This window comes from Brassica rapa, chromosome A10 (assembly GCF_000309985.2).
Source record: "Brassica rapa cultivar Chiifu-401-42 chromosome A10, CAAS_Brap_v3.01, whole genome shotgun sequence".
Lineage (NCBI taxonomy): Eukaryota > Viridiplantae > Streptophyta > Magnoliopsida > Brassicales > Brassicaceae > Brassica > Brassica rapa.
The window spans coordinates 8,475,563-8,536,510 of NC_024804.2; the positions used below are offsets into that span (position 1 = coordinate 8,475,563).

The 60,948-nt window shown below is 34.3% G+C and overlaps 5 protein-coding genes across 8 annotated transcripts; all 5 read left to right on the top strand.

The window, feature by feature from the left end:
* The first annotated feature begins 1,694 nt into the window (after nucleotides 1-1,694).
* Nucleotides 1,695-3,536, top strand: LOC103832871. The gene is made up of 3 exons (XM_009108969.3): nucleotides 1,695-2,591; nucleotides 2,655-2,803; nucleotides 3,060-3,536. Exons 1-3 carry the CDS (start codon nucleotides 1,695-1,697, stop codon nucleotides 3,307-3,309), a joined length of 1,296 nt encoding a protein of 431 aa, XP_009107217.1. The 3' UTR covers nucleotides 3,310-3,536.
* Nucleotides 3,537-13,706: 10,170 nt separating this feature from the next.
* Nucleotides 13,707-16,431, top strand: LOC103832882 (subtilisin-like protease SBT1.3). The gene has a single exon (XM_009108980.2). It carries the CDS (start codon nucleotides 13,927-13,929, stop codon nucleotides 16,252-16,254), a length of 2,328 nt encoding a protein of 775 aa, XP_009107228.1. The 5' UTR covers nucleotides 13,707-13,926; the 3' UTR covers nucleotides 16,255-16,431.
* Nucleotides 16,432-26,989: 10,558 nt separating this feature from the next.
* Nucleotides 26,990-42,692, top strand: LOC103832862 (transcription factor bHLH36-like). Its single transcript, XM_033282385.1, has 3 exons — nucleotides 26,990-28,375; nucleotides 33,284-33,619; nucleotides 36,072-42,692. Exons 1-3 carry the CDS (start codon nucleotides 28,208-28,210, stop codon nucleotides 36,132-36,134), a joined length of 567 nt encoding a protein of 188 aa, XP_033138276.1. The 5' UTR covers nucleotides 26,990-28,207; the 3' UTR covers nucleotides 36,135-42,692.
* On the top strand, nucleotides 33,651-35,816 carry LOC103832843. Of its 4 annotated transcripts, none has more exons than XM_033282384.1 (3): nucleotides 33,651-34,877; nucleotides 35,158-35,431; nucleotides 35,510-35,816. In XM_033282384.1, the coding sequence occupies exons 1-3, from the start codon at nucleotides 34,228-34,230 to the stop codon at nucleotides 35,768-35,770; spliced, it is 1,185 nt and encodes a 394-aa protein (XP_033138275.1). In that variant the 5' UTR covers nucleotides 33,651-34,227; the 3' UTR covers nucleotides 35,771-35,816. The 4 variants fall into 4 exon arrangements, with proteins under 4 accessions (XP_033138275.1, XP_018512028.1, XP_009107185.1 ...); XM_018656512.2 differs by having other exon boundaries at nucleotides 35,577-35,816; XM_009108937.3 differs by having other exon boundaries at nucleotides 33,651-34,881; nucleotides 35,162-35,816.
* Nucleotides 42,693-43,524: 832 nt separating the features above from the next.
* LOC103832832 lies at nucleotides 43,525-58,148 on the top strand. Its single transcript, XM_033282259.1, has 5 exons — nucleotides 43,525-52,376; nucleotides 52,748-53,185; nucleotides 53,550-53,609; nucleotides 53,685-54,032; nucleotides 54,684-58,148. Exons 1-5 carry the CDS (start codon nucleotides 51,416-51,418, stop codon nucleotides 55,751-55,753), a joined length of 2,877 nt encoding a protein of 958 aa, XP_033138150.1. The 5' UTR covers nucleotides 43,525-51,415; the 3' UTR covers nucleotides 55,754-58,148.
* Nucleotides 58,149-60,948: the final 2,800 nt, after the last annotated feature.

Consider the following 60,948-nt stretch of genomic DNA (forward strand, 5'->3'; position numbering starts at 1 on the left):
TGCGATCGTTGTTTCTGGAATTGTGCAGCTTGGGACTTCTGCTACCAAATACACTTGACTGCTCGCACATGGCCAATTGAAGATTAGTAGAAGTTTTATCTAGTTTTACTAAGTTGTTAAGTTGATGAGCTGTTATGCTCTGTTATTTCTCTAGTTCTATCTATAAACATTATGTAATTACTCTAGTTATATCTATAAACTAATCTTTTTATTTGAACTTCAATAAATATATCAATAACAACACATGTGGCCGAACAATAACGTAATAATAAATTGCAATCTAAATGTGGAGTACTCAATGTGCGATTTAGTTCAATTTAGCATAACTTTGTAACTGGGACAGTATTTATTTGTTCAGGTTTTATTACGCTACACAGTTATACCAAAGTTTACAATTACACTAAGTCATACAAAGGTTTCGGAAGTTAAGGCGAAATAGATCCGAATTTATGGATCGGGTCTGGATGGTCTGCGAAATGGCCCTGGTTGGGTTGTAATTATGTAAGTTTCTGTGGTCTTTTAATAAATTTTCTGATTTAATTAAAGATATATTAAATTCCAAATCCGGTCAGTTTCGGGCAGGAGTATCTCAGATCATTTTTTTCGGACAGGAGCACCTGAGCGTTTAATTCGTTCAGAACAAGTCAAATATATGTAACAAATACAACTACTTCAACAAACCAAGTCAGGTAACAAGTATCTTAAAAATGCCGGGCTGGGTACTTGATCCGTGCCCAAACCTAGTTATAGCTTTTTAAATGTTTCCCTATTAATATATAAGAGATAAGAAAAAAAGGATACAAAGAACTAAATGAAGAAAAGAAAGCCTTCACTAACAAAATGGGAAAAAAAAACTAAGATTCAAAATAACTTCAAACAAAAGTTTTTGGATGGAACGAAATGAGTAACAAAAAAGAACATATGAAAATAAAGAAATATAAGGCTGTGGCCAAAAAAATATTAGAAAAGTTAAAGAAAAATAAGAAAAAGAAAAAAATACAAAAGGGGGAATGGGATTCGAACGCTGATCCAGTGGGGGCAGTATGAGGGTTTTAACCAACTAAACTGCAGAGTTCTTGACATAACTAGGGTATTTCAATTTATTATAGATTGTACTGGGGGCAACTGCCCCCTGTGGAGTAACGTAGATCCGCCCCTGTAACAAGAGCTCTCATTCTTTCAACCCAAGTCTAGTTATCATGAGAGATTAATCAAAGTCAACCCTCATTATTGGATTTTTAATAACGAAATCCCAAAAGTCATGGTTAAAATTATTACTATTGCCGTATAATCGCCTTGCCGCATGTCATAATCGGTACGGTAGACTGCCGAACATTTTTTAGGACAAAAACTAAGTCCTACCAAAGTTTTGGGTGAGGAACAAGCGCATGTTAACCAACCCGAAATTCATAATCCCCAAATTGAACCGAAACTTGAAAATTGAACCGGAAAAACCCAACGCCCCCACTTACGATTTTAGTAAAATCTCGAACAAAGAACCGGGATTTTACTTTGCAAATCTGACCGCTTCCACATCTCGGCGGCGGCGTCCTCCCCTGGCTGACACGACTTCTTCATGTTTCTTCTTCTCCACTTTTCCCGAACCTTCTTCAAATCTCCCCAATAAAATCATCTTTAGCTTTCATCAAAAGTTTCTCCACCCCTCTTAACATCTTGAACCTCCGTTCTCAGCAATGTCATGGTACCGAAGAACCAAACTGGTGTTGGACTCCGTGCGACGGAACCTAAATCCGAAGATTCTTCCCTCGAGAATCAACCCAACTGGGTCTTCGAATCCCTCACCTAAGTTTTCTGGGTTCTCCTCAATCGAAGTAGGGTTACGATCATGGACAAACACCAACAGGGTCGCTCACAATCCGTTTCCGAGTCAAGCCAAGAGAAGCTACTACGTTGATCGTTACCAAGTTCGTCACTTTAAGCCACGTGGACCCAGAAAGTGGCTCCAAAACCCTAAAGCCGTCTGGACGGTTGTTCTCCTCGGTTCCGGAGCCCTCATCACTCTCTACTTCGGCAACTTGGAGACTGTTCCTTACACTAAGCGAACACACTTCGTTCTCTTGTCCAAATCCATGGAGAAGCGTATTGGTGAATCCCAGTTTGAGCAGATTAAGAAAACTTACAAAGGCAAAGTCCTCCCTGCCATCCACCCTGAGAGCATTAGGGTTAGGTTGATTGCTAAAGATGTCATTGATGCCTTGCAGAGAGGTTTGAGCCACGAGCGTGTGTGGAGTGATTTAGGGTATGGTTCCATGGATAGCACTGCCAGGGGTAGTGATAGGGGAGTGAAGGAGGTGGGTATGGCTTTGAGTGAAGATGGTCAAGAGACGTTGAGTGGGATGAGATGGTCCAAAGATGATCAGATTCTTGATGATAAATGGATTCAAGAAAGCAGGAAGAAAGATTCCAAGGGAGAGAGTGCTCATCTTGAAGGTATTAACTGGGAGGTGATTGTGGTTAACGAGCCTATGGTTAACGCCTTCTGCTTGCCCGCTGGGAAGATTGTTGTCTTCACTGGTTTGCTTGATCATTTCAAGTCTGATGCTGAAGTTGCTACTGTCATCGGACACGAGGTACATAACAGTCTCAAGGAACAAAAGCGTGGTTTTTTACTGATTGTTTTATTGTCTGATTAGGTTGGTCATGCTGTGGCTAGACATGTAGCGGAGGGGATAACAAAGAACTTATGGTTTGCAATCCTTCAACTGGTTCTGTATCAGTTTGTCATGCCCGATCTTGTGAACACAATGTCTGCCCTTTTCTTGAGGCTTCCTTTCTCCAGAAAGTACATTCTCTTCCTTTCTCTCTTGTTGTCTCTCTTTCCATCCTTTGCTCTTAGTACAATAACTCACAAGATAAACTTAGGAAAGTTTAGCCTTTGAGGGGATTTTGGGTTCAGTTTTGCAAATGATTGTCAAATAATTCGATAAATTTTGTTAGAAACTAATCATCCTGTGAACCATTAGGAGATATGAAGAAGAGAAGGAACGATATGTATGTGTTTGATCAAGTAAAACAAGTTCTGATGTGTGTAATGGCAGGATGGAGATTGAGGCCGATTACATTGGTTTGCTATTGCTTGCATCTGCGGGCTACGACCCACGAATAGCTCCCAAAGTGTATGAGAAGCTGGGGAAGCTCGGGGGAGATGTGGCACTTGGGGAATATTTATCGACACATCCTTCGGGAAAGAAGAGATCACAGCTTCTGGCTCAGGCCAATGTGATGGAAGAGGCACTTATGATCTATAGAGAAGTCCAATCGGGTCGTGGCATTGAAGGCTTTCTGTAGCCTTCTAGGCCATTCATCTCGCCTGAGTCTCTTTGTACTTTTCACCTTCCCTTTTATTATGTTTTTAAAAGGAAGAATATGTAAGTTGGCTTGCATCTATTGCACTTTTTTCTTTTGATCGTTACTTGTATTATAACATCTATCTAGGCCCAATATATTATTGCCAAGTGCCTGACATTTGTAATGGTAAAATGTCGAATGCAAAATAATCAGTATTCTTCATATAATATAGTTAACAGAAGGTTGAACAAATGTTTTACTACACTTGTCTATCAAATTTTGCCATAGGGTACCAAATTCAAGCAAAATATGGGAGTGGCGTGAAGAGCTTGCGACTCTCCAGTTATTATGGTTATACAGGTAGCAGTTTTTAAAAGATAAAAAGATATCACCAAGCAGATTTATGTTCAAAAATAGTTTAACGAACGTTCGACATGAAGTTCAGTAGTCTAGTCGGAGATCAATCGAATTTTTTTTTAAGACTTTTAATCGACATGTAAGACGCAGTATTTCACTTGGAAATGTCGGTAGTTTAGTTTTGTGCTCAATCTGCAATATTTTGAGTCCTATGCTAAACTTAGAGCCGGTGGGTTTTTCCATTAACAATATTTTTTTTTTGTCATCTCTCAAATAATTAAAAACATTAAACAAAAATTATGAGGTAAGAACATAACTTAAAATATTTATCAACTAAATGTTTTAGCAGAACATGCAAGCATAATATTATTATGAATATTTTTTTTTGTCAAGCAACAAAAACAGATTTAAACTGACTATGTAGACTAAACTGCTAGTTCCGCATCTATATAAATAAGAAACGATGGTTGCTTCCTTACACTGCGTGCTAGGTTGTCCACCTTAGATATTTGTGCCCGTGGTATATTGATGATTTCTGAGCTCTGAAAGCTCTTCTTCAAGATCTTTATGTCTTCCAATAACTTGTAAATATTGGTCATTCTTCTGTTTCCGAAACCATCTTCACTAACTGAGAACAATTCGTTGCAAATGTAACCGTAAACTGCCTAAGATTCTACATACATTTCATCGCCAAATCAAAGCCTTGATCTCTGAGTGGCAACTGGGCCGCTCCTGTATTCCTCACTCCCATTAAACCATCAAAATCTTTCAGAGTGATATCCCATCCTTGTCGGGAAAATGGTTCTTTGGTTTTCCATGACCCATCTGTTAAACACTATTTACCTGCGATAGCTGGTACCATTGGTTCCACCGGCAAGCGAGAATGGTCGAGTGTCTGTATAAGTAAGTTTTGTGCCTCATCCCAAAGTGATGACTCCGTTTCAACTAACTTAAGAGTATCTCTAGGATCAATATCCAAATTGCTATAAACTTTATTATTTCGTCATTTCTAAATATACCATAAGATCCATGCAAATTGATGATATTCCAACTTCAAAGAGACCCTCCAAAATAAATGATCCATGTTTGTAAAGAGAGATTGAGTGGGAAATATTTCTGGGTTTGATGGAATGCTAGAGAGCGCCTGAACCTGAACCGCTGGTGCACATTCAAAGAACACATGATTAATGGATTCCTCAGAATCTCCACATCTGCCAAATCGTATCCCCTTGTATTTCTCGTGCTCGTAATTTTTTTTTTGACCGCAATACATCATGTGACCAATTACCATAAAAAATGTTTCATTTTAGGTAACAACGAACTTTCCAGCAGTGAGCCTTCAATGGATTGTCTGAAGGACCATACTCATGTGACATTCTCTCTCCATCCGAATACACTCGTTCTAATTGGTATTTTGATTTAACCGTGTATCTTCCAGTATTAGTAAAATACCATCTATCTCGATCTGATGACAAAAATCGGCTGAGTGGAATACTTTCAATTAATTCCTCATCTTGAGGATCCACCAACGTCTGAATTACCTGTAAATTCCATGTTCTTGATTCTACATTGATGAGAGAATCCACTGTAAGGTCCCGGTGAAGGTTATGTTGAATTTTATTTGTTTGTCTCGGGCGAGTGGATGAGAGAGCCAAGGGTCATTGATCATGATCCCACCCTTTTGATTAGTCTTTTGCTAACTAGAAATCTAGCTGAAACAATACTACGTCAGCCGTATGACGACAACTACAATCTAATTGGTTCCAGGGGTGATTATTATGAATACTTATTAGTTTATGTTTTATTAATAAAAAATAAGCATGATACGTTATTATTTATGTTTTCAAAAATTTTAAATCAAACATCAAATTATTTATATAAAAAAAATTTCATTAAAATATATATATGTTTATTATTGTGTTAAAAATTTAAAAACACTTACATTTTAGATATATGTTAGAAAATATATTTATACAAATGTTTTTATTTGATTAATATTTAATTATAAATTGTTTTATATCTTAATTTTTTAACTTCTATAATATAAAATATTATCTCAAGATAACAACATAATATATCATAATTATTAATATTTAATTATAAATTGTTGTATATCTTAATTTTTAAATTTTATAATAGAAAATATTATTTCAAGATTACAACATAATATATAAGAATTATTTACTTTTAAAAAACTTATATTATTAATATAAATTTGTTTTTAGTTATCTATCTATACTATTATTTGAGAAGTGGATTTGCTTACTTGTCATCTTATCCATAATTTTAGTTAATTTGTTTACTTGTCATCTTTTCCATGATTTTAGCATAAGTCATTGTCATTAGTTTTATTAATATTATTATTTAAAATTTTATCTAGATATATATATATATATTTGAATATTACTATATCTATATATTATTAGTTTTAAATATATTTTTTAATATATCATTATCATGATATTTAGGACATTTAATTAATAAATAGATGTTAAAAATTTATATTAATAATATCTACCAATAATATCATCATTATTTTATCTCATATTTAGTTTATGATTTTATTGACTAATATTATAATCCGTTTCTCTGATTTTAGTTTTGGAAATATTGATCAAATACAGAGTATTATAAAATTTATATATTAATTATACTAATCATTTGAATTAATCAGTTTTTTTTGTTTATTCGGTATGATCTATTAATGTAGTGAAATATATCCATATACTGTGGTTTCTTAAAAATATTATCCATTTTGTTTATTCGGTACTACCAAATTCATACTATTTATGTATTTCGGTTTGGTTCAGTTTTAAATGGTTTGGTTTTTCCGGATTGAACACTCTTACACTATTGTTATTTTGTTGATATTTTATAATTGTGATTTTTATAATCCTTTCAGTGCCATATGATTTTTTTTCTGTCCAAATACAATATATATTTAATTTTAAATACAAATTTCTTAATTTAATTATTACTACAGAAAATATTTCAATCCAAAATATACATCACATAAATAAAACTATGAAACAAAAGAATATAATTTAATACACTGATTACCAATATGAATATTGAAATTTTATAATTTATAATATTAATTTAAAAACTGTATCTAATTTAATTAATATTTTTATTAAAATAAAAATTATAAATAAAAATTGTTAGGTTATTAGATATATTAATCCACACAAGGTGTGAGACATCAACTAGTATATAAAAATTCATTAAGGGTATCATTAAATTTAACCGATATAATTTTTAATGTGAGAGCTCCTTTGCGAAAAATCACTACACAAATAACACGCAAATAACAATATAGATATTTATATATTATTATATAATTTATTGTTAATGAGAAACACACTTAGAATCCAACATTGAAGTTTTTATAAGAGTTACACTATTGATATCTTGATACAGGTTTAGAACTTAAGTTAGATTTGAAGGAACTGATAACCAGCAAATTTATATAACAAACATGTACTTTTATATTAAAATTTTATCAAAAAATTACAATTCTTTTGATTAGCTTTACCCAATTTTTTTATATTTTATCAAGACAAAAACTATGACTATCTAATTTTAATTTCTCTTTTACTTTCTGACCTTGAGTAGTTAGTATTCCCTCTAATGAAAAGTCCTCTTATTGCTTTCCCGACGTAAATTGCTAACTTTAATAAACTTTTTTATATTATTTGACTCAAAAAAATATATATATAAAATAATAAAGTTGAAGATAAACTCTCCACAATGCGCCACATCATCCTTCATATCTCCATTTTGCGACATGTGTCAAGCAAAAAGAGAGCTTCTTCTTTTTTCTTCCAATTCGTGGATTTTCTTCTTCTTTTTTCTTTGATGTTTCTGGCTCGTGGATTAGCTGGATTTTATGATTTTTTATTGGGTCTTTCTATTTATTTATTGACCCATACTTTGATATATGCGGCCCGTTTGTGTTTAGAGTTAGGTGTGCCATCTTCAACTGATCGACGTCGTCACCTTCCATTGTCCCCGACTGCGTTTTCATGTAACGTCTTCCTTTTCACTTGAAAAATCAAGCTTTAATTCAATCATTAAGCTTCACCCACCTTTCTTCCCACTCCATCTCATTTATTCTCATTAACAAGCATCATTTGTAACAGATCCAAGGTCGAGCTATAAATAAGTGTTTTGGAGCGATGAAGATATGCACCATTGAAATATCTCATAGCTTAAGCAATCCGACAGACGCCTTCAGATATGTCGTCTTCTATGTTCTTCTCGCCAACTTGAGAGCAGACCGTTGCTCAAACACGGAGGAGGTGCGTCTTTTGAGGTTTTTGGAACATAATTTCCATTTTCCTTGCATTAATCAACGGCTTCGTACAAACATTAGTTTAACCGGTATGTAGAGAAAGTAATCTTTGATTCCTCATTACACAAAATTAATATGGGTTTATTATGTTTAAATTTAAGTTTAATTTATGTATTGCTTTCTAAAATTGTTTAAATTTTAATACAAAATAATTTTTTTTAAAAAATAATTTATCCCCAAAAATATATATTTTTCATTCCCACCATTACTTTTTCATAACAATAACATAAAAACAAATACGTTTTAAACTAAAACAAAGCTAAATGTCTAAACTTAAACTTCAAATGCCTGAGGCTATAACATACAACTCACCAATTCCTTCCAATATATCTTCACTATTAAACTTAATAGACATTATCTTCACTACTAAACCTAATACACATTATTCACCATTTCGAGCATTAATCTCATACAAAAAAATAATATATATAAAACATAATTGTAAAATAAAAGTCGCATAATTAAAACAATATATATAGAACGAACTTAACATCATCGTGTATAGAAAAATGTTGGCTGCTGATTTCATGAAAAACTAAGCACCAATACTAACTTCCATAGTAAAAAAAATATGCAACATAAACAAAATCTTTATAAACACAATAAACAACCGCTCTATGCGTAGCGCAGGCAAGCCACTAGTAAATAAATAAAAATAAATTCTTTTATATTCATTCGACAAAGAAATTTATTCTGTTTAGGATTTATTTGTGGAATAACCATAAAAAATAGATTTTTAGTAAGACGGTACAAAGAGATAGGAAGAGAAAAGAAGAAAAGATGGGGTGAGGTTGTGGTTATTTAGTAAATTATAATTTTTGATGGTCATTTTGCCTAATTTCCCTTATGTTTACTTGACTTGACTCCAAATATTCTCATGTGCATCTTCTTTCATATATTTTAAATATTACTAGGTGGACGGACTCACACAATGTGCTGACATAAATAAAAAATTTTAAAATTATGGTTATATTTCTATAATCTATATTCTTTTATATATACATAGCTAGCATATATTATGTTTATGTAATTATGACAAATTCTTCATTAACTGATTATACATGTAAAGCAAAAAGAGGGATATTACATATGCATATGTATTTGTATATCTATCATTTTATATTCTCAATATAAACACAGTCATAGTTAATGTTCAACAAAAGATAAGAATTGTTAATCTAAATTGACTTACTAAAAGAAGTTACTAAATCATTTTAATATATGTGTATTTATAAATTATGGAAAAATCAACCTAATACATTTGAAAGGTTTGATATTTGATATCTCTATAAAGTCTTATATACTAAATCACAAGTTACTTAACAAATCAAAATTTGACATGTCGCATATGTTTTACAAAAATACATAAACAATCTAATGAAAAATATATCATCTCTAATTTCTAGTAACTCTATCTTAAATTATATCATAATATCTCATCTTACTTTTTCCTATATGATTTTTTATCTATTAATTTATCCTAAAATCCAGACTAAGTACTTGAAAGTGTTTGTTTCTAAATTAGGAAAAAAAGTACTTGTAGGCAATAGTATCTTTAGAATACACCAATGTAATCAAACTCAAGTTGACAAAAATAGATTTGTATACTGATGTTAACGGGTCTACAAGTGTTTGTGAATGAGAATAAGACTAATCTAATGAAGAACAAGATCTAAAACAAGGTCAAAATGTAAAAGGAACTAGAGCTCAAGGTAGATATGTGTGTATGCGGGTATGAATGTGTCTCTCGTTATCCTCCTCTTTTATACTTGCTCACGTTATTAGAATCCTTCGACATCTTCTCTTCTTCTTGTTCCCCAATTCCAGCAATCTCAGAGGTTTGATTGTTTCCGCGGATCCCAGGAGCATGATTCGTTTGACCAAGTCTTATCCTTTTTTTTGCGACTTCGATGGCTATCGACCTCTCGGTTTGAACTTCTATCATCTTCGATATCTTTATATGTCACCTGCCACCCAAAATGGGTTTGGGATCAGGATCCAACAATTGCCCCCACAGTCCTTAGATGGATTTGCGGCACATTTAAGGACGAAATCTTCCTCCTACTCTAGCGCAAGGATAATTACGTTGTGATACACCTATATATCTCTCATATACTATCCCTTCACACATTGGAGTATAATTCTTGTAAGCATATTTTCGAGATCTTTAAAATCCTGGCTAAATTTGAATGCATAGCTCCTTGTCTGTTATATCCTTCTTTATTTTTTGTAATACCTCATGAGCTATGTCTATTATGAGAAGACCGAGCTTCAGTGATTCTGATAGGAACCATGAAAGAGGCGGTACAGAAGGATCAGAAGATCCGTTCCGGCGATGTTAGTGACGCTACAACTGAGGTTATGAGAGAGGAAACTCCTCTTCCTTCTGATTCACGTGCCACATGCGGGCGTGTGAATGCTATCAGCCCTAAAGAGGCTTCCGCGAACAAGGCCGTTGGCAAGAAGCATGCGAGTCCGTTAAGTTTCGATGAGCGAAATCGTCTTCCAAAAAAGGCTAGGACTGAAGGCTCCAGCCAACGTTAGAGTTCGTCGAGTGAGGTTGCTGGGACTAAACCCTTTCATTGATGGTTTACTTATGGCAAAGATTCCCAATTACTTATTATCTAGACAGTGTTGCTCATGTGTACACCTCAAATCAGTGCAATGTCTTCTTCCGTCTATTCGTAACATGGCCGAATGTGATTCCTATATGAAGATGGCGGTCACACATTTCCATTGAGACACATGATTGGATATTTTGGTATAAACTGACATTTTTACATAGAGATAACAATCCTATATTTTTGTTTAATGTGTTGTTTAGAGCAAAAAATCTTTGCACATATGGATTTTAGCTCATTAAACAGAAAGGCGAATCATAATTTTTTGTTGGACTGATTTTAATTTGTTCTCTATGGTTAATTAAAATGTGATGTCTATATGAAGATGGCGGTCACACATGTTAACGTACGAGAAATCTGATGGAAATTCAAATTGGCTCATATGTTAGAAAATATTTTGCATATATTTTAGAAAATATAGAATTTGGCTCATTAAACAGAAAGGTGAATCATAATTTTTTGTTGGACTGATTTTAATTTGTTCTCTATGGTTAATTAAAATGTGATGCTTATATGAAGATGGCGGTCACACATCTTAACATACGAGAAATCTGATGGAAATTCAAATTGGATGCACATATTCCGGTTATAAAGCTGATTGAAATGATAATGATATGACATGTTAGAAAATATAGAATTTGGCTCATTAAACAGAAAGGTGAATCATATTTTTTTGCTGGAGTGATTTTAATTTGTTCTCTATGGTTAATTAAAATGAAGTCGATTTAATATAATTCTTCGTATATTATGATAATGTAATTAAGTTTATTTCAAAACAGTATTTTAAATTTTATAAACCATTTAAATTGTAAATTTAGAGGTAAAACATATTTTTAATTTTTAATTTTAGTTCTCCAATGTATATAAAAGAAGTTTAGTAAGACAACAAATAATTTAATCCTTCTCTTATTTCTAAATTTCGCAATAAAAAAAAACTGGAGTAACATACACAAATTAGAATTTACAAATAACATAACTTATAGTTTGGAAGTGTATTCAAATTAATCATTTGTATGTTTAGTTAGTCTGTTTCTATCATTAATTCCATTTGAGTGTCATGTATTATCTATGATTTCCATTGAGACACATGATTGGATATTTTGGTATAAACTGACATTTTTACATAGAGATAACAATCCTATATTTTTGTTTAATGTGTTGTTATAGCAAAAAATCTTTGCACATATGGAATTTAGCTCATTAAACAGAAAGGTGAATCATAATTTTTTGTTGGACTGATTTTAATTTGTTCTCTATGGTTAATTAAAATGTGATGCCTATATGAAGATGGCGGTCAGACATGTTAACGTACAAGAAATCTGATGGAAATTCAAATTGGTTCATATGTTAGAAAATATTTTGCACATATGTTAGAAAATATAGAATTTGGTTCATTAAACAGAAAGGTGAATCATATTTCTTTGTTGGACTGATTTTAATTTGTTCTCTATGGTTAATTAAAATGTGATGCTTATATGAAGATGACGGTCACACATGTTAACGTACGAGAAATCTGATGGAAATTCAAATTGGATGCACATATTCCGGTTATAAAGCTGATTTAAATGATAATGATATGACATGTTAGAAAATATAGAATTTGGCTCATTAAACAGAAAGGTGAATCATAATTTTTTGCTGGACTGATTTTAATTTATTCTCTATGGTTAATTAAAATGAAGTCGATTTAACATAATTTTTCGTATATTATGATAATGTAATTAAGTTTATTTCAAAACAGTATTTTAAATTTTATAAACCATTTAAATTGTAAATTTAGAGGTAAAACATATTTTAATTTTAAATCGTAGTTCTCCAATGTATATAAAAAAAGTTTAGTAAGACAGCAAATAATTTAATCCTTCTCTTATTTCTAAATTTCGAAATAAAAAAACTGGAGTAACATACATAAATTAGAATTTACAAATAACATAACTTATAGTTTGGAAGTGTATTCAAATTAATCATTTGTATGTTTAGTTAGTCCGTTTCTATCATTAATTCCATTTGAGTATCATGTATTATCTATGATTTCCACTGAGACAAATGATGGGATATTTTGGTATAAACTGACATTTTTACATAGAGATAATAATCCTATATTTTTGTTTAATGTGTTGTTTAGAGCAAATTTTTTTTGCACATATGTAGATGAATGTTGAATTCGTGATATCTAACAATTATCGAATGAATGGGGAGTAACAAATAATGGCGTGTGTGTAAGAGAGAGAGAGAGAGAGAGAGAGTGGGCCATTCTGCGTTTGAGCTTTAAATGTGTTTTATAAATGTTGTAATAGACCGTTGAGCAGACCACTGATATTCCCACCAAATTCAATTCCCCACAGATAGAGATAAAGAGGCCAAGAAATCGAATTATTGAGGGTTTTCAGTTTTCACCTTCAAAGACTAAGGTTTTTTTTTATTTTGTCAAATGGTATTAATATTTTGGTATGGGGACATGTAGTGAGTCTTTATCATGATTAAGAGTTTTTTTTTGTATAAACCATGATTAAGAGTTATTATTTTGTGGAATTTAAACATCATCTATTTTGCTGTGGTAATAATTCGAAAATAGTTCGAGCTTTAACTTTTACGACTTACCACGGATCCACCGTCGTTTGTATCAAAGGAGGTACGAATGATTCAGTCCACGAAAGAGAACTTACATAACTTTGTCTTAAATACTTTTAAATTGCATTCTTGTATATGTTCTTGAATACTACTTGTTTTGATTCCCTCTTTTCACCACTATCAAAGCAAAATAAAAAGCATGATGTGACATATTTTTGTTTTCTATGTAAACGAAAAGGTGAAAGAGATAAATCAAAAATATGCTCGTAAAGTTCAAGACTGGGCTTATTACAAAAAGTGAGTATTACATTAAATATTAAACCTCAGTTTACCGCGCTAAAACAAGTAACAACTGATCACAAAAGCAATAATAAAAAAAAAACACTAACGAACTAGCATTAAAAGTTGGAAATTTTTAGAAGAAGAGCCATAAATAAAGTAACCTAACGGTACTATATGCATATACAAGTAGAGAAGCATAAGGACTCATGAGCTCCATTGATAACTCTCTCTCTCTCTCTCTCTCTCTCTCTCTCTCTGCCATTACCAACCACTTCTCTTCTCAGTAATTATGCTCACAGAGCATATATGATACCACCTCTTACTTGCTTCACCTTTATTACTTCCTCCAAGTAACAACGACTCTTCTATCTCTCTCCTTCTCCCCCCCAAAAAAAAAGAGAGAGAGAGATAATCCTTAAGCTTCTTCTAACAATGGCTGGCAAAAACCCACTTCAGAAATGTTTTCTTTTCATCATCTTATCCCTCAATCTCATGTCTCTACATGCAGAAACTGGTCAGAAGAAGACTTATGTTGTCCACATGGACAAATCCGCCATGCCTTCACCTTACACTAATCACCTACAATGGTACTCTTCCAAGATAGACTCTGTAACAGATCCCAAATCACATGAAGAAGAAGGTAACAGAATACTCTACACTTACCAGACTGCGTTTCACGGATTAGCAGCTCGGCTTAGCAAAGAGGAAGCAGCGAGGCTCGAGGAAGAGCCTGGCGTGGTAGCTGTGATTCCGGAGACAAGGTACGAGCTCCACACCACAAGAAGTCCCAGGTTTCTCGGGTTAGAGAGGCAAGAGAGTGAGAGAGTTTGGGCTGAGAGAGTCACCGACCATGATGTGGTCGTCGGTGTTTTGGACACTGGGATATGGCCCGAGAGTGAGAGCTTCAACGACACAGGCATGTCTCCTGGCCCATCTACTTGGAGAGGTGCCTGCGAAACCGGAAGAGGGTTCTTGAAACATAACTGCAACAGAAAGATTGTCGGTGCTAGAGTTTTCTACAGAGGATACGAAGCTGCGACGGGGAAGATCGACCAGGAGCTTGAGTACAGATCACCAAGAGACAAAGACGGTCACGGGACGCACACTGCAGCAACAGTAGCTGGCTCGCCTGTCAGAGGAGCAAATCTTCTCGGATTTGCTTATGGAACGGCTCGAGGGATGGCTCCAAAGGCACGAGTGGCTGCTTACAAAGTCTGTTGGGTTGGTGGATGTTTCAGCTCGGACATCTTATCAGCGGTTGATCAAGCCGTAGCTGATGGAGTCCATGTTCTATCTATATCCTTAGGCGGTGGGATCTCGACTTACTCCCGTGACAGTTTGGCTATAGCAACGTTTGGAGCAATGGAGATGGGAGTGTTCGTCTCGTGTTCGGCAGGTAACGGAGGACCTGATCCGATCAGCCTCACGAATGTTTCTCCGTGGATCACAACGGTTGGGGCAAGTACCATGGACAGAGACTTTCCAGCCACGGTGAGGCTAGGAACTAGGAGAGTCTTCAAAGGAGTTTCTCTTTACAAAGGCAGAACGGTTTTGTCTCGGGGAAAACAGTATCCTCTTGTTTACTTAGGAAGGAACGCAAGTAGTCCTGATCCGACGTCGTTCTGTCTAGACGGTGCTTTGGACCAGCACAACGTAGCAGGGAAAATCGTGATATGCGACCGTGGTGTTACTCCACGTGTCCAGAAGGGCCAGGTTGTGAAAAGAGCAGGAGGTGTTGGGATGATACTGACCAACACCGCGACGAACGGTGAAGAGCTTGTGGCAGATTGTCATTTGCTACCAGCTGTTGCGGTAGGAGAGAAGGAAGGTAAAGTGATCAAGGAGTATGCGATGACGAGTAAAAGAGCTACAGCGAGTTTGGAGATTCTTGGGACAAGAGTTGGGATCAAACCGTCTCCTGTTGTAGCAGCATTCTCTTCGAGAGGACCGAACTTTCTCTCCCTGGAGATCTTGAAACCAGACTTGCTAGCTCCGGGAGTCAACATTCTCGCAGCTTGGTCTGGAGACATGGCGCCGTCTAGTTTGTCGTCTGACAAAAGGAGGGTTAAGTTCAATATACTGTCGGGAACTTCCATGTCATGTCCTCACGTGAGCGGCGTGGCTGCTTTAATCAGATCAAGGCATCCAGATTGGAGCCCTGCAGCGGTCAAATCAGCTCTCATGACAACCGCTTACGTTCACGACAACATGCTTGAGCCTCTTACGGATGCAGCAGGAGCAGAACCTTCGTCGCCTTATGATCACGGTGCTGGACATATAGATCCTCTGAAAGCTATAGATCCTGGTCTAGTCTACGACATTGGACCTCAGGAGTATTTTGATTTCCTATGCACTCAGGAGTTGAGTCCTTCACAGCTCAAGGTCTTCACAAAGCATTCAAACAGATCTTGCAGACACAGTCTTGCCGGTAATAACCCTGGAAACTTGAACTACCCGGCGATCTCAGCTTTGTTCCCAGAGAACACACATGTTAAAGCTATGACACTTAGAAGAACCGTGACCAACGTTGGTCCTCACGTTTCTAGCTACAAGGTCTCTGTCTCTCCTTTCAAAGGCGCAACCGTCACAGTCCAGCCCAAGACACTCAACTTCACTACCAAGCACCAGAAGCTTTCCTACACTGTTACTTTCAGGACGAAGCTGCGGATGAAGAGGCCTGAGTTTGGTGGTCTTTTGTGGAAGAGTGCGACGCATAAGGTTCGTAGCCCGGTTATAATCACATGGTTGCCACCTCTGTAGAAGAGAGGACAAACCGTTATTCAAGAAACTCTAATGTTTTAGTTTCACAAATAATATTTTCTTTATGTAAGGGAGAGCTCTTCTCTAGAAGCAATGCTTTAAAAAAACTTTGTCAGTAGTTTTAGTTCATGTTCTTGCATAAGCTATCTTTTTAAATAAAATATCGTGTTTTCATCAGACTCCTGCACAAAAAGAATGCGAATGCTTTTATATAACTCGTTCACATTCTACAATTCCATTTTCCAAGACCTTGTATAAATAGAATGAAGAGGAATTGCTTTGTATACCCCCACCTCAGTCCTCTCGCCTACACAAATCTATCTAACGATTGATCATTGATCAAAACTGAGCAAGTGTCTGACATGATACATAACAGCACCAATTCAATACATCTTTGATGAAACCCACTGCTACCAACAATTTTCTCAGATATGACAATCCAAACCTGTCATATGTTATTGACATATCTGATCACCATGAATTATTTGGAGATTGATTAGTTTATTCGCATGTTATGTATCTTTTCATGTGCAGTGAGAATGTTGTCTGAAATAAATCTTTCGTCCACAAAAACTGACTGTTTGGGAGACATTATGACCGACAAAGCTGACTTCAATCGACACCAAAATATCTTTTTGGGACATGTTGAAACGTAGAAAAATTTTGAAAACATGGTGTGAAGCTTGGGTTTACGAGAAAGCTTCATGGGCAGCACAGTAGCAAATCGTCTTGAGCCAAGTCCACCCAGGCCCACTCCAGAAGGGTTGATCTCATTACATACACATATATAAAGTGATGGTTGGTATGTAATTAGGTCGATTTGTAAAAGGCTGGTTTTCTTGGCGATTTTGAGTGCGACAAGTGACAGGGTTTCGATCGATGGATCTGGCTATTCCGCCGGATTTGTCGGATCCTCCGAAGGGTGTTAAGGTGATTACGGAGATTCTGGAGGGTGATGTGGTTACAGATCGGGCTGGAGTAACGAAGAAAACGGAGAGCTGGGTTGATGTTGCGCAAGATAAGAAATCGTTGAAGAAACAAGTTGGAAATTCAAGATGAGATTATTGCGAATTCAACTCCGTTATGAGAATATTTCGTAGTAGGAAAGTTTTTGGATCAAGCGCCTCACATCGCAAAAGTCGGTGAGGTGAAACTCCAACCGGAAACCATTGCGTGTACCAACTTGGAGGAAGCTAAAGTTTTTGTTAAGGTGGATACATCAAAGGTGTTGCCAAAAGAGATTACTTTCACTAAGGAATTGCAAGCATTTCACAGTGAAGTACTACTACCCTTGGCTCCCTGCACGATGTAAATTGTGTGATAAATGGGGGCATGGTGGTGTGCACACTAAAAGAAAAGGGAAAAAAATATAAAGATAGTCCTGGAGTTAAGAATAAGAATCCGAAGAGTGAAATTAAGAGTAAGGAAGTGGAGACAAGTGAAAAGACAAGAGGAAGTGCAGAGAGTAGTCAAATAAAGGAAGTGGAGGTCATGGTTCAGAAAGTTGATATTGGGGAGGAAGAAAATATAGAGGAAGAAATTAAGGTGAAGGAAAATGGTTGGTCTGAGGTATCTCCAGCGAAAGCAGAGGAAGTGCAGACAGTTACATTGCAGAGTAATACTTCGGTTATTGAAATATCAGCTTCTAAGTTCTCTGTTCTTATGGATGAGGAGGAGGAAGGTGAACTTTTAGAAGAGATTCAGGAAAAAGAGGAAATGGAAACTCTAGAGAGTGGTTCTCAGGAAGATGATATTATTGATCAAAGAGTTAAGGAATGGGAGAAGTTAGGGGTGCAGAAAGGGAGGAAAAGAGATCAGAAGGCTAAGGCTCAGGATTCCAATCCGGGTAAGAGCATAAGGTCTTCTCGCCAGAAAAACTAATCCGTGATGAGTTTCTTCTGGAATGTTCATGGTTTCAACAAATATTTTAAACATTCCGTTGTTAAAGAGTGGGTTAGAAGCAATAATTTGGAGTTTGATTGCATTTTGGAAATAAGGGTAAAAAAAAAAGCAAAGCTGGGAGAGTTTTAAATACGGTTTTCAGAGATTGGTCATATACGACAAATTATGAACACAGTCAAGGTGGTAGAATTTGGGTAGTATGGAAGGACACGGTTCGGATGAATCCTGTCTACAAAACTGATCAGCTGATAACATGCTCAGTGGGTTTGCAAGGTCAGGAGGAGTTATTTTGTTCGTTATTTATGCTAGTAACACAATGGAAGGCAGAAAGGAGTTATGTGAGGATCTCTGTCACCATCAGAACACTGCAATGTTTCGAAATAAGTTTTGCATGATTATGGGATACTTCAATGAGATATTAGAAGTGGAGGAAATTTCGGGGTGTGCTAGTGGGGAAAGAATTTCAAGTTGTATGAGAGAGTTTCAGAGAATGGTTCTTCATTGCAAGTTCTCTAATATGGGTTTTGAAGATCTTTTATTCACATGGTGCAATAAAAGGGAGGAAGGGGTGATATAAGAAACTAGATGGAGTGCTAATGAATTACTCAGCTCTACTGAGATTTCTTAGTGCTATAATAGATAACTAGATTTTGACCCGCGCTTGAAAAGCGCGGGGTTGTTGGATTATATTATAATACAAAGTTTTATTATATCGAGAAAACATAATTTTTAACAGCTATAATTTACAAATTAGTTTATTTGAGATTTTATATGTACACTTTTACGTAAGTTTCTTTTCGACATGAGAATTATATCCGGATCAAAAAAACAAAGCGAACCGACCCAAAATTATAGGTTTAGTTCAGGTCCAGAGAAGATAACCTATTGGGTTTTTTTCGACCCGCAGGTCTTTGTTTGAGTTCGAGTCCTATCCTAGACCAGATCATAAATATGTGTTTATTAGGTATATTTGGATATTTCGAATATGTTTCTGGTATTATAGATATTGTTTTTAAGTTTTTGCTTTACGATTATAGTTTTGATTTCAGGTAGATTTTTCAAATTAAAAAAAAAATTGGGTATTTGGATAAAATTTTGGATATTTTTCAGTTCATCGTGTCAGATTTTGAATAAGATTTTAAATTTTTAGGTATTTAAAATTTTTTGGTATTTGTTTGGAGTTTCAAATACTTTTCGTGTTTCGCATATTTTTCAGATTTTTTATATATTTCGAATTCTTTTAGGATCTTAAATACCCGAACAGATGTGGACCCATTACGTCCATATCAGATCCAACAACTTTTTGATATAGATTTTTAAAGTTATTGTACAAAAACATGGTTGATGAAATATTTTTCTGAATAAAGGTATCATAAGAAATAATATTAAGATATGTTAAAAATATTTAAAATATTGTATGTTTACAATGATTAATGTATTATCAGAAAAATAATAAATAGTTATACATAACTCCAACAACTTTTTTATATTAGATTTTTTAAAACTCTTTTCTTTTTAATAGTATTGATTCGTTTTAAGTGAAAAGTATATAAAAGTATAATATCTAAACAAATAATTTTCAAAATCTTAAATAATCAATACTGATATCGTGAAGTTGGGTTAGCTTTAATAGAACTAATGAATTTTTTCATTTTTTGAAGGTAACATGAATATTCAGAAAAAACATTTTTAAATATGAAAATATTATCAAACTATAGACGGTTGAAAATTTAGTATATGATATGAGATTTTAGTAGGAAAGTTTATATATGATATGATTACTTTATTATAAACGAAAGAGGAAGTTAGAATGTACACATATATGTCTTGTAATTTATCTTGCTTTAAATCATATATTATATAATAAAATGATAATATAAAACATTAGTTTCAATGCTTTTACGATTAAAAATCAAAATGATAAATATAGTAATGATTAGGATTTAAGAGTGAGATTTAAATAAATAAAAGAATTGACTAAATTATTGTTAGAGAAATATATGGTAACATATTGCTAGTATAAATTTAAGGTAAGACAAAAAAATAATGAGTTAAATGAAAGGGTACAAACAACTTTTATAAGTAGATTTTTTTAGACTCCTTCCCTTTTAATATTATTGATCGGATGATTAACATCTAACGATCTCATTGTTCTGGGCAAAATAATAAAAAATAATAATAACTAGTGTTTAACATGAGGTGACTAAAGATCTACTGATAAATTCTTCACAGTAAAACAAACATGTGAATCTTAGCTACAGTCTATTTATATTATCAAATGAGCACCAAACCAGTTGATGTAACAAATTGAACTAAACCAAAATCTCCATTATTAATTTTAACTAACGATTCTAACCCATGTGTGAATTATCAATCTCACGTAAACATAAACATGAGAAGATAATTATAATAAGAGTACTTATCTTGATCATATTGACCACCGATAGATAGGAAAAACGAGAAGCTGAAGCCGGCCGATATGACGTCGAAAAGAGTACTGATGTTTTTGGTTTTTATTTTTATTTCCTCAACGCTGTTTATGGAGTCTACACAATAACGAGTAAGAGTAGCTAATAACTAGAGCATTATGAATCTCTTTATTATGCTGTTCAGAGTAACGAATCAATAAGAAAATCATAAAAGCTTCATCTGTTATCACCTATCATTCTAGTAATCAAATTTTAATTTGCCAAATATTGAGACTAGCATACGGTGTAAACTGATCTAAGTAGCAAAACATGACGATGACACTTTGCTATCAATGGTGAACCAAACAAACCAACGACTCTCCATTAACCAATATTAAAGCTATAAAACAGTAATAGATAAATAAACTGAAAAAAGGATCGAATCAATATATAATAAACACTAGAATATTTGACATCATGACAACACATCAAAAAAACTACAGATCACAAAATATATTTTGATTACGAGATTCATGACGATGCTTTGTTTGCATCAATACTATTAAAACAGCAGTGTGACCAATTGATAAAAGTAGAATCTAACTATTATTTCAATCTGAATGTAACCATCATATATACACACCATGTATAAAAAACATGACAGTTACGTAACTTTTTTACAGGAAACAGACAAGGTTATCAATTTCCCTGTAACCGGCGGGACCCACTACCTTCTACTACTTTTCCTTTATTGATGTAACTAAATTATTTAACCCACAAATTATTTTCTCATGACCAGAAATACAAATATATTAATTTTTTCAAATGTTTTTTTTATCTTTTACCTAGAATACGGGTCATGGTCCATACCTAATTGACATTGTTACTATTTATTTAAAATAGAAAACATGTCTACGTATGTATAACAATATTTCAAATCTATAAATTTGCTGGTAGCTTCAAATCCGCCTAAAGCACACTACACTATTTAAATTACCAACTTTATAATATTGTCATATAGGTGACCACTAACCACTAAATTTATCTAGCGTTTTTCGGGTCAACCATTATTGGATAACGGGTCAATGAATTTTTTTGGTTTAAACCGGATTTTATGGAGTTTTTTAAAATAAATTTTATAATTTAATTCAAAATCTGAACTAAATTATATGCAAATCATTCAATTTACCATTTTTATCCTAGATTATGATCAAATATGAAAATATCACAAAAAGATATTAAAATTATATTAAAAATTAAATTTAGAAAAATTTATATCAGTACAATAAATAAATATTTTTGAGTATATAGATCGTATTTAATTGGATCCGGGACCTAAACTTACGGGTAGATGCCACATAGGTTTTCGAGTACGGATATTATTAATTACGTTAATAATTCAAAATGCTAAAAATACAAAAATATCCTGATTTTATTAAAACTTAATTAAATATTTCATCATCAAAATTATTTCTATTAAAATGTTAAACATATTATAATCGGCACAATTATAATGCATTCTTTGTAACATTTAAATGTAAATAATAATCAAAAATACAAATGTATATCAAATAAATTTGATTTGTTTAGGAAATAGATCTACACTTTAAAAGTGCATATCAAAATCTAGAATACATAAATATGATTACAAAGAAACGGGCATACGAGCATATATGATTACAAAGATCCGAACGTATGTTGGATCAACTTTTAAATTGCAATTATTTTATAAAATAGATTTTGATTAAGATTTATACATAAATATGATCTAAACACACACAAAATATGATTACAAAGAAAAACAAAAATATGAAAATTAAATTTCTAAAAAAATATATACCCGCCCTTTTTAAGGGCGGATCAAAATCTAGTAATTATGATAAAATCCTAGTAATACACATCAAAGTCATGTCAGAGATGTCTATTCCATCTACCGTTCGGAAGACAAGTAATTGATTGCATAACAAACGATTTATAAACTAATATATCATCAGTCATTCAATTATGAAGCATTAAGCATAAAGTTACTTATCTCTCCAGATGGTTTGGTGAATGAGAATATGTTACGAAGGAAAGTCATCGGTTCGACGGAGATCAACGTACGACTCTCGGCTTCTTTTTTTTTTTTTTTTTTTTTTTTTCATCGACATGATTAGGGATTGGGCTTATTTATGTAGTAGCCATATTTCTCTACAATAATTTTTACAAAAACAACGATGACATGACTAATAAGATTGATGACATGGCTTATAGTTAATATGACATGAACAATCACATTTATTACTGATATATATTTTTGGTAAACTTTATAAAATATGACAATAACTAATACATTACATTTAAGGTTGATTTATATTTTTGGTAAACTTCTTAAAATATGGTATTAATTCATAAATCATTACTAAAATAAATATATTGAAATATGCATTATAAATTTCGAAATCCATTATTTAATTGTATTTTTATAATTATACAATTTTTATTACTAATATTTTCAAAATTTTCTAAATCTTTTTAAAAATATTAATAAATTGTTAATTGTAATTTCATTAGTTTCTTTTAGATATCTACAAATTTTATAAATATTATTTAGTTATAATTTTTAATAACTATACAATTTTTATATGATTTTAAGTAATTTTATACAAGTTGATTTACAACATTTAACCAAAATAAATAGATAAACAAATTATCTAAGATTCGAATTTTAAATATATTACATATATATTATTAAATGTAAATGTAATTTAAAATAAACAAATTTTGTTTTTTAATTTTATGCTTAAATAATCAACTTTATATTAAATATTAGTCAAAAATAATAAATTATATAATATTAATAAATTTCATTTTAAATATAATTTAACTTTTAAAAAAATTATCACTGCACATGGTGCAGGAAAACACCTAGTTTTAGAGATAAATTAGGTGAGTAACATTGATTTTGATATAATTCAATGTCACACATTTGTATCCTATTTTATCCGGTTCTACCCCGTTGATTAAAAGGTTTCCGGTTGCAAGAGAAAGTAGGTGACGTCTTTCTTTTGGTGGAGTCGTCCAACTATACATTTATTAACCACATACATATGCACCGAGTATCCTATTTTATATCCTATTTCAAGCCAAACCCCTACGTGGTGGCTTCTGTAACAGAGCTCTTCAAGCAAAGCCAAAGAATGGTAAATCTCCCTCTGTCTGGAATCTCCCAACCTCTGTTTCCTTGGATACTATTGACCTTATGGACTAGTAGGAACCGTATGGTATTTGAGGAAAAGATCTTCAATGAAAGGGAGGTTATCCTAAAGGCAATCAAGGATGGTCGTGAATGGCAAGTGGCTCAGCCTCTCAAGCCCCCGACAACTTCTCCAACCCCCCCCCCAGCTCAGAAATGTCGTGTAATGCCCAACCTATCTACAACGGTACAATGTTTCTCTGACGGCGCTTGGGATAATGTGACTGGTAGGGGAGGAATGGGATGGATCATTAAGAAGCAAGATGGGGCTACACTGCTCCAAGGCTCTTCTCAACGACGCTATGTCGCCTCAGTATGGTAGCCGAAGCACTGGCCTTGAAAGAAGCTATCTCCTCTGCTACTAATGCAGGTTTCACATACTTACTCTGTTTTTCAGATTGTAAAAGTCTCACGGATCTCATCACAGGAAACTCTTCTGTGACTGCTATTCAAGGCATCCTCCACGACATTGGCGAGATGAGTCGATCCTTGAATTCTATCTCTTTTTCTTTTATCCCTCGTATTAAGAACGAAGTTGCTGATAGATTAGCTAAAGCAGCCCTTGTTGTTGTTTCTCCTATCTCAGTTATGTTGTAAACTCTTTTCTTTTAATGCAAGTAATGAAAGGTTCGACCAAAAAAAAATAAAAATATCACCGGAATAGTATAAGAATATAACCCTACCAACAACCTTTAAATATTAAACATATTCCAACTCTAGTTATCCCTAATCCCACCACAACCCGTAATATTACACCCTAAACTTTAATCAGTAAACCCTAAACCCAAGTCTAAACCCTAAACCCAAATATGAACTCTAAACCCAAATAAAATAGAACAAAATAAATAACATAGTACATATTGGAGAAATTATGAAATGTTCGTGATTGCATGTAAGAAGTTAATGATAATCCCAATCATACTTTTTCATCTTCTAAATACTAAATCCTAATCTCTAATCACTAAACCATAACCCAAATATCAAAATCTAAAATGTACATAGTATTATATAATATAAAATTATATTATGTAATATTAAACTATACGATATATATCACAATACAATTTTTACAGATACATGTAAAGATAATTACTCCCTCCGTTTCAATATAGATGATGTTTTAGAATGACTATTTTGTTTCAATTTACATGAAGTTTTGAGATTTTAAGGTTAACTTTAACTTTATTGGAAACTGTTCAACCAATTAGATTTTACTGTCTCTTTTATAATTGGTTAACTGATTTTAAAATTATATCTTTAAAATACTTTTTTGGAGAAAAGTAATTTTCTTAATCTTTGTGCACTACTACAAAACATTAAGTATTATAAAACAGAAAGAGTATAATTTAAGAAAATTACAAACTATATTTCTAAACAAAATAGAACATTTTTTATTAACCAACAAATGGAAGGAAACATGATAAATAGTATAGTAACAAAATAGAACGCATAACAAAATATACATTTCTATTTTATATGCATAGAATAGAATACAATAATAAAAATTGTTCATCTTCTCCCACATACAACAGAGATTTCCTGTAAATTCAGTTATGTACATGTTCTGGTGTCTTTGTTACTGTCGCTTTTGGAATCTGAGAAGCATCTTCTTTTCGTCACCGACAAAGCCTCCGGTTTCTTCGTCCTCAAAACTTTTCGGGAACGTAGTCCGTAATGTCTTCGTCGCTCAAATCTGTTTTGGAAAAACTTTTTCAAATATCAGCAATGAAAAACTTATTTTGCGAGTGTGTGTGAACAACAAAGAGCCACATTTTATCTTTCACAATCAATAATCATTAATTAAAAAAAATTGAAGATTGAGCCGGTGAAAAGGACGGCTAATATAGTATTATTATAGAAATGTAATAGTGTATATAGGAATATTAGGGAAATTAGTTACTTTGCGAATTAAGTTTTTTTTTATGCTATACGGTCCAATTTCCCTTAGGGATTTTAGATATTAGTCGGCGGCTAAGTTTTTTTTTTATTAGATAGCTAGGGTTAGAACGTGCTGATAACGTGTTGTGAAAGAGAGAATCGATTATTCTTATTCTTATTCCATAGACAACAATACATATATATAGGAATACAATATTAGAGTTTAGAACCTTTAGAACATGGACTTATGGCCTATATGGACATCCACATAATAGTTCATAACATACTCTAGATTCTATATTATCATGGTGTGAAAAATGTTACTTAATATAGTTTAATTTCATTTTATTCATTTTAACTTTTCTATTATCTAAGAAAATTATGTAATACTAATTAAACTTCATTAAAATACTTATTGTGCTTAAATTTGAAATTTAAATATTATACTATCACATATATATATATATATATATATATATATATGTATATATGTAGGGGTGTCAAAATGGGTCATGACCCATGGGTTGACCCAACCCAATTTGACCCATTAACCCAAATGAACTGTTTATTTTTGATCCAATGGGTTAATGGGTTAAAAGATTAATGGATTAACAGGTTAATGGATTAACAGGTTAATGGGTTAACAAGTTAATGGGTTAACAAGTTAATGGGTTTATTGGGTTGGGTCAACTCTAACCCATTTTGTTTTCAATTAAAAAAAACCATAAGTAAACTCAATTCTAAGGTTTGATAAAATTGGAAAATCATGAATTTCTCTAAAGTCCAATCATTTATTCCCGCAAAAACCAATTTTCCCGCCAAAACGTATTTTCCCGCCAAAACCGCAAAAACGCATTTTTCGCCAAAACTTCAAAACCCCATTTTCCAGCCAAAACCGCAAAAAACGCAATTTCCCTCCAAAAATGCATTTTCCCGCCAAAATCGCAAAAATCCATTTTCCCGCAAAAACGCATTTTCCCGCTAAAACCGCAAAAAACGCATTTTCCCGCCAAAACCGCAAAAACGTATTTTCCCGCCAAAACCTCAAAACCCCATTTTCCCGCCAAAACTGCAAAAACGCATTTTTCCGCCAAAACCTCAAAACCCCATTTTCCAGCCAAAACCGCAAAAACGCATTTTCCCGCCAAAACCGCATTTTCCCGCCAAAACCGCAAAAATCCATTTTCCCGCCAAAACTGCAAAAACGCATTTTCCCGCCAAAACCGCAAAAACGCATTTTCCCGCCAAAACCGCAAAAACGCATTTTCCCGCCAAAACTGCAAAAATGCATTTTTCCGCCAAAACCGCAAAAACGCATTTTCCCGCCAAAATCGTAAAAACATGTTTTCCCGCCAAAACCGCAAAAACGCATTTTCCCGCCAAAACTGGGAAAATTCACTTTCCCGCAAAAATGTTATTTTCCGCCTAAACCACAAAAAACATTTTATCATTTTGATCAACTTGGTCATAACTTAAAAATAATTTATTATAAAGATATTGGGTTCATGGGTCAACCATTAACCCATCTAACCTTTTTAATTTAATGGGTCATGGGTCAACCCAACCTATTTAATAAATGGGTTGGGTTGACCCATGACTCATTAACAGTAAACCCATTTGGATTTTGGGTTGGGTTGACCCATTTGACCCATTTTGACACCCCTATATATATGTATAACTATCGCACGTCATTGTAAAACATTTATGAGTACAAATCAAAGTTAAACATTATGCATATTTACAATAGTTTATTAATAGTTTACATGCATCAAAATATATATATATAATGTCTTAAAATTAAAAATTATGTTTTATAAAGTACATAAATATATATATATATATATATATTAAACAATATTTATAGATATATAAATATACACAAATTTATTGGTTGTCTAAGATCACTCATATTACATGAGTGCAAAATCAAATTTGTGACTCTTTATCTAGAATTACGAGGTCTTTGTATAGAAAGCTTTGCTTTATTGATTGTTTTATTCTGGTCTGATTACCTAAATCACTTCAAGTTTGAGTAATAGAATAGCCGTTTGTTGTAAAAAAAAAAATATACACAAATAAATTGCTAAGAAATAATTATTTTAAAGTCTACAATTTTAACATAAATATTTAAAAAAATATTATAAATACTTTTTATATAAGTCAATTATATTTTAGTTTAAAAAGTATAATAAAAACTAAAATAAATTATTAATACAGATTCATACCGTATCGTACCCTAACAAACATATTTTAAATTTATTTCCCTTCTTTTTCCTGATACGTCTAACTAACGTATCTTCTTCTCCAATTAAATAGTATTATCAAACAACATTTTCTTTAATTATTTTGCTCAATCCTCAAGACCACAATAATTTTCAACTTTACAACAAAGCTCTGACCTTGTTCTTCCAAAGTGTAATCGAATGCCATATCACAAAATCCCAGGAGATCAGATCTTGCTGTTTCAGAATCATCAAAAGACAATCTCTTAAAGCAATATTCTATCAATTAGGACCACCAAAGCTATTAGATGGACGATTGTCGGGAGAAGAGAAGACGGTGTACGAAACTGAGAGTAAGTACTGATAATAACGACATGGAGAAGATGATGCATAGAGAAATCGAGAGACAAAGAAGACAAGAAATGGCTTCTCTTTATGCTTCTCTTCGTTCCCTTCTCCCTCTTCACTTCATTCAGGTCACTACCCAGTTCTTATAACCCTAATCCAGATTTTGATGCTTTATTATTACCTTAGATCTGTACGTAGTCTTTGTCATTTGACTTGGTCTTCCATGTAAGAAAATGAAAAGAGATCATCGCAAGTGTTTTGACTTTGTGCTTTTGACTTCACTATAGTGGTTTTCTTAAGAGATTCCTAATACTAGATCTATTAATATCTTGGTTTCTTTGTTGGGTAAGCTTTGATAGCTTGAAGCTCAAGATATCCTTTATCAAGTTGGATAAGGATAAGACAAGCTTTAAGATATACCTAGTAACAATAGGAGTTATCTATAACTATTAGGAAAAGGAAATCTACTCTAATATATATACATACCGAGTTGTGGTATAGATATAACGATAGAGGAGTGTTTTAGTTTTGAGCATATTTTCTAAAGCATTCAATAAAGAGAGCAAGTTCTTTATAATCGTGTGTGTGTTCGAGCTACTTTATTTGGTATCAGAGCGTTAGGTTACAATCATGGGAGACGACAACACCATTATACGCACTAAGGAATTCACACCACCAACAATCCAATGCCCCATACTGAACGCTACAAACTATACGGTATGGAGCATGAGGATGAAAGTCTTATTGAAGATCTATAAGGTTTGGGAAACCATCGAACCTGGTATGGAGGATATAGACAAGAACAATATCGCAATTGGCTTATTGTTCCAAGCAATCCCAGAGTCTATGATACTGCAAGTTGGCGAGCAAGAGACTTCCAAAGGGATATGGGACGCGGTCAAAGCACGCAACGTAGGAGCTGATCGTGTCAAAGAAGCACGTCTACAAACCCTCATGACTGAGTTCGACAGGATCAAGATGAAAGACTCAGACACTATAGATAGCTTCTCGGGGAAGTTATCAGAGATGGCGTCTAAATCAGCGGCACTTGGAAAGATCATTGAAGAAAATATTCTAGTGAAGAAATTCTTAAATAGTCTACCAAGGAGCAAGTACATACAGATCACAGCATCTCTCGAACAAGTTTTGGATTTAAATACTACTCCGTTTGAAGATATAATCGGGAGATTGAAAGCTTACGAAGAAAGAATTCTTGATGACGATCAAGATACACAAGGAAAGCTCTTATATTCAGATTCATATCAAAACAATGGAGCTCGAGGAAGAGGCCGTGGTCGTGGAGGAAGAGGATACAGAGGACGAGGAAGGGGCAGAGGAAATTCACAAGACACAACAAACAATCAAACTCAAAATCAAGAAAAGGAGAAGAAGGACAGATCGAAGATTGTTTGTTTCCGTTGTGATAAGAATGGCCACTTTGCATCCGTATGTCCTGAGAGACTCCAAAAGATACAAGAAGCAAACAAAGTGGAGACAGAAGAAGCTGATCCATCCCTTTATATGCACGAGATTGTATTCTTAAACGAAGAAAACTTGGTACCAAAGAAATATGAAACCAAGGAAGGAGAAGAAGATATTTGGTACTTAGACAACGGAGCCAGCAATCATATGACAGGGAATGTGTCATATTTTTCAGAACTCAATCGCAATATCAAAGGCAAAGTGAAATTTGGAGATGATTCATATGTCAACATAGAAGGCAAAGGATCAATCATATTTCAAGGCAAAACCGGAGAACAAAAGCTAGTTACAAACATATACTACATTCCTGATCTCAAGAGCAACATCCTAAGTTTAGGACAAGCTACGGAAGTGGGATGCGACGTAAGGATGAGACTAGACTACCTAACGGTACACGATCCAAACGGGAGATTACTGGTTAAAGTAACCAGATCACTAAACAGATTGTACAAGATAAAACTCAAGATCGGCAAGCCTATGTGTCTAAATCTAAAGCTAGAAGATGAAACGTGGAAGTGGCATGCAAGGTTAGGACATGTAAGTTTTAAGACAATGAAGTTGATGTCCCAACAAGAGATGGTGCAAGGTTTACCTAAGATAGAAGACGAGAAAAGACTTTGCGAGTCTTGCTTGGTGGGTAAGCAAACCCGACAAACCTTCCCAAAATCAGCTACATTCCGAGCTTCAAAACCATTGGAACTACTACATGCTGATCTGTGTGGCCCTATTGCGCCATCAACCATCGCAAATAACAAATACATATTTGTGATAATAGACGACTTCTCGAGATACATGTGGTCTATCTTGATGAAAGAAAAGAGCGATGCATTCAGTAGATTCAAGGCGTTTAAAGAGCTAGTGGAGAAAGATCTAAACACAAAAATCACGACTCTAAGAACTGATCGAGGGGGTGAGTTCACGTCATTAGAGTTCAAAGATTTCTGCGACAACAACGGCATCAAAAGACACCTGACGGCACCATACACACCACAGCAAAACGGTGTGGTGGAAAGGAGGAACAGGACGTTGATGGAGATGACACGGAGCATCCTTAAGGCAATGAAGGTACCAAACTACCTATGGGGCGAAGCAGTTCGACATTCAACCTATATTATCAACAGAGTACCAACGAGAGCCCTTAAGAACATGACGCCATACGAAAGCTTGCGGATAAAGAAACCAAACCTAAACCATATAAGGGTTTTCGGTTGCTTAGCATATGCAAAGATAGACAGTGCGATGCTCAAGAAGCTAGACGACAGATCTTTGGTTTTGGTTCATCTTGGAACAGAGCCAGGATCCAAGGCTTATAGGCTCTACAATCCGGAAACACGAAGAATTGTAGTAAACCGTGATGTTGTGTTTGATGAAAAGAAAGGCTGGAATTGGAATAAAAACACTGGGGCAACGCGAGATCCAGGCATGTTCCAGATGAAGTGGGGAGAAGTCATTGATGCAGGACAAGGACCGGTTGTGATCAACGATGGTGAAGATCAACAACAAGAGAACAACGATCAGCACAATGAACAAAACGAAGATCAAGAGAACGATATTGATCAAGACGTTCAACCTCAACCTCAACAACCAATACAACAACCAACACGGCAATCAACACGACAGAGCAACAAACCTCGGTACCTAGATGATTATGTTCTACAAGCAGAACTAGACATCGAGAGACTACTTTTATCCATAAATGACGAACCAAGGAACTACCAAGAAGCAAAAGGGTGGTCAAAGTGGACTGATGCTTGTGGAGAAGAGATAGACTCAATCAACAAGAACAAGACATGGTATCTTGTTGATAGACCAATGGGAGCTAAGGTAATTGGTCTCAAGTGGATTTTCAAAATCAAAAGGAATGCTGATGGTACTATCAAGAAGTTTAAAGCTAGGCTTGTAGCTAAAGGGTACGTACAAGAATCAGGCCTCGACTACGATGAAGTTTTCGCACCGGTTGCAAGACTTGAAACCATAAGATTTCTAAGTGCTCTAGCAGCGTCACACGGGTGGCAAATTCATCACTTAGACGTCAAGACGGCTTTCTTATACGGTGAACTAAAGGAAGACGTGTACGTCGAACAGCCCGAGGGTTTTGAAACTAAAGGCAAAGAGAAGAAGGTCTACAAGTTATCAAAAGCCTTATATGGGTTAAAACAAGCTCCACGAGCTTGGAATACTAAGCTAGATCAAGTGCTAAAAGGAATGAAGTTCAGTCGATGCTCAAAGGAGAATGCCGTGTACCGCAAAGAAGAAAAGGATGCGATCCTTATCGTTGCGATATACGTAGACGATCTTTTCATAACCGGCAACAGCATCAATACTATAAATGAGTTCAAGAAAGGGATGTCATCAAAGTTTGAGATGTCTGACCTAGGGAAGCTCACCTATTATCTTGGGATAGAAGTTCATCAAGGTAATGATGGTATAGAACTTAAGCAAGAAGCATACGCAAGAAAAGTTCTACAAGAAGTCGGCTTAGAAACATGTAATGCGACCAAGATACCAATGGAGTTTGGTCTAAAGGTTTCAAAAGCTGAAGAAGAAGAAGAGATAGACGCAACGAAATACAGAAGAAACGTGGGATGTTTACGATATTTACTTCACACACGACCGGACCTTGCGTTCTCAGTCAGTGTGGCTAGTCGTTACATGCAAAGGCCTCGAAAGTCACATGGCGATATCATGAAGCAAATTATGAGATATCTACAAGGAACTTCTGCATATGGGTTAAAGTACAAACGAGAAGGAACGAAGAAGCTGACTGGCTATAGTGATAGCAGTCACAACATTGACCAAGACGATGGAAGAAGCACCACGGGTCACATGTTTTACTTTGGAACCTCACCGATCACTTGGTGTTCACAAAAACAGAACACAGTTGCACTCTCATCGTGCGAGGCAGAGTTTATGGCCGCAACTGAAGCAGCACGCCAGGCCATATGGCTCCAAGACCTTCTAAGCGAGATCACGGGTTGGAAGGTAGATAGAGTCCTCATCAAGATTGATAACAAGTCGGCTATAGAGCTTACTAAGAACCCTGTTTTTCACGGCAAGAGCAAGCACATACATAAACGGTACCATTTCATTCGAGAATGCATTGAGAGAGAGCTCGTCGACGTCGAGCATGTACCAGGAACTTTACAAAAGGCCGACATCCTCACAAAGGCTTTGGCAAGAATCATGTTCGTTGAGATGAGAGACTTGATAGGAGTTCAAGACTTGTCTAAGAAGGATTCAAAGCTCAAGAAGGAGAATGTTGGGTAAGCTTTGATAGCTTGAAGCTCAAGATATCCTTTATCAAGTTGGATAAGGATAAGACAAGCTTTAAGATATACCTAGTAACAATAGGAGTTATCTATAACTATTAGGAAAAGGAAATCTACTCTAATATATATATACATACCGAGTTGTGGTATAGATATAACGATAGAGGAGTGTTTTAGTTTTGAGCATATTTTCTAAAGCATTCAATAAAGAGAGCAAGTTCTTTATAATCGTGTGTGTGTTCGAGCTACTTTATTCTTTGTTTCTTGACGGGATTTTTTGCTTAGGGTAAGCGTTCCACATCTGATCAAGTGAATGAGGCTGCGAACTACATAACGTATCTGCATAAGAAGATCAAGGAACTGAGTTCAAAGAGAGATGAGCTCATGTTACTCTCTAGAGGAAGCTTCTCTGATGATTCTAAGGATGAGATGAAGATGATGAATCATGTGGTGGTTCGTCACTGTTTGGCGGGTCTGGAAATAGTGTTTAGCAGCCGCTGCTATGGTGGCCAACCACGGCTTTCTAGTGTTCTTCAAGTACTTAGTGAAAATGGTCTCTGCCTTCTTAACGCCATCTACTCTATTGTTGATGACAGGGTTATTTACACCATACAAGCTGAGGTAAACTTATCTTACTTTAGTCTTACTTAATTTAGCTACGTTCATTTGTGTTTGCATTTGTATGTTACGATAGAAAAACATTTAGTGAACATTTTTAGGTTATACCGAATATTTTTACTATACAAAGTGAATTGTATCCATTCCGGTCATGTTTGGTTTTCTTGTTACAGTTTATAAAAAAAAGTGATCAAATTAAACACTAAATTTTGTGATTTATTTAAACATTTTAGCTCAATTTTATAACAAGTTGAAACATAGATATACAAATAATGTTGAGTTCATCATAGTAATTACTAACATGCGAAAACACGAGCTAGGCCCTAGTACGTATGTATCCAGATTGGAAGCCATCAATCAAGACTGTAAACGTTATAAGAAAAAATATATATATATATATATATCTCGCCTTCTTCTTGAGCATCAAATATATGAAAAGAAGAAATGATAACTACTATATATGATCATATTTGATAGTAACTGAGTTCGCCCTAGAGACTTTTCTCTCTGGCACACCACCCAAGACGCCGTCGTCTCCGTCCGATCTCCATGGATTCACACTGCAAGGTCTCTCCGCCGTCGCCTCCGTCCGAAACTCCCATTAAGAAGCTATGCTTCTCCTCGTTGGGATTCTACCTAGGATGACCCGAAGCGTTTCTCGGAGAGGTGAAGAACTATTGAAAGCTCAAAGGTCGAGCCTTTCACTTGCCTCTGCCTCTCCCACGCCTAGGTCGTTGCCTCCGGTGAGAACTCGTCGTTCCAATGTCTCAGAGTCTGCTTGCGTTTCAGTGACAAAGAGCCCTCATGTACTACCCTCGAAGCCAGAACCTCCATATCTGTTTCCGGTGGAAAAGATAAAACCGCTGCTTGAAACCTTCCCTCCGCCAGATCCGCCTCCACCAGATCCGCCGTTTAAAACTCCCTCTCCGCCAGAAACACCAGACCCTCCTCTTAAAGCTCCTTCTCCTATGTGCCCTCTGGAACCTGTAGATCCTCCGGACGTTTTATTTCTCAACGCTCCTCTGCGTTTCTGCGACACCTCCTCCGGACCATCTCTTCAAGCTTTATTTCAGATTTCAACTGTAAAGCTTCCATGTAGGATAGCGACAAAGAGTGGAGGTGGTGCTGGTGCTCATGTGTCTGCAAGTGACACTTTATTGGCCTACGGGCTTCTCTCTCCTGTGTTATACAGGTCTATATTTGGATGTGTTGACTGTTCTTTATTCAGTTCTTGTTTCGACCTTCCTATCACTCCTCCTTGTAAGAGCATGCCCATTGAAGGTTTTAACCTGAAGTTCACACAAATTCCAAGAAAACAAAATAATATAATATACTATTTTTTGTGAACCTGTATCCTGCAACTCTTTGCGTAAGGGGCGGTATCACTACTGTTTCGCGAGTCCAACGACACGTGGCGGCCCACGATTGGTCTGCCTATTTTTTTTTTTAAGTTAAACAAAAAAAAAGTAAAATAAAAAATAAAAAATCATTAAAATTGTTTTGGAAATCGAGCTCTCCTAAGTTTACTGATGGGGATGCTCTAAGGTCCCTCATGTACATCTTAGCTCTTTCTTTTCCAGTTATTCTGCTACTGTAGAATGGATTAGACAGCTATTTGTGTGGGTGACGTTGGAATTGAGGTTCATGACTTTAGTCGGTGATATACGGATGGGTTTAGTGTTATTTGGTCCTACTCTTGCGACCTCTAATAGCGTTTTTATCCCCTTGGTGCGATCGTCTGCAGTATGCAGTTCTCTTACGGGTTCTATTCCGGGTGTTGGTGTTATGTTCGTGTATCTCTCTTTTTGGTGGCAGGTAGAAGAGAAACTCATCTTCATATTTAAGTTGGATGTGGCGGGTTATAATTTCCCGCTTATCCCTCGTTTGAATCAGTCTTCTTTCCTAATACTTCCTCCTATATGGAGTGAATTGGATGAACAAGCTTTGTTGGTATTGCAAGGATCTTCCTCCCATCGAATGCTCTTCTCTGCATATGGTGCAGTGTGTGTGGTCTTATGGGTTACACTAGATGCGATCTTTGAAGTAGCTTATGACGTTGTTGTGATACGATCTCATATGGTTTCTTTTTGTGATTTGTGTAGTCATTCTTATCTTTTATGTTATTGTTGTTGTTGTTTGTTTGGATGTCAATAGCCTCCTTGTATCCTTCTTTATTGGAGCGTAAACATTTTTAATATCAGTGCAAGTATGGTTTGATAAAAAAAAAAATATGTTCATATTTGTTTCGTGTGTGTATATTAAAATACCCAGTTATAAATGACAAATCAAACTTCAATTTTGTTTTATTTTGTATTTGGGCCATCCTCAAAGGAAATGTCTTCATGCCATGTTTTTAAATGGAATATAATTCTCATATCTTTGTATGTATTACTGTTGTATACTGCATAAAATTAATAATATGTTTGAGAGTGCATATGGCTTGTTTTCTTTGCAGGTCAACGATATGACTTTGATAGACTTCAGAAAACTTGAAGAGAGCTTAATCAGAATGAAGTAATAAAATGGTTGTTGAGTATGTTTTTAATTTGGTGATGTTTGTTTGTCCATGTGTCATCTTCATTGAGATGTCATTTATAAGATCTGTCCAAATGATTCCATCTAAATGTTATTCGGCACTTTTCGTTTGTTTATTTATATTTTTATCTAGATGAATTTGGTAAACAAATGACTTATATATCTTTTTTTTATTTAATCATATTTTAGCATTGTTTACCTATATTAATTTTATTAATTATCTAAAATATAATTATTTTAAAAATGGTTTTGGCAGGAGATATAATTTTTTTTTCTAACGGAAAATTATTTTTTGTAATTTTAATGAGAAACTATTTTGTGGTTTTGGTGGAAAATGTACTTTTTGCGCTTTGGCGAGAAAGTGTGTTTTTCCAGTTTTTGCAGATAAAGGATTTTTGTTTTTTCAGTGAGAAATTTTTTTTGCGTTGTTATAGCGGGAAAATACATTTCTGCGGTTATGGGGGAAAATGGGTTCTTTGGTTTTGGCGGGAAGTGCTTTTTCGTGGTTTTGACGGGAAAATGTTTATGTGGTTTTGGCGAGAAATGCGTTTTTGCGGTTTTGGTGCAAAATACATTTTTGCGATTTTGAAGAGAAATTTTTTTTTTTTTTGTTTTAGCGAGAAAACACGTTTTTGCTTTCTTGGCGACAAAAAATACATTTTTTGGGTTTTGGCGGGAAACTTTATTTTGCGATTTTGACGGGAATGTGCATTTTCGTGCGGGAAGTTCGCTTTTGGGATTTTGCGAAAAAATGCGTTTTTGCGGTTTTAGTGAAAAATGCATTTTTGTGGTTTTGGTGGAGAAATGTATTTTTACGTTTTGGTGGAAAATATGTATTTGTGGTTTTGACCTAAAAATGTATTTTTTTTTGTTTTGGCGAAAATGTGTTTTTGCAATTTTGGGAAAACATATAATTTTTAAAGTTTCTTTTTTTTTTTGAAACTGGCTTCAATTTTTAAAGTTTCTTGAGAATCTATATCATAATCATTTGTTTGGCTAAACTTGAATATAAATATTTATTAGAATAAGGCTAAATTTGTCATTTGTTATTTTGGAAAGGTTCATCTCTTATTATATTCACCAATTAAACTCATATGGATAAACCATTTGGATGAGTTTCATTTTAGGCTACAATTTTAAAACTCATCTGGATGGATCATTTGGATGATGCTCATTTTAACACTAAACGAACATCAATTCTCATCTTTATCCATCTGGATGGACAAACGAACAACCCTCTCTTAAATTTTCAAGGAAGACTTAAATATGTACGTAATTTATGTGTAATTGTATTACTGGATTGTGTTTACTTCACATTTATCTGTATGTATTATTATTCCACATAGGTCGGATCTGATTAGCTAGTTTAGTTGTTTTTTGGATTGGCAAATCTTTTTTTCAATAAACGAGGCTAGTATTTTATCTGATCTATTTCAATTCTATCACTAGAAATTATTTGATATGTTCAAATTTAAATAACGTGATAGATTCACTTTCTCATATGCAACGCTCTAAGGGTAGCAGACGGACTAGTTGATCTTATACATGGCTGTAAGTGTACTAATGAGTTTCAGAGCTTGAAGCGGTTGTGATTCCTTTTGTTCTTTGTTTTCCATAGCTCACATATCACCGATTGGCATATGCCACATCATAACCCATTAATTTCATAACAATGAAGAAGACATTGGACAATTGCAGTACATAATTATGTGTCTATGTGGACTTTTGATCACTTCGTGCAAGATTGTATGTCCTTATATTTTGAGTCTGGGGCACATGTGTGATGCCGAATGTGCTGAAACGATCATTGCATCTTTAAAATTCCTTCATATATATGCACATACCATTATTTGAAATCATCTTCACCAATTCAAACAATTTGCCAAAAAAATTATGTGTAGTTGTTGGAAAGTTATCATCCATTCTATTTCCCAAATGTGAGCTTCAAATTCTGAATGCAAATGTGTGAGGGTAGATCATGTATTCCTTGCCCCCTTCAAAACCTCAAAACCTTCGAGCATGATGTACCATCCTTGTCATGAAAACTGTCCATTTTCTTTCCATGACCCATCCGTACACCATTTTTTTATTCTAGATTTTTGTACTCGTGTTTCCTCCTCCACATGTCATATGATTGTATTTTTCTGTGGAATGCCCCTATATGTTCTTTATTCCATAATGTTGATTTTGTCTGTACTAATTACATTGTGTCTCAGGGATTTATGTCGACGTTGTTATCTAGTTTAAATTTATACCCTCCCAAATATATCATAAATTCATGCAAAATGTTGATCATCCAAGTGTGATGAAATTCTCCAAAATAGTCATATTAGTGAAAGAACGAAAGTGAATGAAATCTGTCCGAATTTGTTGGAATTTTTGACAAAGCCCATACTTGTCGCTGATGGACATCTGAAAAGGACATGATTAGTTTTTTCCTCATCTACTCCACATCGTGCACACTGTGTGTTGCCACTTATCTTCTCGACTTTAAGGTTTTTATTCATTGCTAAAAATCTGAGGTGATTTGCCATAAGAAATATTTGAATTTTAGTATACATCTAATATTACAAAAGAAGGTATGTAAAGATTTGACAACTGGACGATAAAACATATCATTTTTAAACTGATCTGGTACATATGCTCAATGTGATAATAAGACTTGACCGTATACTTTCTTGATTTTATGAAATACTATCCATCTTCATATGATGTAAGGAATTTGTATAGTGATATATTCTTGATGATTTTCACATCCGAAGGCTCAACCAAAGCTTGGATCACTAGAGTTTTGCCTTACATTCTTGCTGGGTCAATGAGCTGATTACGTAAGAGTAGAATAAAAGATGTTTGATTGTTTTTTTTACTGGTCTCCGACGATTGGATGGGATCCAGAGTTATTCCATACTGAAATAGGTGATCTTCTTTTCACCCTTTGATTAGTCATTTGTTAACCAGAAACTAGCTGATATAATATTACGCAATTGTATGATGACGAGTATAATCTTATTGGTTCTATACATTTCTTTGAAAACTCGAGCAAATAATGGATTGATTTCTCAAATAATCTCCAAAACTATTTTCCTAGTATAAGTGTACTAAAATCCGTCAAAGCTATGAAACCTAGTCTTCACTCTTCTTTAGTTTTACATAGCTTATCCAAAGAACAAAATGCATACCTTTTCCATTTCTCTTTGAGCTCCACCAGAATTGAGATACTATGTTTGTTAATTTTGTCATCACTTCGAAAGCCAAAAACAAGACATATGATTCGGTAACGCCATTGCAACTGATTTGATAAATACCTATTTACCTCCTTTTGTTAGGAAATTAACCATTCATCCATTTACTTGACCAAGAAGTCTATCCTTTAAAAAACCAAAAAATTGCGTTCTTGAACCCCCAATTTTTTTTGGGATCCCTAGTTATCTACCAATTTCTCCTACTGTTCGACTCTCTACTATGTCATGCATTTCTTTATGAGTAGACCCATGAATCATGTGCCAGAATGGTAGAGCAGATTTGGTAAAATTAGTTTATTGATCAGACACCGATTCATACTTCTTTATTTTTTCTTAGAATAGTCTCACATTCCTATTTATTTGCTTTGCAGAAAAAGGATGTCCTATGCAAATAGTAGATGACATATCGTGGGGCACACTCTTGCCACCTTAAAACTTGTTAATATTTTTTGCTCTTTCTGCTTTCCATATATTTGAGATCATTATTTATATACATAATAAAATTTTAGAAAGATGAGGGATATGCTTGTCTTATTCCGCTATGTGGGTTGGTGTTTCCTTAAATTTGCCAACGTGTTCGTTCTATCATCCACAAAATCTATTGCAGTGCAAACTCCATCGTCTCAAACAATATCTGAATGAACGCTCTTTCAATCATATCATAAGCATTACCCATGTCTGTTTTTACTGTCATATATTAATTCTGAGATGAATTATTTTTCTTTAGCCCTAGCACATTTAATGTGCTATCAATATACTATCTGAAATCAACCGTCCTGCCAAAAATGATGATTGGGTTCCCGATATTAACATCAGTAGACAGTGCTTAAGTATTCGGCACATAACATTTCAAATATTCTTGTATCACACATTAAAAAGACTAATCGGTCTTAATTTTGTCATCTTAGTTGGTCACTTCGTTTTAGGGATCAATCAAATATATTTTTTGTGTTCAACCTAGCTAGCTTCTATCTTTTATATCTGCATGAATGTATTTACAATTCAATAGAGTATGCCTTTATGTGCCAAAAATGTTGAAAAATAAAGCTGTCATCCCAATGCTTTTTCTGTGTGCATCATGAATAATGTCCTTTGAATTTCTTCATGTTTCACTGCCGCTGTAAGTTGACAATTCATTTGATCGATTTAGTTGATAGTATTTCATGTAAGCAAGCCTCAAAAATTTTAGGATTAGAAAGGTGAATAAATCTTTAATGTAGCTGAATCATAAATTAAACATGAATATTACTAACCTCACAATCATAAACAATTAAATTATAAATTTTATCCAATATCCACAATATTGACAAATACATGTGAATTAACAAGAAAATTGTAAAAATTCCTTTTAAACTTGGAGAAATGCAATTTTATTGAAATTAAACGAACAAAGGTTCTTGAGAAGTCTTATCATAGAAGACTTCTTGAGAAGTCGTTTAGGTTATTTTACAATTTTAAATTTACACAAAAACAAAAATATACTTTATATTGTTTGGAATTAAAACTTATACAACTAAAATATAACAAAATTATATAATCATGATCATAATGATTTTGAATTTATATTTTATTTGGTTTTGACACACACAACAAAAAAATATATCAAAAATTTAATGATATCTTACTCTTTAGAGAGACAAATAAACGATGAAAAAAAATACAATTTTAAGCTAAATAATAAGAAGACAATTACATTAAGTTGAATCTATAGTTTTATTCAAAAAATAGAAAAACTTCAAAATATGTCCTCATATCTAAAAAATTAAATATCCAAAACATTAAAATTGGTTCAAAACAGAAAAAAAAATCAAAATAGAACCTTTTTATATGTTTGAATAATAAACAAAACAATCACATGAGGTTGAATCTAAGGTTTTTTCGAATCTAACACAAAAACACACACAAAATGTATACCCAAAGTTTATATATTTACCTTTTTAAGAGTGGAAAATGAAATCATGTAATGAAAAACCTGTAAAAACAAGATAAAGTGGTGAGAAAAACATGAGATAAAGATTAGAAACTGATCTAAGTTTGGTGTCTTCAAATTCAAATAAATTAGAGAGGGGTTAGACAATTTTAGAGTGGGAAAGAGAGAGAATGTATAAATTTTATTTATATAAAAAACAAAATTTCAATTAAGTTAAAAAGTCCGAAGTAGAAAACTTCTCACGAAGTCTACTAGTGTATTACAATTTATTAGGCTTCTCAAGAAGTTTGCTATTGCATTACAGTTTATAGACTTTCAGAAGTCTCCTAACCATAAATTTATGTAACGTTCTAAAGGTTTTCTAAAGAAGTTTGCTAGTACATAACTTCTTGGTAAGAAGTCTTCTACCCATAAACTCTAAATCAGATATTTTAAGTAGATAACAATACACACTTTTTTTTTAACACATAACAATACACACTTCTTAAACACAAAATCTACTTATAAATTTTTTAATATATACAATACTAAACACTTATATGTCAAATTTTAGTTTAAGATTCAGTTCAAAAAAAATATTTAGGATTCTAAAATTTAATCCTAAGAATACAGACATTGCTTGAACATATGCTATCAAACTCTTACTAATGTACAATCGTTACATACAATATATATTCACTCATCTATGTGGGAAAAAAATTAATTTTGTTAAATTTAAATTTATATGATTTAGAATACTTATATTTACATGGTCTCAATTTATTCTCCATCGAAATATTTTTCTTAATTTTATAAATCTAATCTATTAATTTAGGGTCCTACTTTATATCTAGCATACAAAAGTTTATGCTAGACAATTAATTAGAAATTTAACTAAATCTCTTAAATTTCCTCATATATGATATTTTCTTAACAAGAAAAATAAACAATATACATCTAAAGAATAACATTCCTAAGAAAAGCTAAATATATATCCATTGTGCTATTATTTTTTCTTGTTTATCATATTTAATCTAGACCAATTTTTATATATATTTCAGTAGTTAATTTTAAAATTAATAGTATATCCCAATTATTTTTGAAATTATCATATTAAATTTTTTACAAAAAAAAATTAATAATATTTATTGGTTTATTTCTGTAGTAAAAATAAAAACACCAAAATGAAATATAATATATTAAATAAAATATTATTTAAAACTATAATATTAAAACATTTATTTTGGTCACATACAAACATTTCAAGAATAAAAAACTTTTATACAAAACATAATAAATTTTGTAATAATTTAAATTAAACTAAAGTTTAAAATTAAACTAATAATATGACATTGCATTTTTAAATAAAAAAAAAAAAAAGTAATTAATATATGGTTACCACAATTTCATCAAAAACAAATTTCAACATTCAAAATAATATTATATACTTAAAAAAAATTGATATTAGATATATATATATTTATATATTTATATATATATATATATACTTATTTTATAGTTTAAATATTATTTTAAAAAATAGAAATATATTCGTGCGGGTTCAAATCTAGTTAATTTTAAGATTAAATACAGACAAAACTTAGGTTCACCTTCTATGGTGAACCTTTAAATTTACCACATCTATTACCACCAATCAAAGTGTCAACTAGATAATTAATAAAAAAATATTAAATTTTATTAAAAAAAAATTAAAATAGTTGAAAAAAGAATGATGCCTAACAAAACCCTAAATTCTAAACCCTAAATCTAAATCTAACCCCTAAATACTAAACCCAAACCCTATATCCTAAACCCAAACCTTATACTATAAACCCAAATTCTAAAGGGGAAGTTACATGTTTACCACTCTCATGGTACCACTTTTCATTTTTACCACCACTAATGAGACATTTTTAAAAATATATTCTTCATTAAATGGCAAAAGACTCTTATACCCTTGTTATTTATATATATAATAAATCATTATTTAAATAAAAAAAATAAAAAATAAAAAAAATAAAAAAATAAAAAAAAAAAATTAAAAAAATAAAAAAAAATAAAAAAAATAAAAAAGTTAAAAAATTAAAAAATTTATGTTTTCGAATTATACTTTTTCAAATTCGAACTTTTTTATAAAAGAAAAGTTTTTGAATTTTTTTTTTCAAATTTCTTTTTGAAAAACAAAAATTATGTTTGAAACTATTTTTAAAAAAATTTATATATTTTTAAGTATTTATATATTTATTATAATCATAAATTTCACATTCCAAAAATCCTACCCCACCCCTCAACTCTAAACCCTAAGTCTAGATTAGTTAACCCTAAGGGTATAATTGTATTTTACCCTTCATTAAAAGTGATGGTAAAAATGGTTAGTGTAAACATGAAAAGTGGTACTATGAATGTGGTATTTGTGGCAATTTCCCAATCCTAAACCCTAAACCCAAACTATAAACCCAAACTATAAACTCAAATCCTAGACCCTAAACCCAAACCGTAAATTCTAAACCCAAACCCAAATCCTAGACCATAAACCAAACTGTAAACCTTAAACCCAAATTCAAACCTTTTGGGTTTAGGGTTTACGGTTTGGGTTTAGGGTCTAGGATTCAGGTTTAGGAAATAGGGTTTGGTTTTAGGGTTTATGGTTTAGGATTTGGTTTTAGGGTATATGGTTTGGGTTTATGACCTAGAGTTTGGGTTTAGGATTTATGGTTTAAAGTTTGGGATTTAGGGTTTAGAGTTTGAGATTTAGGCAGTAAGCATAACCATGAATGGAGACAATCAACAATGAACCTTATTTGTGTTTAGTTTATTGATCTAAACACCCAAACACCCTAGACTAAGCAAACAGCTTACTCAGCCATGGACAGAGAAAACATAGAGATAACAGATGAAAAAAACATGTCTGAATCAATAATAAAAAGCAAAGAGTATTTAGAAATCTTCTCCAAAGGATGTAGAGATTCTTCTCCCTTAACAAGAGTACAAGTTTTTCTCTCTCCCAAAATCTCTCTAAAAGTAACGTAAAATGTCTAAAATAATAAGAAGAGATAAATATGCATGTCTATGGCGGCGTAGGAGTAAAAAGAGGGAACCCTAGGTAAAATCCCGAAATATTAGAAGTTTCCTTAAAAATCTCTGCAGCTGGAATAGGCACTCAAGTTGCTCCGCTCGATCGGGAATAGTCACTTCAGACTGTTCTGCGTGAAAATCACCAAATTGCAGTGTTTTATGCCTCTTTTGCTCCAAATGGTCCATCTTCTATCCAATCCAACTCCAGACCTGTAATGACTCGAAGTACTAGAAATACTCGATAAAGACTCAAAAACACTTTAGAAAACATTGTTAGAATGTATCAAAAACACAATATATCAATTCCCCCATACTTAGATTCTTGTTTGTCATCAAACAATGCCAAGTATCAAGAACATGGAGAAATGTTTGATAGTGTGAGAACTCTCTTATTCTCAGCAACCATACTTTAACCGCGAATCTCTGAACCATACAAGCAGTAAAACTAGGACAACACACCCTTACCGGTACTCCACTGACTGATGTTCAAAAATCGGCTCCATACTCTACATCTCAAACTTAAAAAAAAAGACAAAACTCCCTACATTCATTTAAGAGTATTCTCATCACATATACTATTCAGGGTATACGGTCTAGGTGTAAAACATGCTATTTAATGGTGGAGTTAAGAGTGTTTAAAGACTACCATTTTATTGTAGAGGATGCATGATATCGCACAAAATGGCAAGAGAGGATAAATCAATTGATGTCCACATCCTCTTCTCATTTTTGCTTCCTCTGGAACGACTGCTCCGTTTTGGATCAGCCATATGCCTGGTCAGATCATCTGCCTGCTCTCCAATCTTTCACCTTGGTACCCACTCTTTTTCTTTACCTTTACAGTAACTCATGTTTCTTTGATTTCTTCCCCTTATCCATCACCTTATTATCGTTTTTTTTTAATATTGATATGGAGATGTGACGAAGAATGAGGTAATACATGATGATTCTCAGTGCCACTGGTGGTTCTGATTTTGCAACCATTCTGGTTCTCCACCCCTGCTCTTGTGCAGTTCGTTGGTTATGAAGCGGTTGCTCCCTTAATCTGTTTGTTCTTCTTTTTGACTAAATTTTGCAACAGTAACAAGTAGGAGGCTGCGTTAGTCCTTTCCTCAATGGTTTTTTTTGCACATATCTGCACATATGACACTGAAAAAACAAATTCATGAAGGTGGAATAAAGGCTAAGGTGCAGGGTGGGAACTAGCTAAAGCTGAGCTAGCCACTCAGGATCAGCAAAATGGATAAAAATGATAAGAAATCCTGAGTGTCTTCTCGTTTCTCAGATCTAATGCCCATAACAAAAAGAATTTCAGTCAAGATTAGGTGCAAGTTAGGTGGAGTTAAGTCTACCCAGTGTAACCTGATCGGTTGTGAACTTCTGGAGAATCAAGTGAGATATGTTAGGGTGTTCCAGGTCCACATGTGTGTCTTTTACCACTGTTAAGGTCACTGAATAAGCTAACTAAAGCACGAAGTGATTAGTGATCAACACGGAAAAAGATCCTAATTTCCACAAATTTTTGACTGACTCAATCCTAAAAACTGACTCAAACTGACCCAAAAGAAAAAACAAAAAAAGAAACGAGTAAGTAAACGACAAAAACCCTCCCCCAGACTTACTTCACAACGTATCTGGTGTGAAAATAAATCAGAGAAAATGTGAAAACAAGAATAAACTTTTTTTCTGTGAGATACTTACCTGAGTGGAGCGAGCGCTCCAAGAAAATTATGGGTGTTCCATCACCAGATCTCCGCCTGGAGCAGTGGCTCCTTCAGCAATCTAGAATTTTTAAGTATCTCGGATTTTTCTGCTTTTTGACCTGAGACTCAATAAACTAAACTGAAAAATAAGCAAACAAAAACAAAACCAAGTTATATTTACACTTACCAGTAGGTTGCCTCTCACCAAGTGATTGGTTTAAGTCACTAGCTTGACTTGGTGACACGGATCAGTCGGATTGAACATTAGGGCTTGTTATAAAACAAGCTCCACAATCAGACATGTTCAGTTTCAGGACTCTGCTCAACAATCCTTTTATAGCAAGTTCCCCTTTCTCCTTAAGCTCATATGTGCGAATAGCTCTGACTTTAGAAAAAAGTTTAGAGGTACCCTTACACTTTTCTCATGCTCAATGGATTTCTCATCACACTTCCGCGGAATCAAAGTCATTGTAGGGCTTCCCTTGACCCTTTTCTTCTGGACTTTTATTTTCACTTATGTATTCTCACTGAGTTTCTTAGTATCAGTGTGAGAATTTTCATTCAGAAATTCTTTGATCTCACTCTTGTCACCTAGCTCTTTCTTAGGAACAATTTTCAGCTGCTCTCCACTAACCACTGATATGCAAGAGGCGTATCGGATTTGTGATCTGGTTGGAACAACTTTTTAGAAAACCTCCTTGTTGATGTTGGAGAAGGAGACTCTCTTATTAGGTAGGTCGATGATTGCTTCCACTGTACCCATAAATGACCTTCCAAAGATCAAATGCATCTCATGATCCTTGCTCATCTCAACAACCTGAAGTTTGGTATGGAGCATACAGTCCCCTACTTGGACATGAAGATTGCAAATGGTGCCATAAGGGACTGTTGTGGAAGAGTTTCCAAAAGCCAGAATCACCAGAGAAGGCTCAACATCAACAATGCCCAGTTCGTCCACAATTGCTTTGGAGACAAGATTCACACTAGACCCGGACTCACAAAGAGCTTCCTTGAATTTTACTCCAGGAATGGAACATGGAAAAGCAAACTTTCCAGGGTCATTAACCTTAGGCAATATCTTCAGTGATGGTGCCAATGCTTTAGTAAAAAGAGCCTTAATTTCCTTACGAAGTTCTTGCAATGTTTGAAGAACATATGCAATGGTCGAATCTCCCAAGCATGTTCAAATGAAATCTCTTGAGGAAGCCTTCTCACCATCTTCCTAAAACCAGCCAGCTGCTCTGCACTAATGGGATCCATCAGATGTTTATGCGGAATTGGATAGGAAACCTTAAGAACATAGATTCGCACTGGTGGAGTCTCAGTAGGTTCGCTAGGAGCAGTCGCTCCAGAGCTAGCAGAGTGCTATGTGTTCACTTATACGCCTAAAACAGTCTTAGTGAACGGCAACTTTATTGGGTTACAATGTTCACCAAGGTGCTAACCACTACTACTTTAAAGAAGTTAGTTCACTTTATCGGAGTGTGTTATCTCAGAGATCTTGACGTATGTACATATGAGAGGAAGTCATACGCGCTGCACCCTTTGTCCCTTAATCATGGTTTTTTTCATTGGATTTTTCTGGTAAGATTTTTAACGAGGCAACACCTATGACGTTTTGAAAGTACTTCAGGGACATCAAGGAGAAGTGTTATGAATATTATGTGATGTCCATATAAAAAGTTTTAGATTTACTTGATTGTCAAGTCTACTTGTTTTTCATGTTATACTTTGTTCCTAAGCTATTGTAATTTTATATAAAAAAAATCATTGTTCATTGAATAAAATACACCAATTCATTTCTTCTTTTCTCTACTTATAACAAAATTCATATAAGCGCGATGCAAAGCAATTTCTATCTAACTATAATGTTTTTTTTTCTAAGACAAACTCTAGCTATTAATGTTAGCATTTCATAAGCATGCATATTATATAGTCATGATTATATATTCTCCATAAAGGAGACCGTATTGATTTTCTCCACCACTTTTTCTTCTTTTCACTTTCCTAAGGTGATATTTATAAATTATAATGTGTGTGTATATGTGATTTAAAGCCGAAATTAATCTACACTCCGGATAACATAGAAAAAATGATTAAAAAATGTCGATATAGTATCAACCGTCGAAGATAGAACTAAGAAAGTGATGCCTCCCTATAAATAGATGTGGAAACAAAGACAAATCCTTTCTAGAAATGTTAAAACAAGAAAAGCTAATTTTACCTTCATTGATGAGGCATCAGCATGTGTATGTGCCCTTTTGGGGAAACAATAAATTAATTTTGTGTATAACACATCGAAAATTTCGTGACAAGAAAGTGATGACAGAAGGTACTTGTGTATGGTCTGTTAATTAGGTGAGCAGCAGCCGACCTAGAGAGAGAAAAAGTATATATAGGAAGAGAGACTAGGGTTTTAAATTTTAAATTTGGAGAAATAGCACAGAGAGATGAGTTTTTATGGTTTGGTGATCGTGCCCATCATTTTTCACTTGTTTTCTGTGTGTTTTAACGGTTTGTTATTTAAGACATCGTACTATATGTTTTACCCCCATTACATTTCCCTCAAGTACTTATCATATTCAAGTTATAAGATTATCTTCTTCTTCTTTTTGCAAACAAGTTATAAGATCATCGATTAATTTACTTGTAGCACATTAGTAAAAGTCCAACAGAACAAATTCAAGTTTGGAAAGTCAACATTGAGACGGGCATAATTACATACTCACACATATATATGTCGAATCAAGGCCGGGATAATGTTTTTTTTTCTTTTTGCTAAAAGGGCCGGGGTAATGTTTCCAGCGTTCATTTCATCTTCAAACTCCAACCTTCACCCTCGATTCTGAAAATATGCGCTTTTGGAATAACCAGAGTTGAGGCGCAATCGACCAAATATTTTCGTATTAAATTTATATGTAACATCGTGACAATCTAATCACCAATTTATGTAGATTGAGAATTAGGTAAACAATTTTGGATCTTGGACACCGCTGACGCTGTAGACAAAATTAACAACGATTTGGTGTATAGTTAACTTTTCCGTTTAATTGCTTTGGTTAGTGGGGTTGAGCTGGAGAACACAATAATATAAGGTAAAACGATACATGTTGTAACTATTTATAGTAAAAAATAAATTTAATACTAAAGTATTTTTAGTAATGTTATAATTTGATAAAAATTAATAAACAATTTGAGTTAAAGAACTCGGAAAAGGTAAAACTGGCATGAGAGTCAATGGAGCAGAAGCATGGAACCGATGTGTCCACATCTCTTCCCCTCTCCCTTTTATCGCACAAAACACACACTCTCAGTCCCTTTTTCCTCCGATATTTATTATTCTTTTCTCTTTTTAATTTGTTTATTTCTTGTATAATTAGCGAAAAACAAAAATCACCAAAGATTCTACATTGGTGCAAAAGAAAAAGGAGTATTAAAAACCTTATTATAATAATATGTCAAAACAAAATAATAAAGCAGAGAAATTAATTCTTAAGCCGCGTTTGCAGTCTTAAGGACAATGATGATGGACTTCTGACCCTTTTCTAGTTGTCAAAATCAAACATCAAACATCAAACATCAACGTTAAGCAAAAACTGAGTAGTATATTTGCGCCAGGTTCCACAGGTATCTCTTTTTATATTTAACTTTAAACAAATCATGCTTTGGTTGATTAATGACTGTAAATATCCATCACTAATAAATGTTACATACATTTTTACAAATTAGATAAAACATAATTTACCTGAATGTGTGGTCACAAAAATAGTGTATATTTCTTAAAACTATGGTATCTTGTTATCTACTGTCGGTCATATAAATTTGTAAGCCCTTGTTTTTTTTTTGTAGATAGGTTCGATAACGATAGTTTTTTTTTGTTTTTTTAATGAGAAACGATTGTTTTTTTTTGGAAAAATAAAAACGATTGTTTTCAACCGTAACTTTGTGTTTATCATGTGAGATAAAATACAATACTCCATTTGAAAGTGTAAATGTAAGAAATGATCTATTTGTTTCATCTTTCATTTGACAAGATTTAAATATTTGAATACTGTTGTAAATCATTTGCGAACTAAACTAAAAAAAACTCGATTGAGATAAATATCTGTACTTAGTGTTTTTTATATTTATGTGAATTAATAAACTATAGCATTTTATATCTGTATTTATATTACTTTAAAATATATATTTTTGGAAAACTATCTTATGTAATTAAGGAATGTATCTTTTTGCCTTTTATCATTTTTAAAATAAATAAGTATTGATTTTTTTTAAGAAACTAAAATTATAACTCATTTGCAAATATATACTTAAGCAAATGCAACCAAAAATATAAACAGTCAAAGAATTAAGGCTAATTTGGCTTTTCCAGTCTGGTTTTTTTGGGTGAAACAAAAGCTTATTGTGGTTTTTAAAAAAACATAGAAAGGAAGAGGAAATAGGAATTACGATAATCTTATATAACTTGGCAAAAATTTATACAATGTCACATATTAGGTTATTTATAGAGAAAGGTCGTATGATAGTATTAAAATACATTTTGTTCAAAATACCATACAAAATAAGTTTCTTCTGAAATAGCATTACATCAAATTTTAAAATACTTTTTAATTTTATATTTAGGTTTGGGGTTTAGTGATTATGGTTTAGTATTTAATTAAGAGGTAAACTATGATAATGGTTCAAGGTTTCAAGTAATTTAGTCATTTTATTTTTAATTAATGCTATTTAAATATTTTCTTGTAAATTTGTTTTTATCATAATTTTTGTGATATTTAAATCATTTACCTTTGAAAATATTAACAACAGAGCGAAAGCCTTAAAGGGATATGCCTACTCTAATAAACATTTTACTATTGTAGACTGATTAAAATTGAATAGTATTTGTATTTAAATTTCTGTTTACATATAAGAAAATAGTACAAGTTTTTAAATATATTTTGGTTTTAAAAGCAATTTTATTTGAAATACTTTTGGGTAGAGTTATCATATTTGAGAACCCACTCATTTTTATATTGTTAGCTCTTTTTATTTTTTGGTACAACATACTCACATTGCCAGAAATTCCAAAAGAGGTTGTTCTAACATCACCACTCGTTTCATTTCTCTGCAAAAAGCAAAGCCCACCAAAAAGCTAAAAAGAAACCCTAATAGTCGTCTGACTCATCACTCTTCATAAACCCCAAAGGCAGATAAACTAAATCAGCTTGAGTCTCAAAAGATCAAACAAAATAGATTCTCTGGTTCTTCTTGCTCCCTTCTCTCTCTCTTTTTAATAATAAAAACTCATATTGGGCTATTTTTAATCCACTCTTTAATTTGAGTGCTTCTTGAAATGGGTGAGACAACAAAAGGAGATGCTACAAAACCATCACCAAATCAAATCTCCTCGCCTAAAGATTCTTCACTTGATCACCAAACTCCAACCCCATCACCCATCCACCACCATCACCAATCTTTCCACCCTTCTCCGATCTTCATCTCCACCGTCTCTTCTCCGGGAGCTCCGATCATCCCCAAACGACCACGTTTCATCTCTTCCAGTGGTCTTTCTCCACCTCAATGGAAAGCCTTGCCGTCACCTTCCACCTTACCAACTGCTGCCACATTCCCTTCATTACCGTCCCCTTCCACTGCCGTTGTAGCCGCCTCTTCCACTGAAACCGCCGCATCTTCACCGCTGGAACAAGAAGGTATTAACACCGAGAAACAACAACTCGAAACGGAGTCGTTTCAACATAAATTCAGAAAAGGGAAATACGTGAGCCCTGTATGGAAACCACACGAGATGCTATGGCTAGCAAAAGCTTGGAGAGTCCAGTACCAAAAACAAGAAACCGGGCCTGGTTCCGGATCCGGGTCTGGCGAGGGAAGAGGGAAAACACGGGCTGAGAAAGACAGGGAAGTAGCTGAGTTCCTTAACCGGAACGGTGTAAACCGGGATTCAAAAATCGCCGGTACGAAATGGGACAACATGCTTGGTGAGTTTAGGAAAGTGAACGAGTGGGAGAAAGGAGGAGATAGAGAGAAATATGGTAAGAGTTACTTCAGGCTCTCTCCTTACGAGAGGAAACAACATCGACTTCCCGCTTCTTTCGACGAAGAAGTGTACCAAGAACTTGCTCTTTTCATGGGTCCACGTGCCAGAGCTCTGTCTATTAAACGTAGTAGTGGCGGAGCTCCGGCTGACGTTACCTTAACACCTCCTCCTGCTGAGACGTTTCCTCCTATTCTTCATCCACCGTTCATGACTTCAAGAGACGATGATGTTGATAATAACCGTATCACTTCGATCGGTAAAATCTTTTTTATTACTTCTTTACTATTTTTGTTTATTTATTATTTGATTGACTTGTTTAAAGGTGCATTGTTATTTGATAGTCAATTATAGCATACGGCTTGTGCATTATATTTTTTTTAATTGTCTTCCTATCATTTTCAAAAGTTTCTCATAAATTATATCAATAACTAACTAGAAATTTCCATTTCAAATTAATTACTAATATAATTTGTGTTTTAAATCTTAATAGATTATTTTTGATAAATACGGAAGCTTAAGAGCTGAAACTGGTATTATTTATTGATAAAAATGAAGTTGAATCTGTTTATAATTATGACTTTTCGTTATTTTTATAATGTTTGAGAAAAATAATTATGTATTTTTTAGGAAGAGGGAAGAGACTAGCATTATCAATAGCTGGGGATGATCATCCTCAATATCCGTATACACACAACATTGGTAGAGGGTCAGGTTTATTCTCTAATAGGTCATACTTCAATCCTTCTTTTGAGACGATTCCTTCTTCCTCTTCATCTTTAAAAGATCTTCGTCGTATTGGGAAAATACGGTTAACCTGGGAGGAATCGGTTAACTTGTGGGCTGAAGAAGGAGAGGTTGATTATGGGAGAATTAGGGTTAGTGGGTCGAGTTTCTTGAATGCAGACGAGCTCACCTACTTGGATGATTCCATGGTGGCTTGTACAATGGAATCTTTTGAAGATGGACCTCTTAGAGGATTCTCTTTGGATAAATTCATTTCTGGTCAACATCTTAAAGTCTTTGGAAGACAAAAGTCAACATCATCATCTGCTCCTTCACCTTCAGGTAACACACACATGCATTCATCTTGTGGTTAAACTATAAAACTAATTGAAGAGGAAAACCAATCCTATGAATCTTCTCTACACTCTTATAGAGGGAGGAAATATTATGGATCTACGATATCAGTCCACTGAAACTATAAGTTATCCAGTAGAGCGCGAAAATGTAAAGAATAATCCTATAGAGACAAATGCACATAATTCCAGAGAATTTTGCTATTAATATGGCAGGTTTGTTTGATTAATAAAGCTTTTAGTAAAAAAATATATATATACAACGTTAAAGAGGAAAATCAATGCACACTCCAATGTAATTTTTTTTTGTGTGCAACTAAAACTCTAATCTTCATATGTTATTATTTTTTCAGTTAATATGGCAAATTCGATTGATCGAGCTCAGCTTCCACTCGCAGTGCCAATTAACAAATGTAAGTCTTTTTCTAATCTTATAGTTTAAAGGTCGTTAATTTGTATTATTAACGAGTGAACAAATGCGTATACAGCAATATCAACATTGGAGTTCCAAGACCCATCAGAGCATTACTTGAGTAGCTTGCGGGTCCCGGCGGCAAATCCTCCGAGCTTATTTGAGCTAGGACGGTACCTTCAAGAACCGCCGCCAGAAAATCTCCGGTTTCCTATCCGGCGAGACGTCTACAAAGACTTGCCGCCGGGGAAAGAGCTCTTCTTCTCCACTTCCACAACGGAGCTTCTAGATTGTAGAGCAGTCACATATGATATCATCAGCCCCGTAATGTTCCGCTTAAGCCCTAATTCCGTCATTTCCAGCAAAGACTCGCTGATCCCTCTTTGGGACGACTGCGTTAACCGGATGGTTTCAAAGTTTTGCGATATGTGTGAGATAACAAGTTAAGTCCCACATCGGATATTAGACAAAGGAATGTCTAATATATAAAGAGATGTCCAACTCTAATAGTATGAGGCCTTTTGGGAAGGAAACCAAAAGTAAATCCATGCGGGCCTGCCTCCTAGGCCCAAAGTGGACAATATCGTACTAATAAGATAAGATAGAGTTGGACACGGGATTTCGCAATCCCAACAATTGGTATCAGAGCGGTTGACGAAGATCTGCAAGAAGACCAAAATACCCTTCAAGTAAGAATAAGGGAGGTTCAGCAGAAACAGTCAAGATGATCATGGAACCTGTGATGACGATCTCAAAGGACCGAGATGTAGTGGGAGAAACATTCTCAAAGGAAGCCATGCGATTACCGGTACAAGGTGGTGCCAAAGATGATTCGCTGAAGGATGTGATCCTTAGCTTGAGGGGGAGAATGTGAGATAACAAGTTAAGTCCCACATCGGATATTAGACAAAGGAATGTCTAATATATAAAGAGATGTCCAACTCTAATAGTATGAGGCCTTTTGGGAAGGAAACCAAAAGTAAATCCATGCGGGCTAGCCTCCTAGGCCCAAAGTGGACAATATCGTACTAATAAGATAAGATAGAGTTGGACACGGGATTTCGCAATCCCAACAATATGGTGGTTTTGCGCAAACCGGATTCGTCTTCTTTTGTTGAAAACGTTCAAGATCAGTGGCCAAACGTTGTGGGATTCGTAAAAGGATTCGGATTATGGAGAGGAGAAGAGGTCGAGAAGGTACGCGAAGGTGCAGCTGTTCCTTCTTCTCTATTGGTCAAAAAGATTCTTTGGTCGTACGACGATCTTCCTTACATTCTTGGTTACCACGCAATAGGGTTCACCGTAACCTTCTGCGCTTTGAGCCGTTCTTCGCAAGACCGAGTGGTCTGCACTGATCTTTATTCATTCGACGTCTCTTCACCGTCGGACAGAATCAAGGCCTTGGTTCCTTGTTACCGTCTCGCTTCTCTTTTACATTTGCTTGCAGATCGGTGCACTATGAGGCATTTATGTTACAACGACTTCGAGAGAATTAGTCATAGAGATTTCGTAACCGAGATAACCCCTAACACGGTGACTAAGTATTACTCAAGCAAGAGAAAATGGAGTGTAGTGAAAGGAATCTACGATTTTCTCGACCAAAGAGTTCCACACGCGGAGCATTTGAATAGTGCAAGAGAGAAGGAACTATCACTGAGTTTTAAGCCACGTGGTGTAAGAGTCAAACCATGTAATGTTGATCAGCTTATCGAGTCTCTGATGTGTGTGACGAGAGCTCTTGTTGCGCTTCATGACCTTTCGTTCATGCATCGTGACATGAGATGGGAAAATGTCATGAGAAGCGCGGAAATGACGACAACCACATCGGACGCGGAATGGTTCGTTTGCGGGTTTGACGAAGCGGCTGAGTCCCCGCAGCTTAACCCGCACCGGTCTATGGACGAGGAAGAGGAGGAGGAGAATGGGAGGCAAGCTCCGGAGATGGAGAGAGGGTTGCATGCGGTGAAAGTGGATGTATGGGGAGTGGGTTATATGATAAAGACTTGTGGATTGACTAATGTGCCAAAGATGTTGAGAGAACTTCAAGGGAAGTGTTTGGAGCCGAACCAGGAGAACCGACCAACCGCAGCCGATTGCTTCCACCACCTGCTTCAGGTTCAGTCTGCCAGTTCATCCTCGTATTAGTCCTTTTAATTATATTTTCTTAGTTCACATATGAATCTTGGAAACTTAGATCAACATTTAGGTTTTGACCACCAGCCGAGAAAACTTTGTCCCTTTTTAATAATTTTGGCAGCTTTGAAACTGGAGCAACGTTTCGTTTCGAATATTTTGAGAGATGGTAGTGAGTAGTAGTTAGCAGCGGATAATATATTAATATCTAATATTTTCGCTGGACTCATGATATGCAAAAATAGAAGCAATTGTAGCTTAAAATATAGTTTTCTTTATTTTTCAATCGAGAGTTGATTATCTTTATCATAAACCATCGTTACAAGAGAATGGCACTTCACGATTATACCTCTGAGAAAAACAGCAGACCCAACCACTCCCTAACAGCAACAAACCCCGGCCGGAACCTAATACCCCGCCATCACCAAAACACATCACAGGCTATTTCTTTCATTTACAAAAAGATCCTCATTCAACCAAACCGGGGCTCCTGTCGCCAGGCCCGGCTCAATCATATATTGGGCCCTGTGGCCTGCATAGATTTTGTTTATATGAGAATAAGATACATAATTTTTTTTTTAAATACAGTCCTAAAATTTTCTAGAAAAAACGTTAAATTCTTACTTAAAAATTATAAAAACAAACTGGGTCTAGTGCAAATGCACCATGGGCACTATCCAAAAGCCGGGCCTGCTTGTCGCAACATAAAGATTGGACCAAATATTTTTGGATCACACTTTGAGCAATGAAAGAAGCGACTTTGTTGACATCTTTGGCTATACTTTCGACTTTGCATTCTCCAATACCACAAAGGCCTCTAACAATGTCAAAGCTGGCCAAGCGTGAGGCCGATTTATAGCCCAAAAAATCCTTCAATTCACTTGCAAACAACACCTTTTTAATCTTCTGGCTTGACATACTCTCCACCGCCCATATAATTGTCTTTAGGTTTGCTTCGTCTCTGTTCCTGCAACCATAAAAGGCTTAATATATAATTTTTTTTTGAGTATATATTTTAAAAAGAAACAAAAGGAGGAATAAGATATTTGATTGTTGACTGATGAGAAGTTAGGGTGTGTGTCGGGAGAAGCAACCAACATGGGGTTAAACCGAAATGGCGGCTGTTTTCTATCACCTGTCTCAGTTCACCTGCGCCATATTTCACATTTAAACGGATACTAGATTTTGATCCGTGCTTAGAAAACGCGGATTTATTTTTCATTTATTGATCCAAAATTGATTAAAACTACCATTATTTTTTTTGTTTCAAATACAATTGAACTTTTATGTTTTTATCATTTGTTTTTCTTCAAAGGATGGTAATTGTTCAAAATATATTTAAGCATGATAAGTATGATTTAATAGTATATATATATTATATATTGAAGAACAATGTGTTCTCATTATTGAAATGTAGTAACAATATGAATTATCGGTTTTAAATTGAAAATGAGTTTATCTTGCCATATTCTATATTATAGTTCTAACCATTAATCTCCACTATTTTTTTATCCCAATTCGATTTTGAAGCTACTACTATTTTTTTACCTGTTCTTTCAAAGCACAAATATTTATTTTTATGACTATTTTGATAAAATTTGCATGATTTATAACTTTTATAATTTTGAGTTTCAAGTAGTATTTTCATATCCAACACAGATCCGTGGTCAAACCAGTAGACTCATCACCATGTATATAATCCGGTTCAGATTTAATGAAAAATTTGTTAACAAAAAATCTGAAAGAAATCCGGTAAAACTCAAAACCCGCTATTAACCAGTTGGAAGTAGTCTTTATAAAAAATGATTTGATATGATATATCATGTGGTCGAGTTTAATGTGATCTTGATGGACTGTAGTCATATTGTTGTAGTACATTGTTATATTGAAATTTTGAGTAATTATGTTGTAAAGAATAAAAACATTTGGCTAAAGTTGTTTTTATACTGAAATATTGTATGTGTATAATGGGTTTTCAAAAAGATATAGTTCTTTATGATTTTTATGTATATGATTAAGTATGACCACTAAAAGTTTGATTTTATGGAGTAATTTAAGATTAGATTTCATTTGTGTATAATAAAATGATTTCTCAAATGATACTTATGGTTTTTAAATTTGAGCATTTAATTAATGAATATTCTTGATTATTGGACTGCATATGTAGCTATAGGCTAATATGCTATTAATGAGAATTAAAATTTCATTGGAAAAGTAAAAGCATTTTAGGTAAAATTTAGTTTTTCAATAAAGAAAAAAACAGAAACAATGTTTTAATAGTATAGATATTTTAGAATCATATATACCTATTGTGCTAATCAGGTTTGGAGCTTAAGAGGTCATAAAACGTTTAAAATAATGAAGACTGGCGTGGTAGCAGGCGAGAATTGCGACCAGATGATGGCTGCAAAGAGGAGGCACCACCGCGGGCAACCTTCGCAGGAAGAAGCTGATCACGGCAAGGTGTCGACGAAACGGAACCCTCACCGCAACCATCCTTCGCAGGGTAGTCATGCCCGCGGCAGTGTGTCGTCAAAACTGACAGAGTTGTGACACCCCCGATCGTAGTTGACCGGAAATGACACGGTCGATGTTCCTCGATGGTCGATCCGAAGTTCTCAGAATACCTCCGATCACCTTAGACCAACAACCAAAGAAAACCAACGCTCCTATCGAATATCACTCTAGGCTTTTCAACCCGAAAAAAAAATATCCGATAGTTAGTTCGTCCGGACAAGGACTAATATCATATGGAACCCATACTTTAAAAACAATCTTTATATTTATCATTTAAAGGCATCTTACAAAATTTGTTATAAATTAACCTCGAGGTTTTCGGTCTACAAATCTTATAAATAAGATATATCAAAATGACTTTGCAAAGATAATAAAACTACCGCTGGCTAATGACGTTCCTTCCCGTCCTAGAGTAAGGTCTCCCGTCTACTGGTTACCTGCATCACAAATGAGTCATGAGTAACTAATTTACTCAGTGAGCCTAGTCCCTCACCCCAACATATATTAATAATATTCTCAAGCAATCAACTTCATTTGTATGCAGTGGAAATATATTCCATAACTGAATATTTATATACAAGGTCTATCCTTCCATCGTTGTGAATCTAATCATATACCTCACTTCCTATTCCCGTCTCTCATATCATTCATATAATATATATATACCAGACCCGAGAAACCACAAAGGCTAAATGAGTGTAGCAAGTTAGCATCACCATCATCGCCATCAGATATTCATAGATCGAACATCTAACGCTGCATGCAGTTACACGGCCTCCAGGGTGCGACCCCATCATCGTGTCTTCGTGACCTTGTTCCATATCGCAGGACCAATTCACGGTAATCATCATTCATACGGGAATATTTTGGAAGACAAGTTTATAATAAGACTTCACATGATTAATACTTCCATACTTAATTATATTTAATACTATACATATGTATTAGTACTTGAGAACAAGTACTAAGGTTTGTAATAAACCTCTATGATCATTCATAAATATTTAATAAGTGTTTACACTAAGTAAACACCTTACCAATTCAATATTGATCAAGAGACAAAGCCTATCAATCATCTACAATCAGTACGTTCAATCAAGAAATATTTATTTACTACTCACCACTCATCTATCTAGACTCACCTTTGATTCCATGAGATTGGCTAGGGAAGACTAGACTCGAGCTCAACTAATAACACTCCATTTCACTCCTGATTCAGAATGTGTGGATACAAGATCAGTCAGGTTGATTCCAATAGAAACTTTACTCAGCTTAGTTCAAAGCAGTTCAGTTCGGTTGAAGGATAATTCAGTTCAGCTAAGCCTTTAAAAACATATCTAAGGGACATAACTGAACCAAAATCAATCCACACACAGGTTTAAAAACTAATCTGGACAGGAAGCTTAACAAATCAGTCCACTTGTTCCAAACAAAACTTCTCTGAACTAGTAGCTATGGCTTACCGATTTCCTCAAGCTTTAAGATGAACTTGGTTGATATAAACTTCAAGCTGAACACACGTCTAACCTGATCAGGACAAGATACCCATGATAGGTTCAAGATCAGAAACAGACTAAAACGTTTTGATTACCTAACAAGAACTGAAGCTCAAACAAAACTGATCTCATACCGATAAAATCAAAGGCTAAAGAACTTGGGTGATTCTAAACTCTTGGACACCAAACCTTCAGCTCTTAACCACACCAGAACACACTGATTAAAGTCACAGGATGGTGAGAAAGATTCATCCATGCTCAATTCTCTTCTCTGAATTTTTTTCTGAATTTTTCAACTAGTTTTTTTCACAGATTTTTCTCTCTTCTTTCTCTCTTTCTCTCTGCATTTTTCTCTGGTTTTTCTTGCAGTAACAGGACGTCCAGAGGAGAGAAGAGGGTATTTTATATCATAAGGAGTTGCTTCAGATGAGGGTTTGCTCCCACAAAAGACAAATCTAAGGTTAGACAGCTGGTGACATGCTTCAGCACACCAAGCAACACAAGCAGCTGAACATTTCCCTTCCATGAAGAAAGATACAAGCAGCTGAAGCAAACAGCTTGTGACCAGCATGTGACTTCTAATGAGCAAGCAGGTAAGCAAGTAGGTGCATGTCATGTGACCTAATTACTGAGGAAGCAAGTAGGCTAGAAGGTGCAAGACATGTGACTGTTCCGAAATAATTTTCAGAGTTTTGTTGATATTTTTCGGACTGTTTCGACTAAATATTTTTCATCATTCGAATCTCGTCCTGCTCTGAATAAACTCTCCCAGCATGAATAAAAATCGACAATAATAATTAACACTCGACCAGAACCATCAAGAGATGGTTTTTCGACCAAAAGACAGCCCCGTCGAGATTAATTCACCGTGTCGATTTTTATTTAAATTCTGATCGATCAATCTTCGAACTGATCTTAAAGAATTTTCTCGACCAAAATTATATCTGCTCGTGAGGGTTATTACAAGGGTGCTTCGCGAGTGATGATCACATGATGTATTGGTCGCGGCCATTGCATGTGTTTCGCGGGTGAAGATCGCGGGCTAGAGACGGTTGCGGCTAAGACACTAAATAGCTTTGATCCATGTTTTAGTTGGGTAGTCCCAGGATTGTTGGTTGACCCAGTTCATATTCTAGCTTAGTATAAATATTTTTTAGACCTAAAGGATTGGATTATCTTGTTTTCTATCTAAAC

What these genes read in the sequence shown, in the direction of transcription:
- LOC103832871 (XM_009108969.3), top strand. Translation starts at nt 1,695, where the DNA reads ATGTCATGGTACCGAAGAACCAAACTGGTGTTGGACTCCGTGCGACGG. An exon ending in CTACTGTCATCGGACACGAG is followed by an intron (nt 2,592 to 2,654) that starts GTACATAACAGT and finishes TTGTCTGATTAG; the next exon opens with GTTGGTCATGCTGTGGCTAG. An exon ending in AGGCTTCCTTTCTCCAGAAA is followed by an intron (nt 2,804 to 3,059) that starts GTACATTCTCTT and finishes GTGTAATGGCAG; the next exon opens with GATGGAGATTGAGGCCGATT.
- LOC103832882 (XM_009108980.2), top strand. Translation starts at nt 13,927, where the DNA reads ATGGCTGGCAAAAACCCACTTCAGAAATGTTTTCTTTTCATCATCTTA.
- LOC103832862 (XM_033282385.1), top strand. Translation starts at nt 28,208, where the DNA reads ATGGACGATTGTCGGGAGAAGAGAAGACGGTGTACGAAACTGAGAGTA. An exon ending in TCCCTCTTCACTTCATTCAG is followed by an intron (nt 28,376 to 33,283) that starts GTCACTACCCAG and finishes TTTTTTGCTTAG; the next exon opens with GGTAAGCGTTCCACATCTGA. An exon ending in TTTACACCATACAAGCTGAG is followed by an intron (nt 33,620 to 36,071) that starts GTAAACTTATCT and finishes TTTTCTTTGCAG; the next exon opens with GTCAACGATATGACTTTGAT.
- LOC103832843 (XM_009108937.3), top strand. Translation starts at nt 34,228, where the DNA reads ATGCTTCTCCTCGTTGGGATTCTACCTAGGATGACCCGAAGCGTTTCT. An exon ending in CTATCACTCCTCCTTGTAAG is followed by an intron (nt 34,882 to 35,161) that starts AGCATGCCCATT and finishes GGATGCTCTAAG; the next exon opens with GTCCCTCATGTACATCTTAG.
- LOC103832832 (XM_033282259.1), top strand. Translation starts at nt 51,416, where the DNA reads ATGGGTGAGACAACAAAAGGAGATGCTACAAAACCATCACCAAATCAA. An exon ending in CGCAGTGCCAATTAACAAAT is followed by an intron (nt 53,610 to 53,684) that starts GTAAGTCTTTTT and finishes ATGCGTATACAG; the next exon opens with CAATATCAACATTGGAGTTC. An exon ending in GATGGTTTCAAAGTTTTGCG is followed by an intron (nt 54,033 to 54,683) that starts ATATGTGTGAGA and finishes GCAATCCCAACA; the next exon opens with ATATGGTGGTTTTGCGCAAA.